This window comes from Lipophrys pholis (assembly GCF_963383615.2).
Source record: "Lipophrys pholis genome assembly, chromosome: 17".
Classification (NCBI taxonomy): domain Eukaryota; kingdom Metazoa; phylum Chordata; class Actinopteri; order Blenniiformes; family Blenniidae; genus Lipophrys; species Lipophrys pholis.
Window position 1 is genome coordinate 7,475,645 of NC_137643.1, and position 61,594 is coordinate 7,537,238.

Here is a 61,594-nt window from a genome sequence, read left to right on the forward strand (position 1 = left end):
CTACACTCTGTGTAGCGGTTCACAGTAAGAAAATGCAGATGTATTGCCACAAGAGGCAGACATTGTTGGTCAGGAATGTAGGAATCACATTTAATCCTTTTGGATTTGAGTGTAAATGCAAACGTGAACGGTTTCTATTTTTCTTATTGCCATCAAATCCCCTCAAAGACCAAAAACAACAGCAGCAGCATCCGAAACAATTGACTTGTGCTGCCAAATTCTAAATACATATTAAGTTAATGTGACCTGGAACAGCAGGTTTACAACTCCCCCTCTAGACGTGGATCCATTTGTTTGACGCCATCACTTTAATGATCGGCGGCCAGTGAGAAGCACTGTGATGGCAGCACTGTCAAGTAAAACACGTGTGCAGAGGTGAAACGGTGCTGCATCAAGCGCTAAAGGGAGACGCGCTCAAGCGCTGCGAACAGTCGTGGAGGTACGGAGAGAAATGTAGCCTCAGATCTCAACAGATCAATGATTCTGTCATAGTACTTTACTTTTCTGGCACATAAGCTCAGTAATTTGTGTAAGACTTCATATTATGGTGCCATACAGCATTAAATCAAATACGACTGTCGGAAAATACTAATAACCAAACCTGTGTACTTACTATGTGATATATGAACAATACAAAAATATACAGAAATACTCAGATCTGCTGTTTAGTTTCTGAGGCTCGTCTCCTATTACAGTCAGGAAAACTGAGAGAAACTGCTTCAGATCTCTGCGCAGAGTTTGAATGTTTGTTCAAATATTAAACACTTGTTCTGTTATCAGTATTTATCTTCCTTTTCCAACTCTGGGGGTTGTGTGGCGACTGGACACGTGTTTGTGCACTTTACGATAAGTAACTTCTGTTGTAAAAGGACTGTGCAGCAGAGTTGTTTCCACGTGAAAAGCTGAAGACGCATAGAAAATAAATGAGCCTCCGCAGTGCCAGTCGACTGGAAGTTGGAAGTTGTTCGAGGCTGTGCACCTTTTTTTCTTTTTTATATGCTTCAAGGTTTTTAAATGACTGATCCTCCTGTAATCTTGGCTGTGTTCAAAATGACTGCCTCATTAACGCTTCCTCTTTCACTCCACTTTTCCTCAGCAGTGAGCACTAATTGAGATCTCAGACACTTGTGAATGATCGATTGTTTTTTTGTCACTCGGCACCAGAATAAAGTCGCACAACTGTAACGTGTGTCCAGTTATGGTAAGACGAGTCGCATTTTACGGCAGATTCCAAAATTCTGCGTTTCTTCCCCGCATGTTAAAGAGAACTGCTGCATGTAACATGAAGAGAATAACTTAATATATGGCTTCATTGTTCCGTCAATTATTAACTGAACTTTTGTAAGCCAAGAGAAGCAAACAGGTCGAAGTGAGTTGTCACACTTTCAAACTGCACGCAGAGACAAAGAGGCATTTATTTGTTGCTTGAGCTTCAGTTCGCTCATCCCGAAACTAATTTAGGCCGCACTTTGTTTACCAGGGGCTGATTCTCACATGAACTCAGGCTGAAGGTCGCAGAACAAACTTAAATCCTCCGACCGCCCCTTCGTCTGCTCGACTCAATTTCATGGAATTAAAATCTCATTCGCATTGTGATGGATGTGAAATCACTCATGAATCTGGAAACCACTCCGGGGATCTGACACAGATGTGACGGGATGCCTCTTCTCCATATTAACTTTAGTGTTGTAAACGCTCTTGTCTCTTTTATTTCTGTCATTCGGGTTCTTTTAAACACCTCCACCTGGCTTATCAGACCTACAATATAAAATCCAGTGAGATTAATTGGTCTATTATGACCTGTCAGATACACTTACTGCTTCATGAGTTATCACTGTTTCTGGTCTCCACCATTGTGCAGCTGCTGGTCACTGCATCGCTGATGACCGGGTAATTCAGCAGGGGAGCCATATAAGCGCCGCGCGCCGCCACACGCGGTGCCGACGAGCTTTAGATCGCCCCTGATTGTTGCAGATTGGAAATCGTCTCAAAGAGATAAGGCCTCGGAAATTTAAAGTGGCTCGCGATTGGAGAAGGGAGTTCATCATTTAAAAGCTTATTAGTCTTAGAGATTATCCGAGGTCTTTCAATTTGACGGCCATTAGATGGGTGCGATTGAATAATAGATGAGATCCTCGTCTGTTCCTCTGTGCTGCAGCGCTCTTGATCTTTGGTCCAGTTTTGTACATCCAAGTATCAAGCCGCTTACCACGATAAACTCTGTCCGCGTCACAAGGGATGGCGTCTCATTGCTTTATGACCATCCCTTTTATTGTCTGTCCTTGGAAAAGACTCTCTCTCTCTCTCTCTCTCTCTCACTTCTGCTCGCCCTCTCGTCCTCACATCACTTGAAATGAAGCTGTGTTTTCTCAACACGTGGGAGAGACGGAGGCTCTCGTCACTTCTCGAGAAAGTAGAACAGTCAAATGTCCGTCTCATTTTTCCGTCCCTATTTATCGGCCTGTCTCTTTTCCCCTCTCACTGCCTCGGTTTCCCCCTCGCTTTAAGAGCTTTCTTACTTCAGATTGCATTGGGCGGATAATCCTCTTTCTTTACCCCCCTCTGATCTTCTTTCCCCTTAATTTGGAAGGAAAGTCTTTGAATTAACCACAACAATCCATTTCACCTTGTCAAGAATCTGATAAAGCACCCTGCTCGCTTTAATCTCATTTTAACTTTACTCTGGCTTCGCCTTTTCATCTGTTTTCTTATATTTCACTTACAAAACAGATCACATTGCAAAGAAAACCATTTCTTTTTGAGTTGTTTCTTTTCCAATTCCTCATTTCCTTGCTTTCACAAATCACAGAGCCTACAGTCCACTGGAAATTGTGTTTCCTTGGATCGGGGCCCACTCCATCCTTTATCCCATATTCAATCCCCTTCATTCAATCCTTCTCGCTTGTCCACGTCTTTTTTTTTTTTTTTTTTTTGCGCGTTGCTTTCAAACAAAGTCCTTTGAAATAGCCTCCACGAAGTTGGGAGCCGACATTAGGATTGATATGGTGCATATGATGTTGAAAACGCTGAATGCCACCAGACACAGCCGGTCAATCACGGCGCCGGCAAATTTCCACTGGTCGGCCATGCTCTCCGTCTCGTCCTGCTCCCGGAAACGGTCCGCCATGTAGCGCACCTCCTCCAGGATGGCCTGCAGCTGAGGGTCTCCGATCCCCGCGGCCGAGCACCCTCCCGCTCCGCCTCCAAACCCCCCGCCACTGGACACGGTGCTGGGACAACCCACCGTTTCCACATTCGGGGTAGGAGGCGGCGGCGGCGAGCTGCAAAACTGAGACGGCAGGTGCGGGGGCGGGCTCCCCGCCACCCGCGGCGGTCCCGCGGAGATGTTATTCCTCTGGATGGGCTCTGAGAGCACGGAGGACTCCTCGATGCTCTGGAAGCCCATGTACAAAAGGTTGCCGTTGTTGTTGGCGCTGGACTGGGCGTGGAGGTGGGGATGCCCCGCGTGGAGGGACACCGTCTGGAGGGGGGCCAGGCTCTGCGGGTGCAGCGGGTGGAGGCCGGCGTCCGTGGGGTTGGGGATGCTCCCGCTCTGCGAGCCCGAGGAGCAGCGCCGCAGGTGAGGGGCGCACGGGGGCCGCCCCGGGTCGTCGTTCTCACCCGGCCGCTTCATACGCAAGAACCACGCCACCCACTGGAGCAGAACGAGCTGCACCTGGACAGACGGAGACGAGCTCGGAGTGAAGGACGGGAAGCAGCGTGAAAACATTCCGACAACAAAGAGAATCATCAGAACTCTGTACAGCACTGTAAGCCACCTACACATCGTGACCTATATAAAACTCCAGCTTCGACGGACTAATAGCATCGTTTTCTAACGGACTGATGCTGCTTGTGTTTTCCAACCTTGTGTTTTGCTTCAAACTCTAACCGCACTTGAATGAGCAGAAGTGTAAGATCCTCCGCCCGGGACAGCCCGAGGCGAAGAAGATTTTGTGCTTTAACAAGATTCCCACTGAGAGGATACTTACAGAGGCAGCATTAAGTTCAAACTGTGAAATTATTAAGATCGACGATCAGATTACTATTTCACGGCTGTAATAAGGGCGCAATAATGTTTCAGTAAACTGCAGCCTCAAGATAAAGGGAAGCTTAACCGCACAAAGTGGCACAAATTTATACCTTTTTCCAGTCTTCTCGTCTTCTCATCGCTTTTTCTGCACGTCCCCTGAAAAAGGCATCGTAGCCCAGCAGCATCCAGAAGGCCGTCTGGCATCTAATGAGGAGCTAATGTCCAGATGACTGCTCAATTAGTCCCCACCGAGTATGTTTACTAGCCAGGTAGCAGTCCCGGCTGCTGTTACTCTTGATGCAGTTTTCTTTTTTTTTTTGTTGTTCAGGCTGCAATTATGAAATGTGCTGGTTCGATGCCCCCAACTGAACTGCATCAATTAGCTTGCTAATTGGCCACTGGGCTGTCTCAACAGGCAATTCATCAACAGAACGTCCTTGCAGCTTGTCAATACATACAGCATCGACCGCAAGCGCGTCAATTTTTCTCATCCAAACACAAATCACTAAACGAAACATATAAAAGTGTCGTTTTGGATTTCAGTGATTGATAAAAACTACAGGAGTAATACAAAAAGAATTGTAATTTCAGCTTTTTCATCCACATTTCTCTTTGTATATATATATATATGAACAAAACTTTTGCAGACTTGGTGCATTTTTTGTTTTTCACGTTCGACTTCAGGCAAGGAAGAAAAGATGAAGGAACGAGTCAAATCGAATCCGCCTACATATCCAGAGCTCTTTGAAATGCACTCCCGTCGAAGTCTGTGGTGAAGCATTTGATGAACACATTCTGGCAGACTGACACTGCCGGGTGAGTCACAGCCGAGGAAGTCGGAGAATTAAAAAGAAGGAGAGAAAGGCGAGCGCAGGTAGCACTAACAAATGATTGAACTGTGATGGAGAACGATACTGAAGAAGAATGACACTAATGATGGAATAGATATTAGCAGGAAAGCTGGGCCATCATTTATGAGGCAGGACGACCACCAGTGTGTATTCAGTAATGGACGACTTGTGGTGATTAACAGTGTCGGCTCAGCATTACCCATTTCGGCATGTTTCCTCCGTTGGGATCGTGGTGATGATACTGCAGAACCACCACGGTGGCGATGACCGACATCCCAACGATGATCATTATACTGGCAAAGTACTGACCTGGGAGGGACGTAAAGCAGGACTGTATTTTATTTTTGAGTCTATCTATGCACACGATTACTTCCTACTATTCCAGCGAGGGTCTGACCGAATGTTTTCAGGATGAATAGCTGAGACAAAATCCACACGGGTCTCCTGAAAACGTACATCCATGTTGGGGGTTTTCTCTCCGCTGCAGCCCTCTTCATTCAAGTTCCATTCAAGCCTTAACTTTCTTAGAAACATTTATTTGTTGTAGAGGAAAATGAACAGAAAAATGTGTCGAGGACAATTAAGCAAAACGCTAAAAGATGCAACTGCGGCTTCTGTTGTGAAACATAGAAATGAAAACCTCCCAGCACGGCTAATTGTTGGCTCAGACTCAGCAGTTCTGCCAGCAAGGTCAAATGAGTGTAATGAAGCTATAACATCAAGATGAAGAAATATTACTGTAATCGTATTCAAACATAGATTATTATAGTGTAAGTACAAGTTATTCGCTTTTGTAAGTCATAATAATAGAAAAAGTGAAGAAAAAGCAATATAGATATGAAGTTAAATGTATTTTATTGTGATGAAATGTAGAAGTGAATAATAGTGTCATGTTTGAGCGATTCTTTATTTTTTTTTTCCAAAGTAGCTTCTTAGAGATGATTTAGCTCCAGTCTGAAACACTTGGACCAAACCATTATGAGAAAGACGTGGACGGCGCAATCCAATCGTTTTAAAATTTACAAAGTCTTATTTTTCTGAGTGATACAATTGCTTTGAGAGCATTTTAAAAATGCTTTATATTTACTGACTCCTTATATGACATCTTGAAAGCGACAACGCTCGATTCTTTGGGTCGAGTTTTTGACCTTCACAGCTGCTTGCTTGTTTTTTTGTGGTTTTTGGGTTTTTTTTTTCGTCTTATCTCACTGCGTATTGTGTCGGCAGGACCATTAAAAAGATTGAGATCAGAGGAGTTATTTCTCATAAAAAAATATGCTGCAAGCGTCGCTCGGATGATTGTAACTGCATTTGTTTTTCCAAGATTTTTAATGACCAGTTGTGTCTTAAAGCAAAGATGGCCGTACATCTGTCTCTGGCTGCAGTCTCAGCTCACTAAACATACTTTCCAGTAGTGCGGCCACAATCAATTACACTAATTAAATTTTAAAGCAAGCAGGTGGCCTCAATAAACTCCGTTATCACAGTTTTTTGGGGGGGGGTCATTCTGCAGCTTTGACACCTTGCAGTGGCGTGTGGAGGATAGAGCCTCCAATCCTCTGCAGAAATCCCCTGTTGGGAATGGCACTGAGTTCTGTCTGCCACGTTAGTTCAGCCTCAAATACTTCAGCTGTTTGATGGATTGCCAAGAAATGTTGTCTTGACTTTTGCGGACCTCATCAAGCACACTCATATGGCCAGAAGTTTAATTTAATTCTTTTGAAATTCTCAACATCACCTTAAACTTTTATTTTTGGCTCATTTGTAATAACAGGAAGTTGTTTATTTGTCCTATAATAAGACTGATTAGAGCGACTTCTGTGCAAAATATTTAAACCTGAATCCACTTTGGATGATTACATTTAATCACATATTTTGCATCATGTGCAAATGTTCTGTTTAGTTTAACTTCCTATATGTGCAACAACATGGACGATAATCATCTACAACCCAATTTGAAATCTAATTTTAATCTTCTTTTTTATTTTACCAAACTGCCCCATTTGTTGTTTCACCTCAGCTGTGCCTTTGTGCCGGCTTCACATGTAGCAGCAGCCGAGGTGAGACGGGGTCTGTGTGAATGAATGAGCTGGCACAGCAGGACGACACACACTCCCACTAATCAGTAACACTCTTTGTGTTGCAGGAAGGTCGTTCGATATATAAACTCCTACCCTGGTCAGCGTTGCCTTCTTTCTACATCTTCCGACATTCCTGGAGAAATAGTGTCACATCATAATCTTTTACCGACCGCTGACATCTACGTCCAGACGGACAAAACTGTCACCTCAGATGTCAGAATTCATGAAAAAATAGGGAACAAAACATAGTTTTGTGTTCAAAAATTTTTTTAAATACTAATGATGATTGGATTCTATGAACTAGAATATTTCAGATGAAGTTTTGTCTGTGCTTGCTGCTGACTAGTATCGACTAGAATCCCCTCCATTTTGTGATTTTCACCAAAATCCCACCTGCTTTCACTGGAAAATGTTTCACTTTTTTTTTCGATTTTTGCAGAAACGCTGCGCCAAATCAAACAAAAGTCACATCACAAAATGCCCGAATTTTCCACTCGCTGTGATGTGCTTTTTGTGTACATGCTCCCATTTTCACCAGAATCCCATCCGCCTTGACCGGCAGTGTTTTTTCCGCACTTTTAATGCGGAAACGGTTCGCCTACGGTGGATGAAAAAGATTCAAATCAAACAGAATATTTATCTTCACCCATTCAAGAGGCAGGCAAGACTGCTGAGATAAAAGCCTATCGAAATTTAGATTAGTTGAAAGGCAGAGCCAGAGAACAAACGGCAAGTAACCACACAAAACAACCAAATATTCCAAATGTGAGGCAGCAGTACAATCCACTACCTCACCGTACCGTTCTCCTGAAATCCACTCACAACCAAAACACGAGAGGCAATGTGAGATGGAAATTCAGTGCAGCGTATTTTGTCTAATTCGTATTAACGGCTGGATTTCACTTACCTATGAGAGGGACGGAGTCGGACGTGGCCGGCATGATCTCTGCCACCAGCAACATGAAAACAGTGAGAGACAGCAAGACGGTGATACCTGCGGAAACACAGATAGATAGATGGGTCTTTAACTACATTATGTTAAGCAGTCAATATTGCGGTTTAGTCTCCTCCCCTGAGTGCCTCTTTGTAAGAAACTACATTAGTGTGTTTGGTATTTTGATAAATGGTCACACTCAGGACGACATCGGCTTTCGATTTATGTAAATGAGAGGCCGACCCTCATACGGGAAATTACTTTTTGACATGCTGTACCTCTCCAGCAAAAAGCCCTCGCGCGCGGCCAATGACCATTTTTTAAAGCCGTGTAAACACGCACACCTCTCACACCCTCCTGCTCTGATTCCAGCTCCGTCTTCATTTATCTGCCTCGTCTGTCTCACTTCACCAACAGACTCAAATTTAAGGAGTGCTGCGCTGGCATAAACGGTCCTCATTCAGAAGCATCGATTAAACCGGCACACCTCCAGATAAAATGTGTACGCTCTTTAAGGATATTAGCAAAATTAAAACGGCCTATTTTATGTCGCTTTTGAACAAAAATGACAGTTATTCCCTTTCGGAGCATGCTACTCTAACCCCAGAGGCCGCCTCCGGGTCCCTGTGTCACCTCCATCAAGCGCAGTGACAGAGTAAATTCCTGGAAGGCAGTGTGTGTAAGCTCTCTCCCACTAATCAATTCTCCAACTTAATTACATCAATAGGTTAATTGGCTGTGTGTATAAGACTTGGCTTCTTTTTTCTTCTCTCTCTCTCTCTCTCTCTCTCTCTCCCTCTCTCTCTCTCTCTCTCTCTCTCTCTCTCTCCCTTTGGAAAAATGCTGTGTAATGCGTCTTGTATTGAAGTCGACGATATGCGTTGACAATGGCTTCCCTCCGATCCCCCTCCCACTCGGGCCTGAATCAAAAGGGATTTGCTAAAGACGCTCGAGCATTGATTCATATTCAGCGCTGTATCTGGTGAGTGATTGGACTCGTCAGTGTAACAATGAAGGTACACATTGTGGTTACAGTTAATTACCATATTTTACTCCACGTACTGGCAGTCTTTACTGAAGCTGTCTGTTCATGGTCTTTGGAAAAATGGAAAATGATAAAAAGAAAAATATGATTAGATGATTTCACAGAATACAAGATGTTCCAGACCCGAGAATAGAAAACTGACTGATTTTTTTTTTTAAATCTGATGTGAAGTAATTATCCTGTTTGTTTTGATTTTAACTCCGCCGCACCATATTGATCGTGAAGGAGATTGTATCCCACCATACCATAACCGTCGCTCCACAGATCAATGCTCGTATTTGTTATTAGTCCATGAGTCGCTTGTTAAACCAGTGAAGTACTTCTTACAAGTATTATCAACACTAGTCACACTGCTTTTAAAAGATGGATATCGACAAAGACGCTGTAACAATTCATACACATCAACAAAGCACAAAATGTAAGGTTGCTTTTGGTAGATTATTCCTAGACTGTAACTAATAAATCTTATAGTGGGAAGCTTGTTTTTTTTTTAAATTAACACCAGATTTGTAACTAAGATGTGAGTTTAGCCCATAAAAACAGATACCAAATCTTCTCTACCAACCAAATCTGCTGCAGGCTTATGTGTGGGCTTCATCCATCCAAAAGGCAAAGTCAATGTCTATCCTGGACAGGTGGACAGTCCGTCATGGGACACACATACTGTCGCCATGTGTTGTGTCACACACAAACAGCAGAAAAGCTTTGCCTCATTACTCACTTACATACTCGGCGCTGCTGCCATTCCCACAAAACGGATGTAAAAACAGGCTTTTCAAAAGAATGAGACGTATTCTCAAGCAGCATTGTTACACGACAGAGTCAGCCTGACCAAACACACATTTCCTTCTTTTTTCAGTTTTATATGACAACCTTCAGAAATGGTCTTCCGCAGTTGGAAAAAAAAAGAATGTAATTCCTACATTTGAGGAAATGTGAAAGAACTAAACTCAACAAACTAAATTAAGGTTCTGTCCAACACTTCTAACTTCTTCAGCTCTTTAAAGTCCTGATGGGGAGAACGACATTTATCTCCAAACAGCCTGAAGCATATTAAAATAAAGGGAGAGGAGGAGATGCTGGCTGTGAGCGCTCCCTCTCTCTCTCTCTCTCTCTCTCTCTCTCTCTCTCTCTCTCTCTCTCTCTCTCTCTCTCTCTCTCTCTCCCTCTCTCTCTCGCTCTCTCGCTCTCTCACTCTATCTCTCTCTGCCTATTGTATTGTGACTTGGATGTCTCCCATCTTCTCCTCCTCATCAGTCCTCCCTCTCCTCGCTCATCTCATACACTTTATTTTCTCCTGTCTGTTATCTTTTTTTTCCTTCCTACCTTCCCACACCCCATCGCTCCCTGTTTCCTCCTCCTCGCATTTCTCATCTTTCTATTTTATCCTGTAATCCCTCTCCTCTCTGAGCTCCCCTTCATTTCTCCCTGTTCGATGCCCCCCTGTAGTCTCCGGCGCCACTCCTCCTTTCTCCCCCGTCTTTTCTTCCCGTCGTTAACGGAACATTCTCTGCAGGATATCGTCACAACTAAAGAACGATAAGAGCACTCAGGTTGAAGATTGTTGTTGTTGTTGTTTTCTGGCACTTCGTGGGCAGGTTGAATGTTGAGGGGGACAAAATTATCATAAACTCCTCTTTTAAAAGCAAAGGAAAAAAAAAAAAAAAAAGCACCTTTCAAAGACATTTGCAGGAGAAATGTAAACATCCGCAGACACAAATGAGCAGAGGGACGTTCTGCAGTCGCTGCCTTCTTTCATACATTTTGTCTTTGTAGTAAAAGTGGCCTATTGAGATTTCTTCAAGCTAAGTTTCTGTTTACCTTCGTTGTGTGAATCTTTGATCGCTCCCCAACATCTTTCCTTCAAACAAATGCACAGCAGGGTTGTTGTTTTTTCTTCTGTGCCTACATTCGTGTCTGCTGGCTCACAATTTCTTTATTTTCTGTCTTGTCTGGTTGTCCTTGTACATCTCGGCTCATAGCTCAGCGACTAAGTGGAGGAAAAACTGAAATATTGTGCAGTAGGCCTGGATTTAGCTGCATTTTGTGGCGCAGCGGAGGAGGTACAAGTACTCACATTCATCTCTTACAAATGCATCCGCTTCAATTTAGAGATGCTATGGGCAGAAATACGAGATGTATTCATACTTGGATTACAAACATTAAAAAGCGGCCTCATCAAGGACGTTTCTGCAGACGTTTTCATTCAGGCTGAAGACTTCAAGCACCTCTCTTAAGGTGGATGCCGCTCCCGCCATTGTGAACGCTGTCTCGATACCTTTCAGTTATATTGCTTTAAGTGCTCCTCTGTCTGAGACATCACATTCAGTAGAATCTATTTAATGTATTGCTTGTAAACTAAGGTCAAGTGTTCCTGTTTCGCCTGCTCTGCCTATTTGTGTGCCACAAATGCTCTGATTCCTAAACAAAGCAGGGATATACAGTATATCTCTTTTTTCTATGTGGTGCTGTTATATTCATTTATAACACCAACTCAAGGTTGGGACATCTAAACTGTAAGCAGAAACAGTATATAAATGTCATCTATGGGTGGACCATCACAGAAAAAAAAGAAACATTGAAAAATCACCAAACTGTTTCAGAAGGAGGTTGTGTGTGCAATACAATAAAGGAGGCGACTCCTCCATCTCCACCTTTTTTTGAGATGTGTTGCTGCCACATGATTCAAAATGAGCAAATATTTTTCACGGAACATAGGATCCCTTATTTTGAAATGTGATGCATGTCTTATGTGCTCTATTGTGAAAATTATGACTCGATAAATATTACAAAATACACATTGTCCCAACTATTTGGAACTGGAGTTGTCGGGTGAAATTGATTTGAAAAATAAAAATAGGACTTCTCTGTTCAAGTATAGTAAGGTGAATAAACATTCCTACGATTTTCCGTCCCGTCTCAGCAGACCACTCAGTACTTGGTGTCTGCAATTTCATGAAGCTGGAATCCGAGATGTACTTCAAAATGAGACGTACAGTTTCCTCTGTCGTAGCCGTGTCTGATCCACTCACCCAGTGAGATCTTCTCCCCAGAATCAGCTGGCAGCACAAAGATGAGCAGGGTCATAGAAGACAGCAGCACGCAGGGGATGAGCAGGTTCAGGGCGTAGTAGAGCGTCCGCCGGCGGATCGTGATGATAAACGTCACATCCAGGTAAGGCTCCTTACAGCAGTCATAAAAGACTTCATTTCTGGTGCCGGGAACACCTGAAAGACCGCGGGCAGCGAACTCAACATTCACTCCAAGACTTGATGCTTTTGGCGAGGCGACACAGGAGACTTTACCTCCTACTCACCGATGAGGTCCCACTCTCCGTTGGGCATGTAGCCCGAAATGTCGGCGTCGTTCATCTGGAGGTCCAGCAGCCAGCCGTCGTATGTCCAGGAGCCAAACTTCAGCTCACATTTCTGGATGTCGAAGGGAAACCAGCGGACGTCCACATTGCACGTGCTCATGAAGATTCCTGAGGGAGAACAAAAGGACAGGCGTCAGAGAGCCAAAGCTGCGTCATCTTTTGATTAGATTGCGATATTGACCCCTTGAGGTGGCCTGGCAAAGATGTGTCAGAGGATCACTTGCTATGCAGGGTCTGTCTTGGATGTCAAGCCACTTTTCTGAATCATTCATTCATTTCAAACCTTATCTCAACCTTCTCTGTTTAGTTTTTTTTATCCACGAATGGTGCAATAAGTGCTGCATCACACCCAAGACTGTACACTGCAAGTGGATTTTCATGAACACTGCGCAGGTCTACAGTGAAGCGTTTGAAATTGAGTTTGGCAGCTGAAGAAAGCAGAAACTAGATTAGACACAACCTCCCATTTAAGAAATGTCTATGAAAAACTTGGCAGCCTGCATCGTCACTCAAAGGTCTCGGATACTTCTGCAAAACAAGCGCCGCTGCCGCACCATGCCTGCAGACGCACCGTGCCTGCAGACGCACCGTGCCTTCAGACGCACCGTGCCTGCAGACGCACCGTGCCTGCAGACGCACCGTGCCTGCAGACGCACCGTGCCTGCAGACGCAGCTTTCAGCCACAGCAAGAGAGGAAAACATCAACAGTGACACTGAAAAAATGACATTGTGCACAGTTGTGGTAATCAGATTACCACTTTTATCATGCAAAATAAATGTGCTTGGTATTGGGCACACGTAGGCACAAAATCATGAGAACGAACACACACGCGCACACACACACACACACACACACACACACACACACACACACACACACACACACACACACACACACACACACACACACACACACACACACACACACACACACAAAGAATCACAATGATCTTCACAGTGATCACTGGCAAACTGCAGCCTTTAAAGTAATTGCTGAAATAAATGAATCAAAGACCATCGAAATACACGCACGCACGCACGCAGGCACGCACGCACGCACGCACGCACACACACACACACAGAACTGAAATGCCAGTGAAGCCTCACAGCCCTCAAAGACTTTCATTATGAGCCTGCTGACACGCAAATCAGCCTTCAAAGTTAAACGAGAGCAGTGTTTGGAGAAAAGTATTGAGGTTCGCAGGTTGAATGCCTGTTTTAAAGCACCATATTAAGAAACACCAGTAAATGTTCCTTTTATTCACTTCTCCCTGTTGGAAAGTCACTCACTAACGCCAAGCTCTTGTTTTTCCCTTCATGAGGTTGATGTCTTTATAATTACTCCACTTATGAGCTCCTGAGGCACGGAACCTTAAATGACACTGATTATGTAAAAGCACTTCTCTCTACCTTTGCACTCACCAACGCTGTGCACCTTCATGCATCGTATATTTTTGTAACCCGCCTCTGAAAGTTATCCAGAAACCTCGGAGCAACACTCTCCTATAAGACACCTGAATTCTTTTTTCTTTTTTTTCTTTTTTTCCTGCACCTTTGGAACAATCTCGAGCTCACGGCTCCCAAAATAAAACTCCATCATTGTGAAAATGGCTTTGCAAGAAGGCATTACTAAGCCAAGAGAGAAGATTACCTTGTCGTAAACGTCGCTCAATTCTGATATGAGCTAAAACCCGTTCCACCTTATCTTCTGTTTTGCCATTAACTCAAACGTAACAACATAACGCCTTCGCCTCAGCAGCAAGACCCATCATGATAGTATGCAGCAGACACCTGGGATCCTCCACATATGAATTATTTACCGAATGTCAAGCCCCTGCTTCGTGCCTACCACCCACAGACTTGTTGCCTTCTGTTTATAGACAATAACCAGACCTAAGGAATCACAGCTTGGCTTTTGTGACTCATTCCTTTCCTTTTACTCCTGTTTCCCTCATTATTCCCCCTATTTTGCAGTCTCCCCTGCCCTCTTTTCACTCTTTTCATCATGAGTCGAACCTCTCCTCCGTTTATTGTATCAAACCGGAGCTCCATCTTTTTTGTTCTTCCTCTAATTGACTCGAATCCAAGTCACAGGCTCATCAGCTGTGTGTGCATTCAGCAGCAGCTTATTAATAAACATGACTGCTGAGCAGAATTTAGAGAGTGTTGTTTTCTGAGCTCACAGTCCTTGACTTTCACTTCAGAGGGCCATATCACTTCAACCCTTATCAACACGGGGGATTCAGTCTCCGACTTCTGTAATCTTGTGTATAAAGAAAAGACTGAGAAAGTACAAAGTAAAGACCTGTGGAAACCCACGGGAGTCATTACTTTCACAGGCTGGTGTGAATCGTGCATTTGGGTTAAGAGAGGAAGCCGAGAGGAAGCGGGTGACTCCTATTTATAGGCGTTACTCTCGGCTCTGGGAATCTGGAACCAGCAACTAACCAGGGATGCAGTTTCATTCTGATAAAATATTAATGTCAAGTGTACAAACAGGCAAGGCATGCCCAGGCTGCGGAATGAGATGCTGGCGCTGCACCTTGGGGAAATGAGGAGGTGATATGAAGGGAGACAGGGGCACGAGAGAGAAGGATCATGAATGATAGAAAAGAGAGATGAGGAAGAGGAGGAGGCTCACCTGGAGGCATATACTCGGCATATCCGCTGGAGTTCACCAGCACGTTGGTCTTAAACGTGGAGTCAAAGTCGTCATCTGCACTGAGGAAGGACAGGGGGGGGGGGAGTGGCATCAGTGGCGCATCTGTGTGAGAAGTGTGTGTTCAGGTGTTAGTTGTACCTGTTGTAGAGCAGGATGTCTGGAGTCCAGATCTGATCTGTAGTGAAGCGAAGGTTTTTTACCCCGGGATGGTCGCTCTGGTTCCACTGGAGATAGTGATCAAACCAACTCTGTAATGCATATGGCATGGCTTCATTATTAAAAGCAGAGCTGCAGGGACTTTATGAGCAACACTGAAGCACAAGAGAACAAAATGATAGGATGAAAAGGTGTCTCTGTTCCGAGATTTAAAGGGACGTTCCTCTGGCTGTTAGCGAGGATCAGCTTCTAAATGCCAGCCGAAAGTAATTAAATGAAGGTTTTTTTTCCCCCATTAGCTATCATTTACAACTGCTTTATTTACTTTTACTTCTAAGATAATGATAGTGCAGTGCAGATAATGACTGACGAAATTAATGAAAATGTCGGTGACGGTGCCAATATTGTTATAACTGTGATTGTGAAGGAATGCGACAACACTGATGAAGTGTTTAAAACTGCAGCAGTTACTAAATAAATGCACACAGCTTTGACCCTCGACACAAACACACACACACACACACACACACACACACACACATGCAGTCTGTGTCCTCACAGGCTAAAGGTAAGCGGCTTCATCTCAATTCCCCAGTGCTCCTCAGCTGGCATGTATTACTAAAGATATAAATCATATTTAAAGAAATACCGCTTTTCTATTTCCAAAGGATGCTGAGCTTTTAACTCCGCTTTCCTCTCAAACTGACAGATATTATCATCAGATTCAAGGAGTGCAGGTCATGACTTTAATCCACATGTTGCAGACACTGTCGACCGCTTCATCGAAAGCATGAGCGAATGAGTGAATAGCAGAGAGTTCATGGTCACTCCAAACACTCTCCAGTCCTTACCATCCGCAGCCACATATTGGAGGTTAAGACCTGGTTCTTCTCATCCTGCAAAACACGAGTCAAATGTTTTTTAAGCACACTGCGTTTCTGCAGAAATCAATGGTCTGTAAATTAAGAGGAAGGGATTTGAACATGACTTTGCATCTGGGTTAAACGTTACACCTCCAACTTTTCAAATGAATTCCCAATTCTGATAAAAGATCATTGGTATGATCACCACAATTATCACCGAAATGCTTTCGCTCATGTTGCTTTTTTAATCGTTTATGCATCAATTATTTATGAAACATGTGTTTTCCAAGAAGAAAAGCTGCATTAAAAATCCCTAATAGATTTGTATTTTAGACATACATATTTTGCCTCACGCCATCGTTCATCCATCTGGTGGGTGGTGAACAGCGGTGGCTGTGGACACCTACCACGTCCATGATCTGTATCAAACTGAGGGAAAAGACCACGGTGAGGCTGTGGGAGTCGTTGCCCACCGGCCGCTCCATCCGGTTGTAGTCCTTCAAGAGGTTTTTCAGCAGGTTCCTTTGGTGGGGGCCCTGCAACGACACTGAGGGGGCAGAAAGACGTCACTCAGGTCTGTGGAAAACCTGCCAGATTTCAGAGTAAACCACTTAGTTACACTGCAGCACTGATTTAAATGAAGAAAAAAAAACACACCAGTAGTCAAGGAAAACATTTTACAAAAAACTTAAGGAATTAATTGACAGGATGGATGTTTGTGGAAATAAATGTTGCTGATGAAAGCAAAAGATTTTGCCCCCGAGGAACTGCACTCTCTCATTTTTTGCTACATCCTGAAGAACATGACTTATGAAAACACACAGGGGAAAGGGTGCAAAATACTGGATTTAATGATGAAATTACCTGAAATTTGAAAGCAAATCTTATCCGTTATCACCATTAGCTATGCTTCTCTTGACACTGACCGTGTATGAGGCGGGATGGAGGCTTTCTGTTACACCAAGTTGCCCTTTTTTTGTTGAATTCTACACATTATATGGCATTCTTGTTCATTTCTGTTGAGATCCATTGGTAATAATAGGGCTGCTAGTCTTCACATATAGTCTGCAACTGTAGTCAATGTTACACTTTGGGACTGTAGTTAATTTTATAATTCCAGTTAAGTCCCAAACCTCCAACAAAAAATTACATTTAACAATGTCATTTAATAAAATAATTCCTTTTTCTCTTCTCTCCACGCATTTCCTTCATTCATGATTCCCTTTGATCACAATTTTTTTAAGAAATTACCATTTGAAAAAACTAATTAAAAGGCCCCCTGACCCCCAGATATTCCTTGCTGCTGTAGAGTTTCCAGGGGAAGCCCACCCTCACATCATCACTGATTTAGAGGAAGATTCACACAGAGTGCAGTGAACGCTCAGTGAAGAGAATCTAATTAGAACGAGTGGGAAACATTATCAGTACATAATTGGCACTAATGACTGCGTAATTGGGTTGATTTGAAACACTCAAAGGTACATATCAAATGTTGTATAGAGACATTCATGGACAGACGGTAACTCCACCAACACAGAGGCAAGCTTCATCCAGACATGCTGAATTTTTATTCTGACCAAGATCTGGAGGTTTTTAAATCTTTATGTCATGCTGAAATGCGAATAGAGGTTGTAAAATATTGCTCAGAAATGGCAGATTTCTTAGTTCAGCCGTTAGAAATCATGTCTTGGTGTTGAAAATAACACTCAATCTTTGGGGAAATGACATGCAGCCCGGAGAAGAAACACTACGAACCTATTCTGAGTGTGAAACAGCAATAACAGGGTTCATGAAGGCACAGTGAGCTGAACCTGTTTCCTTCAAGGCAAAGAAGAAACTGAGGATGTTTTTGACTTTAAAATCCCTCCCCCCCCAAAAAAATACAGTCTGAAACTTTTGCTCTCTATCTTCTCGTGTCTTTTTATGTCTTCCACTCTCTGGTCTAAAAACTCCTCCTGACAACAAACAAACCGGGTGAACACGATTTTGCTGCTGGTGCCTCTGCCCGCAGGGAAAGTTCACCCGCTCTGCCATTCGCTGTCAGCCTTCTACACTCAGCTGCAGCTTGTACTGCTCGCAGCCCCGTCAGCTCGGCTGCATCAACACGTCCACAGCAGGGAGGCAAGATGGAAGAGCCGATCCATACGTGCAATTTGACTGATCTGCCACCATGTGTGGAGCGACGTCCCCTGACGTGCACCGGTTTTGATGTGGGGAAAACGAGGCTTGAATGAGGGGGGGAAAGGCAGTGAAGTGCTGAGATTGTCTTTCGACAGTGTGTCTTGCTGATGTCAAATCAAGCATCCAACCCCTGGGTCAAACAAACGTGTGTCCCAAAAATAACAACTCGGTACTAGAAATGCAGGGATGTAAACAGGCTTGCAAACAGGTGAGCCAGATCCTCACTTTTCTCCGACTGGAGTCTTTTTCCCTCTCTACTTATTCCTGTGCACACTTCACGGATCAGGCATCAGCAGCAGCGACTCCAGTTTTCTGAACCCCTACATTCCCGTAACGCTACTTCAATCAGATTCCTGAAAAAAAAAATAAAAAAACAGACTGGAAGAGCGAGAGAGATGCGAGCGGACTCACCGTGGATCAGAGCCGAGAATCCAGAGAGGAGCAGAGCCACCGAGTGCCACATCCTGGTGGAGGAGGAAAAGAAGAGGCAGAAGAGGTGAAGCTCCAGATGTTACAGGAGGAGGAGGAGGGGGTGGAGGAGGGGGTGGAGGAGGGGGTGGAGGGGATAGAGAGAGGAGAGGGAGCACAGACTCAGGAAGCTGCTGGAAATCCTCTGGTCTGCATCCAGTCGGCATGAGAGGGAAGGAGTGTGAGAGCGTGTGGTGGGAGAGAGGGGAGCCGGGAGAGGAGGAAGAGGAGGAGATGCTGGCTGTGAGCTCTCTCTCTCTCTCTCTCTCTCTCTCTCTCTCTCTCTCTCTCTCTCTCTCTCTCTCTCTCTCTCTCTCCCTCTTCCGCTGCCTCTGTCTCTCTGGGAGGTGGGACCAAAATGGAGAGTAGAAAACAATGTCAGTGATGGGGGTGAGAGGGTCGACAGAGCGGAGGGAGATGGTCCAGAAGAGGTTGTAATTGGTCTATTGCCATGAGTTGACCTTATTAAAGTCAAAAGAAGCAGTGGTTTTAAAGGATCTTAACTCTAATGGAGAACTGACTGAAGAAGTTTAAAGGGAAATGTCCCCTGAGTTGGATAAAGCAGTATAGACGCTGGATGGATGGATGGATGGATGGGGAAGGGGTAGATAGGTGAAAATGCTTTATATATGATCCATATGTGCATAATAATATACAAACTATTCAAAAATAATCCTCTTAATCCAATTAGATGGCCACAATATCTCTTAAAGTTTGAGCAAATTTGCCTCTTTATAAATTGTCTCGTTGCGCCATCTTCCCTCCACATAATCCCCCTGCGGCTCCCGTGTGCGCCATGTGGCTGCTCAACATGTGTGACAAATATACGACAGTTGCTTTTCACATATGATAACACAGCACAGTGGCTGTGGTCACGCACTGCTGGCCTGGAAAGCGTGCGTGTGAGTGCGTGCGCGCGCGCACGGTGAAGGTGCCCCCCCCCCCCCCCCCCCCCCCCCCCCCCCCCTCTTCCCTCGCGCAGCGGGAGGCGCAGCTTTGAATCAGCGGGGCAGATGGACTCCGGTTTAATTGAGAAAGTGCTGGGCTCGGCAGGAGGGCCACGGAAATGTGCATAGTTAAACTCGACTTCTCATTCCGCCGCATGAAGTGCTGATGCAAGGGCAGAGGCAGCGAGAAACTGAAGGACTGAGAGGAGGGAGGAGGAGGAGGAGGAGGAGGAGGGGGCAAGAAAAGAGTTGGACGGTATAATAGATTACCCTATTACTTCTACTGCCCTTCGGAATTACCCCTCTCCCTCCCGGGCTGCCTGTCACACCGCCGCGGCGCTCCGGGGCTGCCGGTTCACGCTCGGCTGCACGCGGAGGACGCTGAAGCGGCCCTCGAGGCAGGAGGAAGAAGGATGGCCGAGTCACCGGTGAGCGCGGGGGAAGGCTGCACGTGCACGGCGCGTGGAGGAGCGAGGACGCAATGTATCATCACAGCAGCAGCATCCTGTTGCTGCACGCGATGCATGCATCCAACGTTGCTGCGTAAATGTGTGCCAAATTGACTTTGAGTTCATCTCATGAAGGAGGAAAAAAATAAATTATAATCAAGCGAGTAAAGCTTGTGGCGCTGTTATGCACCAGCTTGACAATGAGCCCAAAAAACCTAAATTCATTACGCTTCATCAAAATTCACATTGGGGGCACTGAGGCGTGGGTGACATCTGCTGGTTTGTTTTCCAAACTGCAGCTCGGCGGCCCTGGCAGGCCTTCTTGTTAATTAACAAGAAAGAAAGTGGGCTAAATGGCACGAGAAGATGATGAGAGTCAGTGCTATAAAGTCGAGTCTAATTAGGAAACAATGCCAGCAGATGAGTGAAAACAATGAGCACACTGTGAATTAATGATGATGAGAGCTGGAGGAGGAAAACAAGAATTGCGAGCATCATCTGGACAATGATATTGCACCACAGGTCATTTCCTGAACATCTGCTGTTTATCTTAATTTTTTTTTTTTAAAAGAATGTTGGTAATTTTCAGGGGATGTGGATGGTTACTGCTATGGACTCACAGGAATAGGGAGTCTTTTTTTTTGGCATTCATATGTTTTATTTTTGTCTTCTATTCCATCTTATCTAATTTCGGGTTGCAACGACATATTGTATGATTATTTACTTTTATGCTTTTCTTCATGTACTTACTGTTTTTGAATCTGCTTTTTCCAAATTAAATCTGGTTTTCAATTGACCGACCTAGTTCAATAAGAACGTAATAAATTCTTCCCACAGTCAAAAAACTTGCATTTTCTGCAAACTGGTTGCACTAAATCGCCGGTTGGTGTCAACATGAGTGTGTCTGTCTCTCTGTGTTCGACCTGTGATGGACTGGCGGCCTGTCAGAGTGAATCCTTCCTCAGCCCAGAGTCGGTTTGGGATCAGCTCCAGAAGTTGTGAACCTGAAGTTGAATCCAGCCGTACTGAAGATGGACGGGTGGAAGTTCCTAATTGTGATGCTGATTGCGCAGCTGAGGCCGAGACGGCCATCATGTTGACCTGGCGTGACTAGTGCTCGCCCCGCTCGGTGCTAAATGCTGAACACTGTCCCTGACAGTGCAGCCATCGGGGCTGCTGTGCTCTGCAGCGCTTTGCTGTGTGTTTTTAATTACTCTGCTGATTGGAGTCGGCCTGCTCCTACGCTGACACGTCCCCTTTACTTATCGACAAAACCAAGCACATGCTGTGATGTCTGGTGAGAGGGGCTTATTTTGTGGATGGGTCTTGAATGGAACTGAGCAGATGCAATTCTCTACTAATAGACAATTAGATGTAAGCTCTGGAGCGGTGGGACAAAAGTGGACATGATGTGAAATCAAACAGCGCGCAATGCAGTTTAGTTTCTCTGTAGCAGCTTGAAATGTATGAGCATGAAATCAAAGTTATCTTTTTTTTTTGTTTTCTTTTACCTTTTGAAAATCTGCCATTCACATTATTCATACGCACACATGTGGGGAATCTAAAGCCGCTCACCGAAGGCTTTATCTGAGTTTATATGTCAATATTTCTTGAACTGGAGCAGCGATTTATTGGAACCTCCATTGATTGAAACCAAACTACACGAGTTAATTATTGAAGTCCAGATAGATGCTGATGGTCTTCCAATTGTTTCCAGTGTTCATGTGAAACTAAGCAAGTAAATACCAAAACCTGCTGTGGAAATTAGATATCATAGAGTTCATTTATTTATCTAATGTCATTAAGTTGTGTAAAGTCAATCGATCCCATGTATTCTGTGAGCAAACGGCGCTCACCACTACACCGTCATACAATGTAGTAAAGTCCACTCTTGTACAAAAAAATCTCAACATTTATTGGAGTCGCAAATTGGTTGCTAGAACTTGCAGTGACTCTTCAAAGGAAGTGGATGAGAATAATTTATCACTGGAGAAAACCTTCTGAACTCCAACTCTCAACTTTCTAATCCACCCCTGAGGTGGCAATACATGCCGTCTCCATTTAAGTAGCTGCTAATGTGTGGGAGAATATTGTTGAAGTTGAACTATTGACTCAACTTAGTATGCAATAGGGCACAAGTTAAAGGTTACAGGCCTTGAACATGTACAGGTTTGGAATAAGGGGCCCATTTAAGGACGTTTCTGCTGGTTTCTGTTCGTCAGGCTGACCACTGTGTTCAGCCTTTTCCCAGCGTCTGAACACAGACGCCTGCTGCATTTGACACTGTTGATCAAGACGTTTCGCTAGACAGACGGCCGCATTGGGTGGACGTCTCTGACGCAGCACCAAACTGGTTTAAAACCTGTCTAAAACACAGGGACTTTCAAGGCTGGGCTTAACAAAAATACATGTGGAACTCCTCAAGGCTCCATCCTCGGTCCACTTCAGTTTACATTGACATGCTCCCACTGGCTCAGATTTTAGATAATGACATAATGTGCTATCATAACTATGCAGATAACATAAAGATCTATATTACTCTTTCATCAGGAAACTACAGTCTAAAAAAAACAATGAGTGAATCAACTCTGATCTGCTTCTGAGCAACCATATTAAAACATATCAGTTGAAGAAAATAGCAAGAGTACTGAAGACTATTGAGTTTATTTGACTGCAGTATAGCTGGTCTTCCTTTATTAAATTAAATCTATCAGACACCTACAGGTAATCCAAAATAAAATCCCCCAAAAATTCAACCAATTACTGTAGTTTGGTTTCTAGTTCACACTAGTTTCCTGTCGCACAGAGAATATATATTTCCCACATTACCACTGGTTTACAAAACTCTGAATATTTTATGTCCATTCACTTTTAATAAAACCTATTTGACCCAATATTTACTTTCAGGCGTGTATATTTGGGTTTTTTCATGTCCTCTCGTGTTATTACCCAATGAATTACATCAGCATGGCTCCCAAAGTCTCAAACTATTCATTTATCCTGATCTTGACCTTTAAGCTGTTCTTGTTTATCGTTTGACAAATGTTTACCAACAGATCTCACCAAAGCAATTAATATCCTCACCAGAAGACGGACGGGCACGCAGTGAAGATTCAGAGCACGAAGGGGATTTGCCATTTACCAGCCGCAGCAATTAGTCCACTCAGAATATCCCCGTTTAATTTCACTTTCCTCACAGCCAGAGGATGATTTGCAGCAGAGAAGACTAATTGAAGCCGCGCTGGCGACCGGCCACAGAGCCCAGAATTGACATGCTTAGCTACCAGCCGCAGCAGCAAGGATTTACAAACACTTGGCAGGAGGCTTGAATTAATTTGAGTCCTTGCAGATGTGCATATATCCTTTCAGCATCTTGTTCTTTAAAGGACGTCATCATTGGAGAACATTAGTAGCCCCCATGATAAGCGGAGTCGAGGGAGTCACACACCACTGTTACGTCAGTTCAGTAAATCAAATGTTCATATTTCGGTAACTTGTCCTCTACTCCTCTGTGTGGGAGGGTCTGTATTTACCAACAGAGGAGTTTTAGTATTGACAGTCACGCACTGAGACACAAAGAGTTGGGAAGGCCCTCTTCCTGTGTAATATCAAGGCAAAAAATAAAAAATAAATAAAAAATCCAAACAGTAGCATCTGGCGAAGTCCCAGAGCAGCATGGAGTAGTTTTAGCATAATTAATCTATTTAACATCTGGAGGGAAGCCAGAGGAAGTAAAAATTCGAATGAATGGTCAGACCAGCACCATGTTTCAGCTCCTCCACCTGTACTCATTCACTGCCTCAGCTCCCCACCAGCATCGCAACCCCCCTTCACCTCCTTCACCCTCTATCTATCCTTAAATACATGTTGTCTTCAGATTAGATAATGCCGTTCTTTATCCTGCTACTATCCGGATGTGCTCCGCCCACCCTTTGCTCCTTGGGCCTCGCTCTATTATCTGTGGACCCATCTGTCACCAGGATTTAGATAAATAAATGATGCTTGAATGTCATTGTTATGACTTTAATGCTTAATACGCCACTCTGCTTTGTGCATATTGTTCGATTCAAGGGTGACATATTTCATATTTCATAAGCTCATAAGTATCAGATCGCTGTCTCACTTGATTAATCTTCAACACTAATCTGCTGCATTGATATCGAGGACTATTATTCTCTCGTGAAGATTGGATTTATTAGAAATAAAAAGTTTGTATAACCGACTTGGAGCTCTGTGAAGGCTGTAAAGGCACCAACCGACGGAATTAGAAATGAAATCCAATACAACAGCAATTCATGTCAAACTTTTCAAATTAATTTGAGGCTGATTTTTAACATCAGGCCACCCATTTGTCAGGAAATGCACCCACCCACACACACACACACACACACACACACACACCCACACACACACACACACACACACACACACACACACACACACACACACACACACACACACACACACACGGAGGATGAAATCTGCCAATCCCAGATAAAAAAAAAAAACGCTGACAGATGATTCGGTCTTTGCCTTTGCTCTCTGTAACATCTGCAACTTAAAGTCTTTGCAGTCATTAAGCCCCGCCAGCTTTAAGGAAGATACCATGATGGCGATACAAGATAAAGCAGAAAACAAAGCCAAACAGGGAATAAATGCCTGAAAATGTAATGGATATCCGTGGGTATTTGCTTCATATGTCGTCACGTGCGGGAAAAGTTCATAACCTCTGCTGGAATCGATGGGAGGAGCTCTGCTGTGATGCCGAAGCTGCTAATGGATTGCAGGAAAGTTCTTACTTACAGAGTGCGGACGTTGGGAATATTTTGATCTGAACACATCGCATGTTTTTGTGAGACGCAGCCCTGCTTTTATGTTCTCAATGGGAGCAATGTGTTTAAGGCTTTTCAAGCGGCAGAAGGATTTTACTTGAGGATCTCCTCAGAATTGGGCAGATGTGATCGTCAGGACGATAGGATTGAATTCTAAAGCAGGCGGGAGAATTACAGGACAGAACTGCTGTCTGACTAAAAAATAAGACTCTTTCCTCATGTTCATAGTAGACTCAAGAACCTGAACAAAAAGGTAAGAACATAAACCCATGTGGGAGGAAGCCTAAGTACTGACTGTTCATTCAAACAAGACCTGGATGAGACGTGAGAGAACAAAACAGATTCAGCTGAGCATACGCAAACGTAAAATGCAAAAGAGACATTTCGGAAATCTCTGATCACTAAGCTTCTCGTGAGTAAAACTTCCGCCTCAGTCTTCCCTCACAGTGCTGTTGCCATCTGTTCACTTGTTTTTGTTTGGTCTAACGTTGTCGTCTCTCTGTCCCCTGCCATCCTCGCTTCAACCACTCTGAAAGAACGCCGAGCCCTCTCGCCATGGAGCACTCCCCGTCTATGAACCTGTCCGTGGTGGATGGAGACGACGTGGAGGACCACCGCCCCCTCCTCCCACCAAGAATGGTCCCTCCGCCGCAGTCTTGTGCGCCACAATGCGGGATCCACCACACAGTGCAAGCACCGGCCGATCATACGGTCTGGCTGGACAGAACGCAGGCCTTGGCGACCACGCCGCTGTACAACGGCCACCTTTATGTCACGGCTTCTCCTCGCTCCAACAGGAGAGCGGACAAACCCAAGGGCAAAGAGAGGAAATGTGACAAAAGATCAGGGGGGGCGAGACAGAACCCGGCACACAAGGAGCGAAATCACCAGGGCAAAGTTAAAAACGCAGGCCCTCACAGACTGCAGGAGAAGGTCACATCTTTCACTGACGTGCCCATGTCGTCTTGCGGGTCGCCTTTCAAGGGTCCCTGCAGGTCGCATCTAGATGTCAGAGATGCTGATGGCCGAGGACGACACAGGTCAAGCCGGGTTTCTCTGGAAATGCAAGACCGCCAGAGTCTCCCGGAGATAATCATCACCAGCAGGGACGACAGCCTCCACCAGCAGGCGGAGGCTTATCAACAGCAGGAACGCTGCGCGATCAAAGGCCTGCTGCCGGGAGCCGAGTGCCCCAGTCGGAGCCCCAGTGCCAGTCCACAGCACAGCCCGAAACGCAAGCCCAATGCAAAGGACGACTCGTACTCGAGGACCCACAACATCGGCTGGCGCCTCCACCACAGGAGGTCGTTGTTTCTGAGGAGGCAGCAGCTGAACGACTGCGCCCTGACGGTGGGGCTCTTCGGAGTGGTCATGATGGTGTTGGAGACGGAGCTCTCTTGGAGCGTCTACAGCAAGGTGAGAAAGTGAGGAGAGGACCGGTCGAACACGGTCACAAACCCTATGAAAAAAGTTCACAAGACAACGATTGTTTATCCTTGTCATCAGAAACCTGTTGGATCATGTACATTATATCATGTCCATGGATTACATGCATAGATGTGGATGAGATTATCGGATTACATAGAATTTCTCATGCCATTTGATAGATCTTTCATACAGCTTTGTCATGCCAGTCATCAACTCACAATGATGTAATGTTTGTGTGCTGCAGAGCTCCATCTATTCCCTCGTGATCAAGTCGGTCATCAGTTTTTCCACACTTCTCCTGCTCGGCCTCATCATAGCGTACCACTGCTGTGAGGTGCAGGTAACTTATCCCCTCTTCATTATGTAATCTGTGTTCTTTACGCAAGTCCTCCTCCAGTGACCTTCTCTCCGATTTATACGTGTCTTGCAATCTGAGGCAAAACGTTATCGCGCCCCGGCTCAAAGAAATTGCTTGTAGAAACAGTTTTTAGTTCCATTTTTCCTTTTTCAGACTCAGTTGTGTTGAGTTTTAATTTCAAGGTTCGAGCACTCGTTTTATGACTCGCTAACAGCATTGTCAGGACGTCGGAAAGAAAATCAAAGAAAAAGCCAAAAATGTGTATTTTTTCCTCTCGTAGCTCTACGTTCATGACATTGGAGCCGAGGATTGGCGCATTGCCATGACGACCGACCGCTTTGCTCTGATAATACTGGAACTGGTTGCAGTGGCCATCCATCCTTACCCAGTGGGTCTGATGGCGTACTTCCAGCAGACCAAAACCCGCCTGACCCTGTCGGAGACCGAGCTGGAGATCGTCTTGGCCCTGCCCATGTTCCTGAGGCTGTACCTGCTGGGCCGGGCCATGATGCTGCACAGCCGCCTCTTCACAGACACCGCCTCCCGCAGCATCGGAGCGCTGAACAAGGTGGGAGGCCACCCACCAGCTCCCTTCACAATCCGGCCTTGGGCTTAACTAGCTTGGATAGCCCTCATAACACTATAAAACTAGAAAATTGAGGTTCTGCATACCCAAACTTAAGTGTGGCAGCAAGAAGTAACCTCCTGTGAGCGACCATTTATGAGAAATTCAGTCTAAATTATGGACAGTAATTTAGGCGGTGCTTCTTTAATGAACATTTAATGCACGTGTTTTTATGTTTCGTGTCTAGGTGGGCCGAGAGGTCTGTAAAGGTGTGACACTCGAGGTGTGATTATCACAGTTCTGTTCCCATGAACCCCCAGTGGTTTACATGTTGATGACGTTCCTCACTAGTTTCCCTTTACGCACCTGGCTAATCCCTTCCCTTGCCACTGCTATTTAAGAGTGATGAAAATGACCTCTGCCACCCCCACCCCCCTCCGCCTCCATAATACCGAACCTACTATCCATGTATCAAGCCAGATTGAGAACAAGTTTTCTATCCCTCATGTCCTCCATCTATTACGTAGTCATAATCTGACAGGTGCTATCCTAAATAGTTGTCCTAAGTAGGCCAATACAACCAAAATCATGACGTATGTCCCCAACCTGTGATCTTCAGATACACTTCAACACGCGGTTCGTTGGGAAAACACTGATGACCACCTACCCGGGGACAGTGCTCATGATTTTCAGTGTTTCTCTGTGGATCGTGGCAGCGTGGGGTTTACATGTTTGTGAGAGGTATGAGATATCATGGCTGCAGTCGTTTTCTAGCCCTCGTTGATATTTCTTTGATCATATTCAAACTTATGGCATTTTTGGTTTAATATTTCTACATTGAACAAATAAAATACAGTCAAAATGATATCTAATCTTGACATATTTGTAATATGTCAGCATTATAGGATATACCTATTGGTATTGTTAACTGCGTATGCTTTTCAAAGGTAAAGACAAAACAGACATTTAAAACATAGCTTTTTTTTTAAGAAAATGGATGACTACCACAAAAGCACATGGAGACGTGATTGTATAAGTAATGCCGTGGATTATAAAATAATTATATCTCTAACACCAAAGTATGAATTGCATCTTGCTTTTATGTCATCCAAAGTAAAGGTTTGTGCACACGCACATGGATTTTACATTAAATGTTAAAAATAGATAATAATTGATTTCACAAAGTCACTTAATTGAAAGTAAAACGGTCCAAACTTACAACATAGACGTTAAAGAAAATAACAGACATCAACAATCATGATTTGCATAAAAAAACCAAAACAATGTTTAACATTGAGAGAGAATCAATAAGCAGAATAGAAAACTGTATTTTGTGTAGATAAAGTCAGAATTGTTGTGTCTGTGTTACTTTTCAAACATTGAGCTCCTCCCATCTACAAGGAGAGTTTTAGTCCTAATACGTGTAGAAGACATGCTCCATTAAGTGACTCAGGACAGAAAAAACCAAAGTTGGTTTCTGAAGACAACCTTTAACATGGGCCACCATAGCTTCTCTTTCACTTTTGGAATAAGTAAGGTGAGCAAAGTAAAATTTCACAGCTTATTTTCTATAAATCAAACACACTGCACCATTTGAGACCAAGATTAATGTCACATAAAATTACTTGAATCTCCATGTCTAAAACAGTGGGTTTGCCCCTGCAGACACCACAACTACAGGGACCTGAGCAGTAACTACATGGAGGCCCTGTGGATGGTTTCTGTCACCTTCTTGTCCATCGGTTATGGAGACGTCGTCCCTCACACCTACTGCGGACGCAGCATCTGCCTCCTCACCGGGATCATGGTGAAACCGAGAGCTGATACTCTGGAACAAGTGAGATTAGCTGAGGTTGTGAATCCGACTCGCGGATTAAACATCTGATGACGACTCTTGCAGGGAGCGGGCTGCACAGTTTTGGTGGTGGCGGTGGTTGCCAGGAAACTGGAGTTAACGAGGGCGGAGAAACACGTCCACAACTTCATGATGGACTCACATATCTCCAAGAGGGTAAATAATAATAATAATGTATTTATACTGCACCGTATTGTGTTGCTTCACAGTGAAAATACTCTCTTGTGACACTGAATGCGTCGAACCTGCATAACGAAACAAAATGACCAAAACATAATCTGAAATATACACAGTTGATTGCATGACAACAAACGATGATGACAAAGTCGAACCCACAAACTGAGAGAAAATGTGCAAAGCAAATGAGTGGCACAGACCGACTGGATGCAAAATAACTGAACTTATACACCACCTCTACTAATTCTGCACATAAACATGCAAAAGAAACCAAGAAGAGACACAAAACGACCACAGATTGACCATATAATAGAGATGAACAATGTGAGTGAAATTATTCACAAAGTTACATAAAATGACTGAAACTTAAAAAATTATAATAGTAATAAAATTAACAGGACACAAAATCAGAAAGCCGTAGCAACAAACAACTATCAGAGTAATTAGAATACTTGGTCATTTCAATTCTAAAGGAATTTTTACAGAATATTAAAAAAAAAAAAATAAATCAGTTGGAAAATCTAAAACAAAAACACACATATTTTACAATTTCAGGTGAAAAAGATTGGATTTATTTCACATTAAAGCTTTAACATTACAGAGTCCTACTGTCCACCGATATAATTCCATCAAGCATCAAGAAGCAATCATGTCAAATATCTCAATGCTCTCTGGTTGTTTTGTGTCTCTTTAACTCTGGATAACAAGTGAAGATTCACACGTCACAGAATCGTATTTCACTGCATGCAGTGATTATAATTAGCAGGAAATTCAGCACTGACAACAGAAATCCCCCAGAAAACAGGTTAAAATATGAAATTAGGGCTGAATAACTGATATTTAGGGAAGTGATGGCCTAGTTTCATAGAGGTACGTTTGTGACCGGAGGGTTTTATATAAAGGGGGTTATATAAAGTGATATAGAGAGATGGAGCTTAATTTTCCAGCAGATTGTGTACATTTCATGTTTTAACTGTGATTGGTGACAAATTTTCCTGTTCAACACCACTTGCACTGATTGGAAAAATATTTACAAGTAAATGTGTCTCCCCCATCAACAGAAGTATTTCTTATATTAGAAATGAATCTTAATTATGGGGGAGAGTAGCTGCATTGGGATTTACACAGTCGGTGGGTGCTATCCAGGCCGTGCAGTAAATAAGAGCCCTTTGAGGTTATGTGCATAAAACATGCAATAACCCTCCGAACGATTTTCTCTTTACTAGATAAAAATTGCTGCTGCAAATGTGCTGAGGGAGACCTGGCTCATCTACAAGCACACAAAGCTGGAAAGAGAGAAAGACAACGCCAGAGTCCGCATGCACCAGCGCAAGCTCCTCCTGGCCATCCACGAGTAAGACACTGACACTGACTCCTCGCATGTGACAGACACACTCAGCGGGAATCAATCAACGCCTCAAGTGCATGTTTATCCAGAAACACGAGGAAAAGCAACAGCAAAATGGATGATAGAGAATGTTTACAGTGATCTGATGGGATACAATATAATGCGACGCTCGTCCTGCCATGGGGGAAATTCACATGAGCAGCAGTGAAAAGGTCAAGAAATATAAAACAGCTGAATGAAAATATAAAAAACATTTTACAGGGTAAGTTAAATTGTGAGGTCTAGTTACATTTTATACACCTTTTACTATCATGTGGTATGTATTATGAAGGTACGATACGATACGATACGATACGATGCGATACGATACGATACGATGCGATACGATACGATACGATACGATACGATACGATACGATGCGATACGATGCGATACGATACGATGCGATGCGATGCGATGCGATGCGATACGATACGATGCGATACGATGCGATGCGATACGATACGATACGATACGATACGATACGATACGATACGATACGATACGATACGATACGATGCGATGCGATACGATGCGATATGATACGCTACGATACGCTACGGTACGATACGCTACGGTATGCTACGATACGATACGATGTGATGCGATACGATATCCTTCTTGAAAGGAAGTTTCTCTCTGAGTGAGCTGGACTTAGAATTTTCCCTGAAGTTGCTGGTCATCTAAAGCAAAACGTAAATTAAATGGCCGACCTCCAAAGTCAGGCCAATTTAATTAAATTTAATATCTCGCCAATAAAAGAAATGTTCAACCGAGTCACTACATTTTCTAAGAGTGGTTCAGGTTGTGACTCTCCGCGCTGCTTTATACTCTTGGCGACACTCGTCTCTGAAAATTTACGGTCAGGTTGTGCAACTTCTAAAACTGCTCAGAAAAAGGGTGAATTTATTGTGTTCAAGTGAAATGCTGAAGTGGCACTGTAGCACTCGGGAGCTTTGCTGCCATAACCTTATAAAGATATTGTTTTATACATTATTGGCCCATCTCTACTCAATCTGCAATTCAATAACCTTTTAGTGCTTTTTCTTTTTCTGTGCGCCTTCCTCGAGGCCACATGTTTCACTAAAAATGTATAGGCTTTCTGAGAAAAAATCATTTCATTATGATATTTTGGCATAATATACACTGTGTTCGTGGAAGAGGCACTCATACAGTTTGGTAGGATAAACACAAATTACATTGTAGTCAGGAAACAGTTCATAATCAGTAATGTAGTTAAAAGACTTAATCTAATAACTTTAAATGGTTTTTTTTCTTTAGTGTTTTGTGGTTTGCTTCTCCTGACGGCATTTCCTCTTCCCTCTTGTTTCTGTTCAATCCAGTTTTGTCTTTGTATATAAATCTGGATGTCTCATTCAATGGCAGAAAAAGTTCTAAATGTAAATAATGTTCAGGCTGCGCAGGATGAAGATGGAGAAGAGGATTCTCATCGACCAGGGAAACTCACTCGTGGATCTCAACAAGGTGAGAGAGGCACCACTTTGCACCCGACGTGGCTTTTTACCGTCGACCATGGGCCTGCTGACGCCCCCGGTCCGCTCTCCTCTCTGCCCCCCCCCGCTCTGGCCCAGATGCAGAACCTGATGTACGACGTGCTGTACGAGGTGCAGGGCTGCCGCGGCGAGCTGGACTCACACATCCACAGCCTGGAGAAGCACGTGGAGGAGCTGAGGGAGGGCTTCAGGAGCCTGATGCCGCTGCTCTCCAGCACCCTGTCCACGCAGAACTCCTCCATCCGACACCTGCTGAGGGAGAGGGAGGAGAAGACTGAGGCCGCCAGCACCAGTGGAGGAGACGGGTAGAGCAGCAGGAGGAGGAGGAGGAGGAGGAGGAGGCTCCTCCAGCTTCTCCTGCAGGAGGTAACAGTCAGTAACGTGACTGGAGTCTGTACACATGTCTGTAAAAAGTGTATTTAAATAAGTAATCATGTTTTTTTTTTCTTTACTGTAGCTGAAACCAAATTGTAGTAGTGTTAACTTACTTTTAATGGTTTTCCCACATCGACTCACAAAATTTGCACGTTTGGCTTCAGGTCAAGGGGGTCAAACACAAATCAAACCTGCCCAGGTGTGGAACTGCGGGATTTCCAAAGTGTTCAAATCACAAAGGAAAAATGTACATGAAGTCAATAAAATGAACTTCTGTGGTCAGTGAGGCGATAAAATACAGTCACATTATTTATTGCTGGAGAAGATGCATCGGCGTCAAGGCCAAACTGTGAGGGTGAATTTATTCAAACATGCAATAACATAATTCTCGTCCCCTGAAGGAGAGGACGGGTTGTTGCAAACATTAGTCTGGAGACAAACACGGAGTCAGAGGCTTCTGGATCCCTCAGCTGATTTGCAAAATTCAGCACGAGTTAAGTTCAATGTATCTCCGGTTAAAAATCAGGTGTTTGTTATTAGAAAATGTTCCACAGCTCAAGAATGAGAGAAATACTAAGGATAGGAGGGTTGGTGCTCTTAGAAGTGTTGTGGGACGGCATAATGTTAAACATTTAGTTTTCCTCTAAAAAACCAAAGCAAAGTTCAAGTTTAAGGAATTTTTAGTTATAGGTACATTTCCCATGATACTTTTATGTCTTTGCACTGAAACACTTACAGAGGGCATGTTTTGATCACTGCTCTGACCACTTTGAAATCCTCATGGTTGTATCGACATGTTTTAAACATATTTTATAAATTGTCCAATCATTTTCACTTTCAGCCAAATTTATGAGCAAATTGACTTTTATTCGTCAGTACTAAAAGAGCCTGAAACTTTTTGGAAAGCGTTTCACTGGCACTTCTTCTGATTGTGTAATAAAAAGTGAATGAACAGTGTATTGTACAATTAAGATGAACCTGCAGTACTTTGTAATAAATGTGACAAAACTTCATTCCTTCTTCAAACCTTTCCTGCAGAAACACCAGACACAAAGCGTTCCTATAGCCAAAACAATATTTTATTCAGAGAGACAGGGTTGGAGGGTGGAGTTACAGCAACAACCGATCTGCTGAACAGTGGAAATCCTCCTGCTGCTCAGTCCGTCTGCGGGTCTTGGTTCATGTTGGGGCGCGGAAGACGCTGATATCGACCGGTCCATCCCTCCTCTCCCATTCAGCTCCGGGAGAACAGCTAATGCTGCTTCCTCCTGAATGAGCACCCTGCCAGGGGAGATAATGACGGTCAGTGAGCTCATCACAAAAGGAGGAGTACGCTCCACAAACAGTGTGGGCGGAGCAACGCGGCTATTGTGCCGATACAAGAGATGTCACAGGACTGACTAGGTCAACAAATCCCCACATCAGGAGGGTAAACAATTGTTCTCGGCCTTCGAAAGGGGGGAGCCAGTGGTCTAGCTCAACCCTTCTGCAAACCGAGGTTAATCTGGCACTGGAATGAGATTGGAAGACCACGAAGTAGGAAGTCCAGTCACTTAGCAGTGCGGAGAGCGCAATGTGTCGCCGTCGATACGAACAACTCTTTCATCAAGGCTGTAAAATCTAGTTAAACAGACTTAATCATTTCCTCTGAAACGCATCACAGCACAAACATAAACCATCACGCTTTGAATTAAACCAGCGTCGGTCCTCAAAAACAAACTGAGCTTTGCTTTCAGTCCCATACGGGAGAACTATAGAAGATCCTACAGACATTTCTGGTAATACAGTGCTTGTAGCACTTTGGAGATTTTTAAATGAAAAGTGCAGTAGAAATAAAGCGTATTATTATTATAAGAGTAAATACTAAAGCTGTGAAAAATTATCAATTAAGGAGAAAGAAGACACTAAGGTCCAGTACACTGAGGAAAACCTCTTAAAATAGCTCAACAACTAACAATATACTCTATAATGTTAAGTTAAGGGAGGATCAATTTACACCAACTCCATTTTGGACATGTACAGAAACCAAATTTACGTTTTTTGACTTGTTCAGTTTCTTTTTTTAGTATTTACATATTCAAAATAAACCCAATTTTTAGGTTTTCATAGAAATGTCCGCTTACATTTAATTAAATTTAACTTCTCAGATCAGATTCTTTTTTTCCTTCTTCCCAGTTTCTCTATAATAAAAACTGATATCGATTCAGTTCTCATAGATATTTGCTCTCCATAACCAAAGATTAAAATTCAGCAGAGTAGCAAGCTCCTTTACTCAGTTTTTATATTTTTCAGTTGATTAAAACAAATAAAGATGAGCAAAGTGCTGAGATGTAAGCGTCCATCCCTGCCTGGCCCGTTATTACGCCCGGATGGTGGACGACCACGACAGACCAGTGAATACTGACCCTCTGTGAGACGTGCTTTGCCTCCAGTGGGCTGACACAGGACTGTCGAGCAGCCGACACACAGCACGACCGTCTGAGCGTGGCTAAACACAGTTGTGATCTTGTAGCATCCTGGAGAAAAAACAAAAACAAACACAATTATCATCCTCTTTTACAACATCCCCTTCACCGTCCTGACAGATGAGAACATGTGGGTTGGACAGAGGACGTACCTGGACATTTGACATCCATGAAGTAAGAGTTTGGACTCTGTACGAGGCGCTTCTTCTTGTGCCTCCTCTTCTCCTCCTCAGGGGATGGGTGCAACAAGTCTTTTGCAAGCTAAAATGTGGAATAAGGAAATAAGAGGTGGACGTCAGTGATCTGAGAAAGTCGATTCCGCAAGTAGAAAGATAAGATAAATACACAAGCGAAGTATGAGAATGCAAATATGGTCAAGGGAGTGTAAATTGTGTGAAAACGCTGAAGAAAGGTCTTGTATTCTTGTGCTGCGTCTGCACGCCAGGCTTCACTTCTGGCCTACTTTTCTGGATTAGATAACAGACTGCGCAGTTTCAACCATTACATGTCACTCTTTAAACATTTATCTCGAGTTGCAAAACGACTTATCCTACTTATTCCAAAGCCGTCACCATGAATCGTGGCTGTTAATTTTTTTGTTTCCGAGTTAGCAGTTCCGTCCAACTGGCTCCATGTTTGCGGTGTGCGCGCAGCCATCTTGTGTCACAATGCCCCCAAATGTGCTCGATTTTAGATGTGGATATTGAAGCCAAAACCCGACGAAACGCGCTTCGACCGGCGGCAATCTGATCGCTAAGGTTTTACGTATGTGTTGAGCCGTGCGGCGGCTGTTAAATGCTTCAGTAAAGGGTATAAATGCCGTTCAGTGGGGGCCTGAGAATACTCACTGGCATGTTGGCGAGGAAAAAGCCGCTGCCGAAAAGGAGGCATTACCGGAAGCGACGGGCTCATATCGGTCGTTCCTCTGAGCGCAGTCCGGAAGTGACGACACTCTTACCCAAGGCGGCCATCTTTGTAAGGTCAGAGATACTGTAGTCCTCACTCACATGAGCGTATTCCACATAAATCTGATTTATTTTCGTCATTTATGATATTTTAACACCAAAAGAGCGTCAAATATAGCTACATGTTTTTAAACATAGTGTGATTTTAAGAATGTACAATTTAGCAAGTTTAGAACGAAGGTTTGTCCTTGAAGTGACAATAAAGCCTGAACAATATTACGTCAACACGCCATTCTTCTGGCTGTTAGAAAAACAGAACCAAGGAGAGATTATCATAAATAAAATTTGTTACACTGTTTCTAAACATTCACACATCACTGAACATATAACAACGGAGTTGTGAGTATTTGAAAAAGTTGGTGAAGAAACGTTGTAAAGAAATATTAAGATTTGTATAGGAAGTAACAGAATGATGAGTTTTTTCTTCAACCCTTTTAAGAAACTTTTTCTGATTGGATAAAGGACAGGTTAATCACATTTTCATGTTACAAAAAACACATGTTTAAGACTGTTTAAGAATGTTAATAATGAAGACTAATTAAAATAAATATTATTTAAAATTGTTGGCTGTTCAATGCCAATTGAAGCCATAATATGTCTACTTTTTAAAATATTTGGTATACAAATATTCTAACAACACAACTACACTAGTGTATTAAAGGGGGGTAGGAATATCAGATTAGGTAAGTCAACTACATCAATATTAAAAATATAGTTTCCAGTAACATTAAACCTTCCTCTGTGAGTATCTTAATATTTAGGCTGAAGTAATAGTATCACATATGAATACACACATTTACACATAATAACGAAGTTGATATATGCTGCTCTTGTCAGTTTAGTGGAGTTTTACGGTTGGGCGGCTGTCTGATCTTCAGGTGAAAATAATAAATTAAATGTCCAACAGTGACACGTAGTGGTGAAGATGCTGAAGCTGTGTGGAGCTGAGTATGGTCCAGCGGATAAGATGAGGCATTTGTTTCTCAACTGGCTGTGAGTTTCGTCTGGATATCAAACAACCTAAAACTGTGATGGAGAGTCGGTGGGTATACCCACTAAACTAAATAGAAACAGAGTGATATATCACTCTGTTTCTATTTAGTTTTTACTCTTTAAAGGACTTTGTGCTGCATTTTCTTCCATGAAAAGTCGGATATAAATAAGGTTGGATTAATTTACTGATCTTTGAATCATGTCACCTGGACTTGGTCTTGTAAGAACTTATCTAAGTGGCTCCATCGGTTCATGCTCTGAGTAGGCTTGCTCGAGCAGGGGTCTGCAACTTCTTCTTCTGTAGTGGCTCTCTGAACCTTTCACAAAATTACACTGTAAAAAACATGTCGTCTTATTTTCATTTTATTTACACAGTCAAAGTTATTCTCAAAAGTAATTTTAACTCTTCACTAAAATGGCTTGAAAAAAAGCCCAACTAAAATGACTATAATGGGGGGAAATACTGAAACCGCAGGAAATGGGTGAAAAAGAACTGCTGAAATAGCTTGAATAACCTAAAATGACTAGAATTTCTAAAAGAAAAAATGCTTATGAAAAGAGGGAATATGTAAAAAAAAACCCAAAAAACTTCTTAACAAGGAGCCAAAACGGTTAAACAGATATAATGTCAAGATTATCTAAATAAAATGCCGGAAAAGTACAAAAACAGCTGAAAATGTATTGAAATGTTTACCATCCTAAATTGGAATTGAAACTTCATCAATGCAACAGTTTAAGTTCACATATCAAAACTATTCTTGAAACCTTAAGGTTTTTACTATTGAATGTGTTTTGCGGCTCCAGTTGAATGTTATTTGGTGGAAAGTGACTAAAACGGCTCGTTTTGGTCATAAAGGCTGCAGAACCCTGGAATTGCAAGAACCGATTCAAATTGCATTGAGATGCCTCCTATGTGGGAAAATCGGAATATGCGTGGACATATTCCATCCAGCCAGCCATCCATGGTTTTGAGGAAACTTGGAAAAAACGCTCAGGAAGAACATGCAAACACAGAGTGGAACCTTCTCTCTAACACTCCATGACACTCCTGCTGTGTCAACAAAAATATGAAACTTTTTGGTAGCTTTTTTTGGACTGTAGTTGATTTTAAATATACAGAAAGCGGGTAAAAATCCCTGTTTTTTACTGATCGGTGAGTTTGTAGTTTTTTTCCTCCTCCTCCTCCTCCACATCCTTCGCCCTCGAGCGACTCGTTTTATTCGCTGAGCGGCGCAGCTCGTCACGCGCCACCAGGAAATGGAGGCGCACGGGGGGAGTGTGTGATGAGGAGTGTGTAGCTGCTGCAGACAGACCGACCGACCGACGGACTCACACTGGGAGGAGAAACCAGCACCAAGAGCTTCTCAGCACTGCCAGGTCAGAGCCCCTTTCTGGGAGTCAATTCACCCGCAAAATCCACCGCAAACACCCTCCGGACGCGCGCACCTTCGCTTTGTGGAGTTCCTCCGCCGCTCGCGGAGATTGCCGCAAAGTTATAACGAGTAATCTACCGGATTTCGCAGCGGAAGATGGGCTTGGCTCAGCCGCGACTTCTCATTTAGAAAAAAAAAAGAAAAAGAAAGAAGAACTTTTTGCGTAAATTGTGCGTCTTTTTCTAACCCGGATCGCGTCTGTCTCCCTCTGTAAAAGGTTTGAACTTCAGCGGGTGAAGATGAGCGACGCCAACCAACCCAAACTCGAACTTTTTGTGAAGGTAAGCGAGTGAATGGTGACAGAAGAGAGGAGAGGAAAAGAAGAAGAAGAAGAAAAAAAAGCCCGCATCACACCCAGAAAGTGAGGCGGAGACATTATGTGACAGGAGTTTACTCAGCCGGCAGAGAAAAGCTCCTTTGATGCTGCTTATCTTCTTATTTCATCAGTATTTGTGTTATTACGCGCTGATAACACATTTCTTTACAGTCTGTACTGCCAGTGGGACCACCTCTGCTGAATCACCAGCCTCACTAATACAATCTAATCTAATTAAACACACATTAAGATCATGGACAGGCGATTTTAATCTATATTTAGTATGTTGGTCAGGCTGGTTAATCCCATTTGCTTTGAGCCCAAAAACCATGCAGTAATATAACCATTCCTCAGCCTCCACTCACACATAATGATTTCTCTGTGTGGACGTGTGAGCCGCCCTGCACTTTTCCCTCCTTTTAATGAAAGATGCGGTTGTAACTTCTCTAAATGTCAGTTTCTAGTTTGCTGTAGTTTCTCCCACATTCTGTCGGCAGAACAATCCGCGGTCTGATCCATGGTCGCTGCTGTCAGGTTCCAGATCCTGAAGGAAATGTTCATATATGAAATGTGACTTCCTACATGTGCAGCTGCATGAAGCGCATTTTGTGTTTCCTGAGCCGCGACTCTTTTTACTTCAATAGACTGAAACTAGATTCAAATCCTAAAAGAGTCTGATGGTTAAATTTATTTCACTTAAACAAGATGTTGAACTTCTTTTTGGACTAATTTGGGTTTCAGTGTCTTGCTCATGGCTGAGATGGGGGATTGTACCGGCAACCTTGCGGCTGGAGTCTCTGCATCACTTTAATTTGATGGCTGTATTTCAGATTTAATTATACTAAAGTCAAGGAAATATTCTTCATTTTAATCTGCATGTTGGTTGAGTGACATTGGGAAGTTCTATTACAGTTTATAACATACGATAGTTTGAACAAGTAGAACTGCTGTGACGACTGAATTTTCCCCGTGTGTGATAAAAACGTGTTATTTCATCGCATCTTATCTAAAGAAAGTATTTTCTTTGCCTTTTAAAGGTTTGTTTTGTTCCTTCTTTACCTCGCTGCTCGTTCCTCCTTCAGTTTTCCCCATAAACTACTGGATTATTTATTTACAATACCCTGACTGTATCACGACTGCAGTGCACATGTGCTTATGCCACCACCAGTTCTTTTTTTTATTTATTTCATAATTAAACTGCACACACATCACAAAAACCTTTATGTATTTCAAGATGATTCTGTAGCGTGTGGGTGTGTGTGTGTGTGTTCGCGTGAGGCGATTTGTGTGTGTGCGCACTTTCCGTGTCTGAGGAAATCACCTATAAATGTCACATGCACTGTGAGGAAATTGCTCTATGAATAAAGATGGATAAATACGTCTGATGAATTGCTGAATGTTAGACTGTAATTTGTGGATTTAAGTGGATTTTCCTCATTTAGCATAACAACCTGAGGTAATGAGGAGCTGTGCCACACGCAACCCACAATACACGTCACATAGGAGGATGTATTAGTGATATTAGTGATCTAACTGGTTATGAAAGGAGGAAAAAAAAGCCGTTTTAGCCACATTTGAAACTCATTTCTATTGCGAGCATGATGCGGTTTTCTTTGTATCCCAGCGAGGGAGAAGCGCTCGGTCACATTGATCAAAGTTCCCTGCTTGAACTCGTCGTGGTTCGGTGCAGTTAAAAAGCTTCTCTTTGGCGCCTCAGGCCGGCAGCGACGGTCAGAGCATCGGGAACTGTCCCTTCTCGCAGCGCCTCTTCATGGTGCTCTGGCTGAAAGGAGTCACCTTCGACGTCACCACAGTCGACATGAAGAGGTGAACCCCCCCCCCCCCCCCCCGCACGTGGCTCACGGTGCCGCGGAGACATTTAAAAGGTGAAATGAGTGGCTTTGGTTGGAGCGAAAGTTGATTTTGTTCCTCCCACCTCCACCTGCAGGAAGCCGGACATCTTGAAGGACCTGGCCCCGGGGGCGCAGCCTCCTTTCCTGCTGTACGGCGGCGAGGTGAAAACAGACACCAACAAGATCGAAGAGTTCCTGGAGGACATCCTCTGCCCCCCAAAGTAATTCTTGAATCCACGAGACGCCGGTGTGACTGACGATCAGGACATTCTGAGGCTTGTTTTGTTTCCAAATATCTGAAACACTTTGATTTGCTTCCTTCTCGGGGGGCGGGGGAAATTCCTGTCCAACCTGTAACATTAGAAAAACTGGTTTTAAAGGTAGAAATAGTCCAGAAATTACAAATAGTTTAAGGAACGTGGTGTAAAAGATGTGCTCTGTTATGTTCACATATTTACTTTGTTTCTTTTGTACTGTCTTCTCCTTCTTCTCCTTCTGGCGTTTGAAATAATGACGACATGCCCTCGTTGCTCAGGTACCCTCGCCTGGCTGCTCGTAACCCGGAGTCCAACACAGCGGGCATGGACGTCTTCTCCAAGTTCTCCGCCTACATCAAGAACTCCAACCCGCAGACCAACGAGAGTGAGTCCGCACTGATTTCATTTCTAAAGCCAAACTTGATTGAGGTTTTTTTCCTATGACAGTGCGAGTTTCAGTGTCGAAATCAGAATACAGTGTCGGCTCGTGAGCGTTTTCTGTGCTCAGATCTAGAAAAGGGGCTGCTGAAGGCTCTGAAGAAGCTGGACGACTACCTCGGCTCCCCACTTCCTGACGAGATCGACGAGAATAGCGCCGATGAGGTCACTTCCTCGTCCCGCCCCTTCCTGGACGGCCAGGAGCTTTCTCTGGCCGACTGCAACTTACTGCCGAAGCTGCACATTGTGAAGGTAAACGTCCGCTGTCAGTAGAGAAGGATCCTCAGGTGGAGTCTTTTTTCTTTCTAGAATGATTTTGATCTTCCTTTTTTTTGGTTTTGTGCAGGTGGTGTCATTAAAATACAGAAATTTCAGCGTCCCGCAGTCTCTGACAAACCTGTGGAGGTACCTGAACGCATCGTACGCCAGGGAGGAGTTTTCCTCCACCTGTCCGGCGGACGAGGAGGTCGTCATGGCGTACGCCTCCGTAGCTCGAGCTCTCAAGTAGGGCGGCTGCAGGTCAACATGCAAAGAAAGGGAAGGAAAAAAAAAAGCACAAAAAAATAACAAACAAAAACTCGAGCGTTCACTCTGCAAGCAGCACGATCGACCTGTTTGGTTTTTGTGGGGGGGAGGGGGGACTTGCTTCCTAACAAACCTCACTCATCCTTAGTTTTTCTGTCCATTATTCAAACAGGATCTATTTATATCAGCAGGAAAAACAAGGAGGCAAACGGGAGTCCGATAATGCAAAAGAGCCACACATCAGAAAGCCGCCGGTCGATCGGGCCGCTTGCAGGAACGCGTTCATCCGGACGGCCTTGCTCGTGTACAGTTTCATAGTCTCACAGTTTCACAGTTTCACCCTCGGTAGAAACGCCACTGTTTATCCTGCAGCGCTGCCTACCAGAACGCAACCTTCACACCGTACCATGACGGCCTCATTCAGGCCCGTTTGTTGTTTTTAAAGACGAAATGAAAACCAGCTCACCTGCCAAAGAGTCTCTTGTGGTTTAACTGTTGTTACGGCAGATATTTCACAATGACTTCATTTCATTATCGAGGGAACGAGGCCTTTTACAGTACAATACTTTATCGTGTTACAGCCAACGTCTATGTTTTATCCTTTGTAGTGTGCTTCAGACGGGGGGGGGTCCTTGCTAAAAACAGTTCTAGAGGCAGGAAACTGTTTCAATAGTCGGGCTTCCCCTTTTCTGAGCTCCCACACAGCAGGCGTGAAGGATTATTTGAGATTACGCAGCTTGTTTTGTGATCCGCCGTGCGCGCGCCCCCTTGCCGACGACTCATTCAGCTCGGCCCGTCTTTGTGTGGAGGTAAATGAAGCTGTGGGTGTGTTCGATGAGCAGAAGGGGGAAAAAAAAACCTCACAGCAGCTGCGTCGAATATAAATCATGAAGGGAAAAACTAAAAAAAAGTCACAGCTCAAAGGAAATCTCACAGTTATGAAGTGATGAGTAAAGTCGGTACCGTGTTGAAGTCCTCTTCCCGTCAGCAAATCAAAATGAAAACAATCTTTTGCCTTGTTTTTTTTTTTTCCTCCAACTTGACGTGAGGGTACGTTTTAAGATTTTGACGTGACACGAGTGGGTTTAAATGCGAAAGAGAAAGTGAGCTGAACATGTAGAGCCTGACCAAGTGGCTCATGCGTTCCCTGCTAACAGCGACTGAAATCACCTGTTGAATCACAAACTGGCCCAAATCAGAAATGCAGACGCTTGATTGAATGAAAAACAAAAGAAAAACTTTTAAAAAAACAAGTTTATATGATATATTTAGACATTCACAACATTTAATTTGTGGAAGAAAAAAAAAATATTAAATTCAAAATAGTTTGCCAGCTAACCATTAAAGTCAATACACGCTTTGTGTTTTCATGCGACTTGTTGACAGTAAAAACATCAGGTCGGGGTTGATCTTCCTGCTGAAAGCCACTTGGAATCGACTCTCTGAGAGAAAATGGAACTAAAAAAAAAAAAAAAAAAGTCACTATGCAAACTAACGTTTCTAGCAGCTGTAGCAGTGATGCAAATGATCCGAGGGAAACTCAACAAAAAAAAAAAAAGAAACCTAAGTGCAATTTGAAAGGATTAGGTTATTACAGGAATAAAGTGTGGGTGGAGTTTGTTATTTTTCTACAGAGTTGAATCCGTCTTTAATGAGCTGTATCAGAGAAATGACCTATTTTACTTGACTGAATCACACTTTCCAAGTTGTTTAAAGGGATTTAAGTGTAGTTTTGTTTCACTCGATGCAGCTTGTAACAAGTTACATTCTTTTTATTTTAGTTTTTTTTTTTAATCTCTGTCATACACGTGCTTTGTTTCCCATATTGTGCTTTTCACTTCTTTTCCTGCAACTTAACTTCACATATTTTAGCCTTTTGTTTTTGTCCCCTGTGTCTCTGTGCTCCTGTAGTCGACGGCACGAAACCAGCGGAACCTTTAGGTTTAACTCAACCATGAAGACAATCAAACTAATAGCACATCTGAAATGTATTTTGTACTTTGAAGCTCCTATGAAGACACATTTAATAAAAAATATATTGATAAAATAAACCAATGGGTGACGTGTGGTCTATTTTGTCGAGCTTTATTAAGATTAAATCACATAGAAATGGTGAGAAAAAGTCATTTGTATTACATCAGAACCCATATTTGTGAGTAACAAACATTTAAAATGTAAGTGCATAGAGTGAATGTATAAAAAGTACAGGCTTAAACAGCAGGCAGTATACAGAAGTATTGTTTTATACATTTTTTGTCTTTCATATCTGTATACAATCAAGTTCCAGAGGCTTTCTTGTGAAAGAAAAATGTTTTTTCTTCTCCATTTATTTATATGCTCACTGTTTTTTCTTTTCCATCCAAGTCATTTTTACTTTAAAAATGTACTGCAAGTCAATGAGCTGGAATTGAAAAGTTGCAACTAAAAATCATGTGTAGGCTTTTTTTTCCCCACATAATTTACTTGATTTAACTGTGTTGCACGAGGAAAAACATTTTTTGAATCATAGTTTAAAGAAAGAAATGAGCTTCAATGTCCCGTTTGTAACCGACATGAGCCCATTTTCAACATAGTCGTCTCAGAAAGAAAAACTCCTGTAAGAAAGAAACTTCTCAAAATCATATTTAACTTCTGGCAGAAACAAAACTTTATTATAAAAGTATTATAAATGTGGCCTCTTGGATTATCGTTCCTGTTAATTCTATTATAAAGCAAATACATATAATTCAACGATCACTCATATTAAAATCCTACTATGTCTTAGAGTTTAGAATGTACCTAAAAACAAGTGTCTGTGGTGACTGGTCAGCGTTGTGACCTCAGGTCAGCAGGAGGAGCAGCGCCGCCGGCGGCAGCAGGCCGAACGCCGCCCGTCTCCAGCTGAGGGCGGCGGCGGCGGCCCGGTTACACAGGTCTGTGTCACAACACGTGTTGGTGTAGTTGAAGTAGACGCCCGAGGCGTACTTCTGCCCGCTCCGGCCGCACTGAGAGGAGACGGCGCAGCTCTTCTCGTACATGGTCATCTGCAGGGCGCCTGCGGACAGAGAGCAGCTGTGATTCAGCGGAGAAAAAAAAGGCCTGTGAACTCATTATATTGCATTTCCATGAATTGACTGAAAGTTGGCTCGTAGCAGACTTTAAAGGTGCAGTACGTAAGATTTAGGTGAGTCACTAGTGAGTAGTGAGTCACTCTATTATCTATTATCTATTAATTCTTTTTGGACTGAAGATGTAGGAGATGCTGGATGTTCTTGTTTTTATTAAAAATACATGCTGTGCAGGTAAATTAGCTAATGCCACTTCGGTGCATTGGGTGGCAGTAGTGAGTAACTTGGTTACAGCAAGATTTTCTGTAACTGTCAGTCTGTGTTTTAGATCGTAACTGCTAAGAGCTACAACCTGTTACTTGGATTGGATCGAGTCAATAAAATAACGTTTTAAGTTTCTTTCTTTTTATTTTTTTTTACCTTAGTCTATATAGTTAAGATTAGAACTACTCTGTCTAAAACGTAGGTGTTGTAGTACCACGCGTGTGCATTGGGTGGCAGCAGTGAGTCAGTTCAGTCCAGCTATTCTGATTTTTAGTTATTCACATTTGTCATTTCTAGACTTGGGATACAATAAATACGAGAAAGAGTGATGCACATTTAGCACAACACGATGATCATAACTATTATTTTTCTTTTGTTTGTCTGTTTTGAAAGGACTTAGATTGAAATATTATGCGAGTAGCGTTGTTGTTTTAGCGTTTTTTTAATGTGATAGATCATCTTGAACACGAAGAAAAAGATTTCTTTGCCGTTCTTGTTTGTTTTGATTGATAAGCTCTAATTGTAGTGTAGAAGAAGAAACTCACTCTAGTTTTTATTCTATGTGTCAATAATTTAAAAGCTGCTGCTCCTTCAAGCTGCTTCAAACACAATGAACAGTGAACAGTAACCTCTTGATGTGACACAGTGAGTGTTATGCCTCACCCACAAGAGTTATTTGTGGATGATTTAATGGCATCGGAGGTATTAGTGTAGCTGACAACCGGCTGGTTGAGAAATGCTCATCTGTTGAGTCATGTTTTGCATTTCACCTCCCGACAGAGTCACACTTTGGATTTCAGTCACTGACTTTCTCCTCCGGTCTGTGTGGCCTTCATGTCGTGACACGAGAGCCAGACTGAATAAAGAGCTGCTGCTGTCTCCGTCTCACCTCGTCTCCCCGTCGCCACGCTGGACAGGCAGCGCTGGCCTGCAGGACACTCCAGAGGGAACTTCAGGCAGTCCATAGGAGAAATGGCCGGAAACACACAGGTGTAGCAGCGCAAACAGGCTGCGGGACACGAACACACACGTTTCAAATAACATCACATCGTCTGTGAAAAATCAAAAGCTTAAATAACTCCAGAGCAAATGTTTTTTGATACATGAATTATGATAGATTTAACAAATGAGGAACATTTAGTGGATTATTTCATTGTTAAAGAAGATTTCTGCACAACCAATGTCCTCAGTGTTGCTCCCTTGTGGTCAACCTTTGTCAGAAACATTTGTTTGATGGGGGGTTTTTTTTACACACATATCATGAAACATACACACATCATACAGAGGACTCATGTCTTTACTGTGTAAGTTAAGTCAGAATGAAACTGAAAAACTGTTTTGGATTAGATTGTGAAAATGTTTGCCATAAAATCGTCACTGTTACATATTAAATAAGGATTTCCTATAAAAACTACAGCTTCACATTAAAACTCCTTAATATTAGAGGAGAAAAATAGCACTTCATTCAGTAGAGAATAGTTTAAAAAAAACACTATTAATGTATTTACTAAGAAAGCAATTATATGGAATCAGCAGCAAAAATTGAAAATTTGCTGTTTATAAGCTATTTTCTATTGAATTTTAGCAGATCTTAACATTTTTCTAAACCTAGAAAAGAAGAACCATCCCAAAAACACAACTAACATTATATGACACATATTTAAAATGGACTTCTGCATAAATAAAAAGTACAAAATTATAATGATGTGAGTGAACATCATTCATTTGATAAGCAAACTCAGCCTAGAGGTCATCTAATTATCTGTTTACCATTTTAAAGACTTTAACTTAAACAGGAAAATCTTCCTTTTTAAACGAAAGATAAGCAGAGAAAGTGTTGGAAGCTGTTTTGTAATACTTTGCTGCGTCTTCTACCTTCACTTGCAATAAAAGTTGACGTTGTGCTGACCCGTTAAAAAAAAGAAAGAAGCTTGATTTGAAAAAGGAGGATTTTAAAAGAGTTTCAGTTCCATTTGGAAGAATATTGTAGAACAGTAGGAATGAGTTTTTCCCAAAAGAAATAAAAAAAAAAAAGTGTATTTTCATACCTGCCAGAGGAAGACAACACAGCAGTACAGTTATAAGTTGTGAAGACGACATAACGCTGCTTTGAAAGTCCTTAAAAGGCCTTGAAAGTCGACTCTTCAAGCTGATTCCGTCTTGTCCCGGACGTTGATCTGATCACATCCACAAATTGAATTTCTCTTCCTCTGCCGTCCTGCTATATTTTCATCATTGCAATAAAAAATGGCCTCCTTCACTGGGATTTCCATTATAAGTCACCAGGGTTTCAGCCTCTCCTCCCTCACTGCTCTAATCTAATTTCTGGAAGTAATTGTGAACAGCTGACCTGGTTACCAGCAGCCAGAAAAAGAAGGTTTATAACAAGTTTGGGTGGCGTGTTTTAATATCTTTTCACGACAATCAAATTTTTACCAAACACTTAGAGGAAGCGAAGCAACCGCATGTTTTCACCACAGTCAGTTTGGATTAGGAGCATCAGCATCAGGGATTTCACTGATAATGTGACGACGTATTCATGGAGTTTTTAAACAAAAAAAAACAGAAATCCAGTCCAACGCAGGACAGACAGCAACATTTTCACATCTCGGAGCAGTTTAGAGACAATAATTATATTAATATATGTGGTTCTAACCTGTGCATGCACAGGGAGAACATGAGATCTCTACGTAGAAAAGCCCATATCCCAGAATTTAGATTTTTGTTGTTATTATTATTTTTAAGCAGCGAGGCAAAAAAAGACCTGCTGAGCACTGCTGCTCACTGTGTGGTACATAGATTTTTCATTGGGCTTTTATGGATTTTAACCATTAAAATATCAAGAATACCCTCTAAAAATGATTGATTGCACATATTTTAATAAAAGTTAAGAACATTTTGCGGATAAATTGACTTTAATTTAGTGTTTCTGACCACTTTTAACTAATATTAAGTAATTATTGTGGGGAAACATTTTGATTTCTTTACCCATCCTTACCCATCATGCTTATTTATACAGTTTCAGATGAATAATGGGTTTAAATTTGGTGGTATTTCTTTGTTCAATACGTGATAATAATACTTCATAGTGTGGCTGCTTGTGCATCTACCGTCACAGTAAGAAGTAGTAACCTTTGAAAGGGTCAAATTTCAGTCGATTGCATTTATAAATAGTATTCTGTGTGTTTGCAGGATGCGGGCGGCAGCGGGGAGAGTCGGAGGAAGTCAGCATGTCGGAGATGGGCAGGCAGAGATCTGGAGAAGGAGAAGGAGTCACTTTAAGTGAATTATCCTCCGGGGCCTTAATAGGAGCCGTGAGGGCAGCGTGCGGGACGGTCTGCTGACAGCAGTCTTGTGATGGAGCAAGCCAAGCAGGCTCAGACTGAATAAGCTGTTTACCAGTTGATTAATTACACAGCCTCAAAATTGCTCAGAAAGCCGGACGGGCAGAGGAGGAATGCAGAGGAGATGAAATCAATTTTTATTTTTTTTTAAATGCATTCAAGATGCCTGGCCTAAACTCCAAATAAAAGAGTTGAATCAGGTTTTCGTTGTTCTTAACAGATCTGACCGTCTACTGTTCTCCTGGACACGATCACTGACCACACAACTTGTTTTTCACACTGAGTGCTTCAGCAGACAGCTGATGTTGTGTTTGACGGGGATGTTTTTTTTGTTTTTTTTTTGTGCTGGCTGGAGGATTTCAGAGGACAGATGGTGCTCTATAATCCTGTCTGTGCCCTCGACCTCCCATCCTCCATTCTTCCATACATGACCGTGCCCTCACATCCACCCCACTTTTTTTTTTCTTCCATCATCTTTTTATTTTGTTTTGTTGCAGCTGCAGTAACTTCACTCTGACACTAGAAGGGAATATTGTGCATCCCTGTTATGCACACGTGTATTTCCTGTTCTGCAAACATCCCCTTGTTAAGCACTGCTCCGGGAGAAATCACACACATATTTTAGGTTTTCTCTGGTGTCTAATAGGGCAGCCATCGTCCGACCCACTTTTGAGGAAAATCCAGATTTTTTTTTTTGGTCATGTCACGGTACACTAAAAACAAACATGGCTCTATAATACAGCATATATCCCTTAATCTACCATGACTTTGAACATGTTGGTTCATATTTATTCATGAAGTCCAGGCAGGACTGCTGGTTGACCTTTCATACACAATTGATCCAGATTACAGAGGGTGTGGAGGGCTCTTTAATCCTGGAAAAACCCAAATGTGTCAGTAATTCATCGTCTGAAAACAAAGGAGGGGCTCCGGGGTGTCAGAAATGTAGATTTCCTCTGCACATTCTGTTCACTCAGAAAAATCGTAGTCATTAAATTAAAAGAAACACATTTTTTAAAGAGACTTGTTTGAATTCAAGTCACAGGAATATAAACATCAAAACAGTTGGTGGGCGTCACAGTCACACATGGTGATGTGGGGGTTTACTGTGGGACATTTACTTCTCGTTATGGTCCATTTAATGTTTTATTAGGGACGTTTTCTTCCTCCAGTTTACACCCTTTCTTATCTTTAGTTAAGACATTTTTCAGCTCGATCGTCACGTTGTGTTGGTGTTTATTGGATCGTTTACTGACCTTTGTTTTCATCGTGTGTTTCATATCAGGTATTTGCAGGTTTTTGTGATCAGTTTGTGTAATAAGATATTTATTCTAAGTAAGTAATAAGTTTACACCTTTTCTGGTAATTCTCTGGTTTTAATCAGGACATATTACATTACATTATATTTTGTGGTCATTTGTGTGTCTTATACAATTTGAAATGTTTTGTGGCCATGTTGTTTATGACATTTTACGCCTCTTTGTGATCAATATATTTCTTTTTTAATCTTTTTTTCCCCCCCAACACTTTTCGACACTTTAACACAGTTTTGTTCTGTATTTATTTTCCAAAGCACATTTACACATTTTATCAAACCAGACTTCTCGTTGGGCCTCCTTATGTTCTCTGCCTAATCTGTCTATTATACGTGGATTAACTTCACTTCATATGAATACATTCGGGACGTTATTTCAAATCTGATGAACTGACAAACGCGAGCATTCTTACCACAAATGTGTAGTTCTATGAAGTCTGGTGATAAACTTTAGCATGGTGAAAGTGTAAATGAAGACGTTTGTGGTTCCATGTAGAAATGTGTCACTGAGCTGCGTTGGAACCAAAGGAAGTCAAATCAGCGCTGATTGAATCCGGGCAGGCTGGTGGGGGATGGGGGGGATGGACGGTGGGAGAGCGCGTCAAAGCGCACGGAAAAACACGTTAAAACGACCGGAAGACGTTTGTTCAAAAGGTAAGAGCGTGAGGAAGATTGATGTTAAAAAAGAAAAGAAAAAAAAAGAACGTTTTGTATTGAATTTCACTATACAACTCCTAAATTGAAGTATTTGTTTTGTTTTCTGCTAAATCTGGTCTGTGTGCACCACCACTGTGTGGATATAAACAACATCGAAGAGCTGCAATTGGTTTATTTGTGCATTTTAATTGTCATGGAAAAATTTCACACATACATATGGCGCACAAAATGAAAGTCCCCAGTATATATTATAATCTTTAATTATTTTAAACAACCAGCTCCCATACTTTGAAAAACTGTATGTTTTGAAGGTTTCATGCGCTTTATTGTCATTTCACTAGAATCTGGATAAATAGGGAAAAAAAGGGAAAGCATCTTATACCTCTATAGCAACAATATCTCTATAATGAAAATGAAAGAAATGACCCAAAAGTTTAACTATGTAACAACAGATTCAGTAACTATAGTGAACAAATAAATCGTAGTAAAAGTAAATATTGAGTCAAATTCAATACAAACCACAAAAAACTTTGGCACCCCATAACAAATGTGATTAAAAAACATGATTAAATAAAGTCACTAGGACCGTAAGCATGTGTGCATCTGGGGGCGGTATCTAGAATCAAGTCCACAAATTGTGCGCAGTCACAGGTCGGCTGCGTCTTATTGTGAAGCTCCTGACTGGAAACACTCGTGTGCGCACTCACTAGCTCCACAACATGTAGTTAGTCCCCAGGAAAAAAAAAAAAAAAAAAAGAGGCTGCGAGAGAGTAACGGGAACTGGGCTGCTTTGGAAATTAAATTAAAGTGAAGAAAAACGGGGCCAGACGCGCGTTCCGGACGCTGGAAGCAGGTAACCAGACCTTTACGCACGGATGTATTTACTGTTTGCGCTGCTTGTAGGCGCGTTGGCGGATAGTTTTCCGAATGGAAAGATGTGGGACATCATCTGAAGTATTTGGGAAGAGCGTTGAACTGCTGGGCGGTGCACTCCTGCAGTTCCAGATTGTTTTGTTCTGGAGGTTTACGTGAAAATACGCGCGATTATAATAATTAATAGCGCATCTATTAACCATTCTGTTGTGTGATGAGGAGGAATTTCAACCCCTGAGTTGAGTAAATACGCACCATTTATGCAGCTTAATCTGCAGCTGGAACTTATGTAAGTCTGATTTTTTTTATGCCGTTTTATACCTAGAAAGAAGTGCACATCAAAGAGCAGGACTTGTTGCTTAAGTCATGAGGCAGATTTTTTTGGGAACATCCTGTGTGGAGCCTCGCAGAGGACTACTGCTGGGACTTACAGGACAGATGATAAAAGAGGCGATTGTCCTAAATCTTAACCCTCTGCCCAGATATGAGGAGAATTTGCCCTTTTTTTTTCTTTTATTTCTTTTATTTCTTTTATATAAACAATGTTTCTTATAATCTCCCCGTGAACAATGCATCGTTGTTCTCTCTCTGGATGTTATTTCAGCTGGTTGGTTTAAGTTTGATACATTTGTTTTCCCAACAAATCAAACTCCTACAAATACAATGATGGTAATTGTTCTGATTATTATGACTTTTATCTATAGTTTCCACAATGAAAGTGCAGACATTCATCTTTAATCTGACAGCAGATGAACTGTGTAATTAAACACATCTTATATGTATTCAACAGATCAAAATTAATCAGACAAACTAGTATGATGGAACTTTATATCAATCCATATTGAGTAAATGTGATGTGCATAATGTTTCTTGAATGTCTTAACTTCTGAAGCAAATCGGTCCATTTGCCAAGTTAATGGTCATTTTTCTTTAGTGTTTCTGCTCCTGACCTTGTGAAATGTGAAATATTTAGCGCTGTCACTCGATTCATTGAATGATCAATTATTTACACAACTTCTATAAATTAATAGCAAATAATCACATTTTTCTTTCAAATTATTATAATTTTTTTTAAACTTTTTTTAAACTTATAGACCATGAAACAGAATTGATCACAGATTCGTGCTATATTGCGCAGGACTACAATCCACCAGCCTTATTTCCTTCTTAATCCGCATGGGGTAGCAGTAGCCATATGGAGGGTGAAAAAAAGACCCCCACAATGTCCTCCAGTCAGTGTTGGAGACCCCCACGCCCGCCCCCCCCTCCAAGCTGGTTGTTCCTGGTTGACCTGTCATGGCTGAATATCTGAAATCACCTTCTCTTCTAGGCTGGGATTGTCAGCTTCCACCTCTTGACATGTTCAGATGAAGGAGTGGAAGTTGTGGCGACGTTGAGAAGCGGTGACGGAGATGCTCCTCATCCTCCTGGAGTCACGTCTTTAGCTTCAGTCGGAGCTTTGTGCACGCGCATCCACCTCTCTTGATTCCCTCTGGTTTACTTCCTGACTGAGAAGACTCGCTGACGTTTTGAGGGGAAAAAAGCTCCAGTGTTCAACTAACATCATGGCGAACATGTGCCCTTATGGCCGCTTCACCCACGCCGTGGTGCGGGGCATCCCGGAGACCTTCGGGAATCCGGCGGGGGACGGGCGTGAGAACGGCGAGGCCTCGGTGGAGCTGGCCAAGGCGCAGCGTCAGTTCGGCTGCCTGACGGGGGCTCTGAGGCAGAAGGTGGGCCTGCAGCTCATCGAGATCCCCCCCGACCCCGAGCTGCCAGAGAGCTGGAGGATAGAGGACGTGGCGGTCATCCAGGGGGACACGGCCCTGATCACCAGGCCCTTCAAGCAGCAGAGACGCAGCGAGGTAACGCAGCGCGTTGATGCACCTCAAAATTCAATGAGAAGCAGGAGCAAACCAGCGGTGTGTTCGTGTCCCACTGTGTCCCAGGTGGAGGCAGTGAGGAGGGTGATGACGGAGCTCAGCCTCACCGTGGTGGAGATGGGGGGCGAGGACGGCGACTCCGGGGGGGCCACGCTGGAGGGCAGTGACGTCCTCTTCACGGGGAGGGAGTTCTTCGTAGGGATCTCGTCTCACACCAACCACAGAGGAGCCGAGGTGCTGGCCGACACTTTCAGGGTAAGAAGAGAGATTTTTTTTATTTCTCATCAGAGAAGGTAAACACTCGCTGGTCCAACCTGTCGTTATGTCTAATTTTAAATATTTGATCTTGATGGATAAGACAAGTTAAGTTGGAAATTAGCCTTTAAATCCCCCGTTGTTATGAAGAGAATTGATTGTGCAGAATAAACACACAACAAAACAAACAATATACTCATGTAAGTAATACAACAGGCCATATCATGAACTCCTGTAATTCTCTCCCAGGCAGCAAATGTAATCGCAGCGTCTTTCTGGAGTTTGACAGACAAAGTCCAGCTGCCACAGTGAGCAGGTGGTCGCTCGCCGCCTTGCATTTGGGGGATTTCATGTCCGTAAACAGTGACGAATGAGGTCGTTCCGTCAGGCTGATAATGGGGGCTGCAGAGCAGCCACGCCCACTCGTATTGATTCCCACACTTCTCTTAAGTGCATTTCACACACACACACACACACACACACACACACACACACACACACACACACACACACACACACACACACACACACACACACACACACACACACACACACACACACACACACACACACACACACACACTTCCGCTCAGAACCAGGCCTGTGCTGCTCTTCAGCTCCGTGTGTGAGGAGATGGGAGGGTTTGTGTGGTCGGGCCGAGTCTCATTACAAAGGAGCTCAAGTGACGTTTTGATTTAGAATAAAATCCCCAACATCAGAACCTTGGTAGTAGTTTCTGGTTCTTTTCAGGACTTTGCCGTGTCCACTGTTCCCGTGTGCGGCGGAGCCCGACTGAAGAACGTCTGCTCCATGGGCGGTCCGGACACCATCATCATCGGCAACAGTGACGGGGCCAAGAAGACGCTCCGGGTACGTGTGTTTGCACCGCAGCTCTGTGTGTTCATTCAAATAAACAGTGTGAATTATACCAAAAGAAATCCAAATTGTGGCAGCTGTACAGGGGGTAGTGGTTCGCATGTTTGCCTCACAGTGAGAAAATCCCTGGTTAGAGTCCAGATGGATCCAAGTACCTGTAGATTTGATTGAAGCGCAAAGTAAAGACTTATTCACACTATATGATATAATTTGCAGTCAATACACAAACACAAAATCAAAACTTTTAGAGTCAATTATTTCATGTAATTTAGCTTTTTTTTATTTTTTATTTATCTGGACGTAACAAACAGAAATAGATTTCTATTGCTATTTATGAGGCTAATAATTTACCACAGACTGAAATCAAAGCATTAAAAGCTGCTTCTTCCTACTTCTGGTTCGACCTTGTATCTTTTAATCATGTACAGATTGTCTATCTTGCAAAAGCAAAGTGAAAACTAGAGCAGCTTGTTCTTTCAAACAGCCCAGTGAAGATAAACATTAGAGATTCTCAACCTTCTGAACAGGATTCAAACCCAGAAAACCTCACAAATATTTACACAAACACACAAAAAAAACCCAACATAGCGGTTTAGTCTGAAAAAAAATGTCCTCATCACAGTAAATAGTGCGTCAATCCGGCTGCGGCATCTCAGCCCTCGTTTATCACCCATGAATATCTAATCTCTCCCTCTGTGCACTAATGCGAATCTTTTAACTGTTCATTAATGGCTCCTCAGCGTAATGCTCCGTCTCTCTCTCTCTCTCTCTCCAGATGATGGAGCAGCTGACCGATCATCACTACGAAGTCCTCACCGTCCCCGAGGAGTCGGCCGCAAACTGCGTCTACGTCAGAGGTCCGTCCAAACGGGACTTCCTGCTGCACCGGCCGGCCGAGGAGTGTCCCGACAGCGTCCCTGTGAGTACCGCCCGCATTATCGGAGTAGAAACTCCGATTTTTAGTTTTGCCCTGATGTGAATAAATGGCCACTGGAACAGTTTAGCTGTGAGGGAGAATGTTTAAGGGGAGCAGCTACTAATACAGCAATTTAACAACACATTTACAGTCTGTTAATAGTCTCTCCAGAACCAGATCAGTGTTTTATGGTTTATTTATCATCAATTTCTTCAGTTAATTACCAGCACAAGGGAATAACAGTGTGTACTTGGTTCAGAAAGGCAGGGCAGTGGTGTAGTGTTTACCACCGTCGCCTCCATCCAAACACATGCTTGTTTGGTTGGAGACTTTAATTTGGATATGAAGCTGAATGTGTGTCTTTGAGCGGCAACGTAGGAGGTATTTCCCTGCCTTGAGCATAATGTGGATAAAGAGGTGGTATAATATCTAAGGATGCATGTTTGTAGTGTTTTTATGAACTTCTCTACCAGTTTTAAATAGTTTTTCCAACTAAAAAGAGAGAAAAAAAACCCACATATCCACTTCAGGACTGTCTATGAGTCATGTGAGGCTGATTTCCAGCCAGTTGAAGCAGTTTTTCCTCCTGGTGCGTCCAGTGATGAGAGCACGTCTGGATGACTGTCTCCTCCTCTGCAGGCCTTCCAGAAGCTGCAGGACTACACCCTGCTGCCCACGGCCTGCAGCGAGGCCTCCAAGCTGGGAGCGTCTCTGTCCTCGCTCTGCCTCCTCATCAACAGGAAGCACTCGTACTTCTGAAACACTCCCCCCCCCCCACGTGGTGACCCAGATCCACCTGCCCCGCCGATTGCTACAACTCTATACAGGAAACCACTAAATTCAATAGTTTCACACTGTTTTCCAGTTTCTGCAGACCACGAAGCTTAAAAATCTTTTAAATGACGACTTGTCATTGAGCTGCATCTAAACGGCAGCAGGAGGCCTCCAGCCACACATCTGTTCATTTATACCTGCTCCACTTTATTCCATTAATGCAACATGAGCCCTGAAAAGTGGCTCAAAATAGAAACGACACCCCCCCCCCCCCGAACTGTAAATGTATTAACAACCTGCAGACGTCCTCGTAAATCCACTCAGTGTCCACTTAACACCAAGATGGTATTGTATTTGTTTTGTTTCCATGTTTCAGGCCATCCAGCTGCTAAATATAGAAAAGACTTTTGTATTAGCTTTCCAATATATGAATTAGTCGCTCCTGTAGATTAAACTGAAATACACGTTGGACAGTAACTGAGTTTGTGTTTTATTAGTTTGAAAACCACTACTTGATGAAAATATTGTCTATTGATGAATTCAAGTCCAGAATTGCTGGGAGGTTAAGGCTGCACACCAATAATGTGTTTGGTTCCACTTTATAGCATCTCTTCATTCATCAGTCTAAAACTGTCCCTCAGTATTTGCTGGGATCTTTTACTGCAGAATGAGACAATTAAAACTGAATTTATTTCATGTCTTTAAAAGGCCTGTGATTATAAAATATACAACTTCCAACTTTGTTAGAACTTGACAAATCAGCTTTGAAAGAATAAATACCCTACAGTGTGTAATAACGCAGCAAAGTACTCCAGACATTTCTTCAGGTTTATTTTTGTTAGAAAGTGAACATTTTAACGGTTGGACTTGGCGACTCTCTCCAACTCGTCCTTCTTCTTGATGGCGTAAGAGTTAGAAGAACCCTGAAAGAGCAAGAAGTCAAAGTTTACTACAGCGGCACCACAAGGACATTTGGAGGCTGCAAAGTATCCGAGTATCACCTTGGCTGCGTTGATCAGCTCATCAGCCAGGCACTCGGCAATGGTCTTGATGTTTCTGAAAGCAGCTTCTCTTGCTCCTGTGCACAGCAGCCAGATGGCCTGCGAGACGAAAACACACAAACGTCAAGGAGGTGAAGGTGAGCGACGAGTCCACTTTCACACGGAGACCAGAGAGTCGTGATGTGTCTGAGTTGGTGATTGGCTGGGCCACGACAGACTGCAGCCAATGAATAAGCAAAGACGTTTACTCTGCGAGCACTCTAGCACACCGAGACAACGGGTCATATCAGGGCGTGACTCTAGCCTCGCTCCACGCAGGAGAAACACTAATCAAGCTGAATTCTGGGACTTTTAAGTCAGAAAACAAAACATCAGATTACTAATCCTAATTCCGGCCTGCACGTTACCTGGTTGACTCTGCGGAGGGGCGATACGTCCACCGCCTGCCTCCTCACGGTACCGGCACGACCGATACGGGTGGAGTCCTCACGGGGTCCACTGTTGATGATGGCGTTGACCAAGACCTGCAGGGGATTCTGGGAACAAGAAAGGACACAGCATTTATAATGTTCTATCAAGACATCAAATCCAGCAAGAAGTTTCCAACACTGGATTCAGGTGCTGCCAATCAAGGGGTAAAATGAATATTGAATATTTTTATATATACATTTTTTTTTAAAATAAGCTTGATAATGTTACAATATATGTGACTGGAACAGCGGGACTGAAAACAAACAAACAGCCCATGTGCTTTAATCTCATTTGAAGTATCTCAATCCCTTTTAGCACAGAAAATAATGTCTGAACACCAAACTAATGCTTTATTGTCCGACATTAAAGCACCAAAATAAGTAAAGAGTTATCCAACAGTCACTGTACCTTCCACCAGCTGTTCTACTCGAGTATCTCAGAGCATAAACCAGATCATGTCTCTCTTTACTGTTCAGAAAAATCAGAGTCCAGGTTGTTTGACTCAAAAAAAATAAACTAAATGTTTTTATACTGAGTAACCTTTTTTTAAAATATGGGGATAAGTAATGTCAAGACGGCAGTAACTGAACACTAGTCCTTGCATCATTAGTATCAGACTGGAGAAGGGGTAAAGAAGTCGTACCTCTCCGGTCAGCAGGTGGATGATCTCGAAGGCGTGCTTGACGATGCGCACGGTCATCAGCTTCTTGCCGTTGTTGCGGCCGTGCATCATCATGGAGTTGGTCAGACGCTCCACAATGGGACACTGAGCCTTGCGGAATCGCTTGGCAGCATAACGTCCTCCAGAGTGTGGCAGGTACTTGGCGTACTTCTCTTTAACAGCAATGTAATCCTGCAGCACAGAGCGGAGACATTAAACCAGGCACATCCCACGGTGGGAGGACAGTCACCGAGGCGGGAAGCGCGTGTATCTGAGCTGGTGATTGACTGGGCCACGTGAGACTGCAGCCAATGAATAAGCAGAGATCTTTTCCTCTGCGAGCACTCTAGCACACCGAGACAACGGGTCATGTCAGGGCGTGACTCTAGCCTCGCTTGATTGAACAGCATTTCTGCTCTCGTGCAGCCTACCTGCAGGGAGATGTCGTTGATCTGGACATCATCAGTGCTCCATTTTCCAAAGAGCTTGATCTCCGGGGTCTCAGCCACGGCTGGGGCAGTCTCCCAGTCAGTCACTGAGGGAACAACAAGACGGCATCACTCACATTAAGCAGAAATGGGACTGGATCAATTAATTGGTGGCACATTCATGAGTGAACCGGCAGTTAAACTCGTCTGATACAATTATCTTTAAGTGTTAAATTGTTAAAGAAAACCAATTTTAACACAACTTATTTTAAGTGAAAATCTGAGATGACGTGGTAATCCCAATCAATATGAAATAAACATACAAACAGATAATCACATCTCAAGATGCTGTAATGACAGACAGGTCTCTATAGTTGTACTATAGATGTGTATCGTTCATTTAAAGTCCTATCTTAAAAAAACAACTGCCTTTTCATTAAACAAAACGTGACACTATTAATGGCTAAAACCTCTAAAGATATCAAACTGATTATACTATTTCTGTTCATAAAGCGTTTTATATTATCGCTCTATTTCCAAGAGGCATTTTCTCTCGTTACTGACACGAAACTTTACCTCAGTCCATTTAGTTAAAACTCGTCACGCAGTAGAAATGCAAAGAGTAAACGCCGGCAAGAAAAACACAATATAAATAAACGCCTGAATTTGATGAAAGAATTTGGGATTCACTGTAGCAGCAAGGCCGCAACTACAGCCTGCGTCACGTTAGATACTGGACTCCATCAGCTTACGGACGGCTGCAACGCATTGTGATTCGACACAATGAAGCTAGGTTTTTCTAAAAAGAAAATCGTTGAACTTGAAATAAAACAGTCGCTATTAATGTCCACATCAGTCCTGTTAATGTCACATGAAGTCCTGCGGCTCGTAGCACGCAGCGTCCACACGTGCTAAACGGTTAGCTGGATGCTAACGCAGCGCTGTTGTGCTGCTTCGGCCAAATTCAGAGGGAATAAAAATTTTGAGACAAAACAGAGCTTTTCTCTTTAAACTCATCGTGAAACGAGGGTTTGTAACGCTTCGAAACAAGCAACAGCGGTTGTTTTGGTGGCGAATTAAAGCAGGAAAATTAATTTTTTTGACTCACTTGTGTCGGCCGCTCTGAACCTCTCTGCTCTGAGACGGAAAAGGACCTTACGGGGCGCCGCGTGCAGATATCCGGTTTTCTGCTGGGGACTTCCGGGGACAGAGGCATGATGGGAAATGTAGTCCAAGGAATGGAAGGTTACACGAGATAGATAGATAGATAGATAGGGCTCATTTGTAATTATGTACAAAAATAAATTCTCTAACATGTTTCAGATTTTACGTTTGGAAAAGCAATTCAGTCAAAACAACAAGAAATATGCCCAAAGCTGTCTTTTATTGAGGAACTGACAACATTTGACAATTTTTTTTCATTTTCAAGACAAGCACGGTAGAAACTGCAGAACATGGTCAAAAAACTACTTTATGCATTTCTTTTTGCATTTAAAGCATCCAGATTCAGGTTCCTGGTTCCTATGACATGAAAACTGATGCAGGAGATCCCTTACAAACCAAATTTTCTGCAGTCACGACAGTTGTAGGTCTGTAACTTGTACATGTATACATGACATAAGGGATGCAACAATATTAAAAGAATGCTTCAAACCGAGCAGTTTCCACAGCGTAAAATTGTCCTATCATTGTAAATTCCCTTCTCTTTATATTGTGCAATACAACATTTTAGCATCTCACTTCTGGTTTTATCACACTTTAGATATTTTCCATTTTTATTATTCTTATAAGTACAACAGGCAATAATGCAAGCAATTAAAAAAAAGTCCCTTTTCCCACAGAGACAAACAAACATGAAGGATGCTGAAACGCCTGAGATCTCTAAATGCGATGGGAGGTAAAAGAGCGCCATGAACAAGAGTTTGGTGGACTGGTAAACACGAACAAAACACTGCAGCTCTCTAGTCATTCTGTGCTCTCTGCCGCCGTCCCTGTGGTCATCTTTAGCACCGTCGCGAGAGGCAGTGTGTCATAGCACTTCGGTAATGGACAAGAAACACATCGAGGCATGAGAGGGTCAATTTTAAGGCTTAATCTACTGAAGCGATGAAGTTTGGCTCCAAAGCACTGCATGATCATCACTAAAAAAGAAACTAAACAACACAGAAATAACCCAAGGTGCTGATTATCAGATCACACATGCACACACATGAAAGAAGTACAATTTCCCGGGGTTCAAAACTAAAAGATATAAACGTCTGCATCGAAGGATGAGCAGGGCAGTGAGTCTGTACATGTGGGCGCGTCGACCAGGCGTCGCTCAGGCACTGTCGAGTAGTTTGAGGTACAGTGTGTGCAACACACACACACACACACACACACACACACACACACACACACACACACACACACACACACACACACACACACACACACACACACACACACACACACACACACACACACACACACACACACACACACACACACGGAGCTTTCCATCAATTTATCAATTTTGCCAACGTGTAAAAGTTTTTAAAAGTTCATTATTGATAGAAATGTATTTTTTAAAGCTCAAATGACATAAAAAAATATGAAAGATTCGTTTTTTGATGAAGTCAAAAAGAGCTGAAAACTTTGGATACACAGTATGCTTTTTTTAAGCTTGAAACATTAAATAATCTTCAATACTTAACAAAACAACAAACATAATGTCATCTCAAAAACATCCGTCTTATCCTGCATCTTCGTCCAACCTATTGTGTACAGTAATGCCATTTTGAACCACTAGATGGCAACAATGAGTCACAGCACTGTGGAGTCACATAACAGTGGAGTTACTGACACAATTAAAGTTAGATAAAGGCATACGATTTCTTCATGGGATGTTGAATTTTGATCATTCGTATTTTCATATGTTATGATTTTGAATAGTTGCAAATTATGGGGGGGGGGGGGGGGGGACTCCTTTAAATCCTGATTGTTGCTATTTTCCTTGCAGTTTTGTTTGTAACATAAAATAACATTAACTGGGGAGAAAACTCCTG

The 61,594-nt window shown here is 42.9% G+C and overlaps 7 protein-coding genes across 9 annotated transcripts; 3 read left to right on the forward strand and 4 right to left on the reverse strand.

Moving 5' to 3' along the window:
* Window positions 1-2,933: 2,933 nt before the first annotated feature.
* Window positions 2,934-18,935, reverse strand: chrna11 (cholinergic receptor, nicotinic, alpha 11). Of its 2 annotated transcripts, none has more exons than XM_080484126.1 (10): window positions 18,594-18,935; window positions 16,409-16,548; window positions 15,990-16,034; window positions 15,121-15,230; window positions 14,962-15,041; window positions 12,261-12,428; window positions 11,977-12,171; window positions 7,873-7,959; window positions 5,084-5,193; window positions 2,934-3,676 (listed from the first exon to the last, which is right to left on the reverse strand). In XM_080484126.1, the coding sequence occupies exons 1-10, from the start codon at window positions 18,643-18,645 to the stop codon at window positions 2,945-2,947; spliced, it is 1,719 nt and encodes a 572-aa protein (XP_080340252.1). In that variant the 5' UTR covers window positions 18,646-18,935; the 3' UTR covers window positions 2,934-2,944. The 2 variants fall into 2 exon arrangements, with proteins under 2 accessions (XP_080340252.1, XP_080340251.1); XM_080484125.1 differs by having other exon boundaries at window positions 16,341-16,548; window positions 18,594-18,919.
* Window positions 18,936-24,570: 5,635 nt separating this feature from the next.
* LOC308122571 (small conductance calcium-activated potassium channel protein 2-like) lies at window positions 24,571-33,550 on the forward strand. Of its 2 annotated transcripts, none has more exons than XM_080484443.1 (10): window positions 24,571-25,290; window positions 25,415-26,294; window positions 26,551-26,646; window positions 26,945-27,232; window positions 27,849-27,970; window positions 28,895-29,036; window positions 29,130-29,240; window positions 30,488-30,615; window positions 32,064-32,133; window positions 32,241-33,550. In XM_080484443.1, the coding sequence occupies exons 2-10, from the start codon at window positions 25,434-25,436 to the stop codon at window positions 32,469-32,471; spliced, it is 2,049 nt and encodes a 682-aa protein (XP_080340569.1). In that variant the 5' UTR covers window positions 24,571-25,290; window positions 25,415-25,433; the 3' UTR covers window positions 32,472-33,550. The 2 variants fall into 2 exon arrangements, with proteins under 2 accessions (XP_080340569.1, XP_080340570.1); XM_080484444.1 differs by having other exon boundaries at window positions 32,247-33,550.
* Window positions 33,551-33,598: 48 nt separating this feature from the next.
* On the reverse strand, window positions 33,599-35,884 carry LOC308122572 (small ribosomal subunit protein eS27). Its single transcript, XM_080484445.1, has 4 exons — window positions 35,851-35,884; window positions 35,155-35,263; window positions 34,943-35,053; window positions 33,599-33,818 (listed from the first exon to the last, which is right to left on the reverse strand). Exons 1-4 carry the CDS (start codon window positions 35,854-35,856, stop codon window positions 33,790-33,792), a joined length of 255 nt encoding a protein of 84 aa, XP_080340571.1. The 5' UTR covers window positions 35,857-35,884; the 3' UTR covers window positions 33,599-33,789.
* A 2,324-nt stretch (window positions 35,885-38,208) lies between these two features.
* clic1 (chloride intracellular channel 1) lies at window positions 38,209-43,386 on the forward strand. The gene is made up of 7 exons (XM_080485595.1): window positions 38,209-38,337; window positions 38,611-38,674; window positions 40,427-40,536; window positions 40,658-40,783; window positions 41,098-41,204; window positions 41,328-41,509; window positions 41,604-43,386. Exons 2-7 carry the CDS (start codon window positions 38,633-38,635, stop codon window positions 41,763-41,765), a joined length of 729 nt encoding a protein of 242 aa, XP_080341721.1. The 5' UTR covers window positions 38,209-38,337; window positions 38,611-38,632; the 3' UTR covers window positions 41,766-43,386.
* A 101-nt stretch (window positions 43,387-43,487) lies between these two features.
* Window positions 43,488-47,426, reverse strand: lypc (ly6 domain containing, pigment cell). The gene is made up of 3 exons (XM_080485596.1): window positions 47,142-47,426; window positions 45,983-46,102; window positions 43,488-44,816 (listed from the first exon to the last, which is right to left on the reverse strand). Exons 1-3 carry the CDS (start codon window positions 47,191-47,193, stop codon window positions 44,602-44,604), a joined length of 387 nt encoding a protein of 128 aa, XP_080341722.1. The 5' UTR covers window positions 47,194-47,426; the 3' UTR covers window positions 43,488-44,601.
* A 3,713-nt stretch (window positions 47,427-51,139) lies between these two features.
* On the forward strand, window positions 51,140-56,786 carry ddah2 (DDAH family member 2, ADMA-independent). The gene is made up of 6 exons (XM_080484178.1): window positions 51,140-51,262; window positions 52,613-53,147; window positions 53,232-53,420; window positions 54,171-54,290; window positions 55,072-55,215; window positions 55,852-56,786. The coding sequence occupies exons 2-6, from the start codon at window positions 52,848-52,850 to the stop codon at window positions 55,969-55,971; spliced, it is 873 nt and encodes a 290-aa protein (XP_080340304.1). The 5' UTR covers window positions 51,140-51,262; window positions 52,613-52,847; the 3' UTR covers window positions 55,972-56,786.
* Window positions 56,787-56,800: 14 nt separating this feature from the next.
* Window positions 56,801-59,716, reverse strand: rps5 (ribosomal protein S5). Its single transcript, XM_080484179.1, has 6 exons — window positions 59,656-59,716; window positions 58,551-58,654; window positions 58,102-58,311; window positions 57,395-57,523; window positions 56,988-57,086; window positions 56,801-56,909 (listed from the first exon to the last, which is right to left on the reverse strand). Coding segments are annotated over exons 1-6 (612 nt in total). The 5' UTR covers window positions 59,657-59,716; the 3' UTR covers window positions 56,801-56,840.
* Between the last annotated feature and the right edge of the window lie 1,878 nt (window positions 59,717-61,594).

Coding starts and splice junctions, on each gene's coding strand:
- chrna11 (XM_080484125.1), bottom strand. CDS start 18,817: ATGCCGACTGGATGCAGACCAGAGGATTTCCAGCAGCTTCCTGAGTCT. Junction 15,042..15,120: donor GACATCCTGCTCTACAACAG/GTACAACTAACA, acceptor GTCCTTCCTCAG/TGCAGATGACGACTTTGACT. Junction 12,429..14,961: donor TGCCGAGTATATGCCTCCAG/GTGAGCCTCCTC, acceptor GTTCTCCCTCAG/GAATCTTCATGAGCACGTGC.
- LOC308122571 (XM_080484443.1), top strand. CDS start 25,434: ATGGAGCACTCCCCGTCTATGAACCTGTCCGTGGTGGATGGAGACGAC. Junction 29,241..30,487: donor ACTCACATATCTCCAAGAGG/GTAAATAATAAT, acceptor TCTCTTTACTAG/ATAAAAATTGCTGCTGCAAA. Junction 32,134..32,240: donor CACTCGTGGATCTCAACAAG/GTGAGAGAGGCA, acceptor GCTCTGGCCCAG/ATGCAGAACCTGATGTACGA.
- LOC308122572 (XM_080484445.1), bottom strand. Junction 35,054..35,154: donor CATGGATGTCAAATGTCCAG/GTACGTCCTCTG, acceptor TTTTTTCTCCAG/GATGCTACAAGATCACAACT. Junction 33,819..34,942: donor CAAAGCACGTCTCACAGAGG/GTCAGTATTCAC, acceptor CTCCCCTGGCAG/GGTGCTCATTCAGGAGGAAG.
- clic1 (XM_080485595.1), top strand. CDS start 38,633: ATGAGCGACGCCAACCAACCCAAACTCGAACTTTTTGTGAAG. Junction 40,537..40,657: donor ACCACAGTCGACATGAAGAG/GTGAACCCCCCC, acceptor CTCCACCTGCAG/GAAGCCGGACATCTTGAAGG. Junction 41,510..41,603: donor CGAAGCTGCACATTGTGAAG/GTAAACGTCCGC, acceptor GGTTTTGTGCAG/GTGGTGTCATTAAAATACAG.
- lypc (XM_080485596.1), bottom strand. CDS start 47,193: ATGTCGTCTTCACAACTTATAACTGTACTGCTGTGTTGTCTTCCTCTG. Junction 46,103..47,141: donor GTGTTGTCTTCCTCTGGCAG/GTATGAAAATAC, acceptor CGTGTCCCGCAG/CCTGTTTGCGCTGCTACACC. Junction 44,817..45,982: donor CGTGGCGACGGGGAGACGAG/GTGAGACGGAGA, acceptor CTCTGTCCGCAG/GCGCCCTGCAGATGACCATG.
- ddah2 (XM_080484178.1), top strand. CDS start 52,848: ATGGCGAACATGTGCCCTTATGGCCGCTTCACCCACGCCGTGGTGCGG. Junction 53,148..53,231: donor AGCAGCAGAGACGCAGCGAG/GTAACGCAGCGC, acceptor ACTGTGTCCCAG/GTGGAGGCAGTGAGGAGGGT. Junction 53,421..54,170: donor TGCTGGCCGACACTTTCAGG/GTAAGAAGAGAG, acceptor GGTTCTTTTCAG/GACTTTGCCGTGTCCACTGT.
- rps5 (XM_080484179.1), bottom strand. Junction 57,524..58,101: donor TCCACCTGCTGACCGGAGAG/GTACGACTTCTT, acceptor TCTTGTTCCCAG/AATCCCCTGCAGGTCTTGGT. Junction 57,087..57,394: donor CCCTCCGCAGAGTCAACCAG/GTAACGTGCAGG, acceptor TTCGTCTCGCAG/GCCATCTGGCTGCTGTGCAC.